The 72,089-nt window shown below is 39.1% G+C and overlaps 1 protein-coding gene across 1 annotated transcript; it reads left to right on the top strand.

The window, feature by feature from the left end:
• The first annotated feature begins 30,686 nt into the window (after nucleotides 1-30,686).
• On the top strand, nucleotides 30,687-50,456 carry LOC140246075 (metabotropic glutamate receptor 3-like). The gene is made up of 4 exons (XM_072325519.1): nucleotides 30,687-32,034; nucleotides 32,462-33,534; nucleotides 49,062-49,235; nucleotides 50,336-50,456. The coding sequence occupies exons 1-4, from the start codon at nucleotides 30,687-30,689 to the stop codon at nucleotides 50,369-50,371; spliced, it is 2,631 nt and encodes an 876-aa protein (XP_072181620.1). The 3' UTR covers nucleotides 50,372-50,456.
• The last annotated feature ends 21,633 nt before the right edge of the window (nucleotides 50,457-72,089 follow it).

Raw genomic sequence — 72,089 nt, 5'->3', positions numbered from 1 at the left:
TATGTTCTTTGGTTTCTGTCAAGATGTTACGCTTCCAAAACGAAATCAATCAATTTTAATCAGTCTCTCAGGGCTCATCTTAGATTACAAAATACAATCCCACTCGTGAATTTTTCATCATAATTTCAGCGATGTATTCAGTGATAATGATTGTCAGGCATGAAATAACAGGTGTATTTTTACATCGACTGCTTGTATCTCATCCTTGACAGACAAGGACTTGTCTCCAGTCTCCGAGGGTCTTCTATAGCGGCGATGTTGGTCGATTTGCTCTAGGACAGTGAGCTCGAGGCTCAACCAAACACGACCGCGTCAATTAGGAGCTGAATTTGTTCTTAAACGATCGTTATAAAATCAAGGGGGCCCCCCATCACTTGCGGTGATTTCAGCGGCATTTGAGTGGAAACCAAAGGATTAACTTAGCGGAACACACTTCCCAATTTTGTGCATTTCGTATCTTTATCCAGAAAAAAAAAATGAAGAAACGCTGCGCCCTGCTAGAACTTGGAGGAACACATCAGCGAATTACAAACAACTGTAGCTATCCATGTATGTATATATATATATATATATATATATATATATATATATATATATATATATATATGTGTGTGTGTGTGTGTGTGTGTGTGTGTGTGTGTGTGTGTGTGTGTGAGTGTGTGAGTGTCTATGGTAAAAAAAAAGGTGATTTAGCAGCACAAGTGAGAATACAGCTGCTTATTTTAGTTTATATTAATTTCATTGTGAACATGAGCCGGACATTGAATAGAATTCAAATAAAGAACATCATAAAACCAAAGAAATTGTGTGTGTGTGTGTGTGTGTGTGTGTGTGTGTGTGTGTGTGCTTAAAACTCTCTAAGTATGAGGAGCTCGGACGTCCTTACTAATCATGATTAGAATACCCAGGCTGTTGTGTAAACCAAATTCCGGTCATTTTTCGCTCCTGAAGTGATTTTTTAATCTTTTATAATACTTTACTGGAAAATCTTGATTGAAGATGACTCGACTAGGAGCGTAAGATTATGTAATATATACGCTCAAAATCGTAACTGAAACGTGTTTCATAGTAACGGTTAGCTGATCATTGCGAGAAATAATCATCATGACTAAGGAAAAAATAAAAACCTTAAGTTACAAGGTGACTTAAGCCCCCCCCCCCCCACCAAAAAAGGAAGAAACAACACACACACACACACACACACACACACTAATGGTAATAATGCATCATATCACGTGTGTTCGCCTAGCCGATGGCACAGTGGAAAACATTGCCAATTTGATGCACCACAAACCTCGATCTTACTTAGATAATCATGAGGAGGCCAACCATTATGCAGGTTGTGAAGTAACCCCGCCTGGCGCACGAGGAAAAAAAATAAGGCAACACGATACACGCCATGTCTTTCAGGAATCCTGTGTCCCCGAGGAAATTAATTTTGCGAGCTTTCCTTCGCAACATTTATCTTGTCTTTCTACGAGCAAGATTGACATTTTATTGGATTCAAACTGCCACGAAATGGCCTCAAGATATAGACAGGCTGATGTCAAAATACTTCTCTCCGGAAAGAAATAGTTGCAAGATATTTTCTTTAATAGTGAGAATCACTTGTGAGTGGCATTTCCCAGGCGTTTTTACTATCATTCTGCATGATCGGAGTCGCCAATGTAGAGAGCAATACGTGCGGACATAAAATAAGAGTGGTCGTTAGATTTTCCTCCCGTCGGCTCATCGAGCGATATTCATCTTCCACTTGAAGCTATTACAATCTTGTTTACTCTCTCTTTAAGGGCATCAACTCCAGAGTTGTGGCCAGAAACAGAATTTCGTGATGATTTTCTTTCCGTCCTACAAAATGAAGGGTAAAAGTCAAGCACTTTATTTTCTTGTTATAGGTTATTTTCTTTGTTTGTAGGTTATGACGTTAAATGCAATATGTATACTTGCGAGATTTTCTTTTCAGTGAAGTGTTTGACAGGTGAATCATTCACAAGTCATTCACATCGCAGACAGAGTAAACAAACCCTTGAGAGATGTAAAGTGGCTCTTTGCGTGCTTCATGAACACTACTTTGTTTAACAATCTCTGAATAACCCTGAATCAGCACTAAAAAAAGAGAGTATGTAAATGTCATAGGACTGTGAGGTTTTCAGTCCAGCATTCATTTACAGTAAATCAAGCCGTTTAGATTGAAAAAAAAAAGGGATATGATGAATGATAGAACACTGCCTGACTGGTGTTTATCAGAGTAGACTATCACCTGCCTTTTTATTACAATTGAAGCAAATTTTAGATATTCACTTGATTCTAGGTGCGCCCTATTTTTACGGCAGCGTAGGTATCAATTACAATTTATTCTCCCCAAGTAAGATGGACACATTTTTTTCTTATTTATCGTGATAACCAAATTGTGCACCTTGCTACAGTGATCCTTCTTTGGATGATATTTTTAGGACGCTTACTTCATAGACGAGAGATATAGTGAACGACTGAAGGGAAAATAGATATAAATCGATCAAATATTCTGGGAGCATCCGTTTCGATGACATCGCTATTGTTAGCAGTCCAACTTCTGAGGGTATATATCAAAACCTCGCATGACAACAAAGCTAGCCTCTCTCTCTCTCTCCTTCTAGCTCAATCTCCCTTTCTTAGGTTGTAAGGGATCGCCTTTCGTACAATCGCTGTGTCGTTGTGTCGGGGATTCGTGCATTGCTACAGGCGAGACACGAACCAGTTATATTCTCTTTTTATACTCCAGGAGAAAAATATAGCGGGTTTTCTCCTATAGAGCCAATTGATACGCGTCAATTAAAAATTATTCTCGCGAGGAACATATCACATCGAAGACGCCGGTTATGGTATTCATGACCACCTGTAAATGTGCAGTTGTGTTCGTGAATCTCTGTGTGTGTGTGTGTGTGTGTGTGCATGTGTTTGCGGGGTACTCCCTTAAGTACCTATTGCTAGTTTGTGTGTTTGTGTGTGTGTGTGTGTGTGTTGTGTGCGTTAGCATGTACTAGATTATGATTGTGGATTTCATGCGCTTCACGCGTTCAGAATACTATGTGTACAATTATGTTACCAAAATGCACGTGTTGTGTTTATGCTGCTTCAAAGAATACAACTGTGTTATTCATGATATTTGGAGTTGTCAGATTCAATGTAATTTGGGATTTTGGCAAGCTATTACGTTTAAAAAATACACACACACAAAAAAAAAATACCCTGTCAGGGAAATTTTGTAAAATGATTGAGTAGAGAGTACGGAATTACTGTTTATATAGAGTCTTTTCAAATAAAAAAATATCCCTGCCTACGATACATTCTATTTCAGCCCCTTAGTAAATATTACTGTGAGTGAGACGAAAATGCTAACTAACTAGATCTCAAACGGCCAGATTAGAGCGAAAAACCACAGAATTACGGTTGAAAGTTTGACAGAAATATTTCTGTGGCTAGAACTATCAGTCTCTCTTCACTGAGGGATTTTCAGCTGTAGCATTTTCCCAACGTTATGAATGTAGTTATAATCAAGTTACTTAAGTCACTTCAAGAGAGTATCAAAGACGCAATGTCTGCAGCTGTAACGTCTTTCGCTTTATAACTTAGGAGTATGTTTGGCCGCCTCCGTTGATATGGAGCAGTCGAAAAAAGCAGGCGCCACTTCAAAAACCCGATCATTGCCTACTTACTGGTGAACACACATCATCGAAATGAGTCTGACTTCTAGATAAATGATAACTCAACAACCTCAACATACTTTCAATCATGCAGTAACTAAATCCTCGGGACACTTGTCTGACTTCCTGAACATTCACAGGAAACCGGTCCGTGATTGTCTCACGAGGATCTTGGCTCTTCCCTTTTTCTTCTTTTTTCCGACGTTGCGAATAATTCATAACTCTTAGCTTGGGGCTCCTCTACTTTGGCGCGTCCTCAAGAGCGCTGAACCTTCGCGTCTTTACAACGTCAGAGCCCTTGTCTGGGAACCATTTCAAGAGCGAGCTTGTGACACAAGGGTCGACCTCCCCTCCCCCCTCCCAGCCTCCTCCCCCACCCTAAACACCCCACTGCTGCTGTCCTTTTGACGTCAAGATTCAGAGATTGAGTTCTATGTCTCTTGTGTGTGCAATAGTGTTTTCTCCCTTACACACACACATTCACACAATCCAACTATCACACTTATCGCCATTCATTGGAGCGTGACAGCTACATTTGCTGCAGTTGGCAGGATACTCCAAGTCTAATTTTGGAGGGTACAAACATCCCCTAGTAAACGCTGTGAAACGATTAGGAGTTAAATTTTGAGTGTATATTTTAAGATCCTGGCAAGCCACAGTATTCTCTGGTGATGCAGTTGGCAACAGCAGAAAAGAACTTGCATGTGTTATGCTGCACAAGCACTTTGAGGGCATAGCCTTGTGACAAACCGTTACATTTATTCTATGTATTGATTTTTTACTTGGCAGCAGGCATGCCTGAGTTCGTTCAGACTTGGAGCTTGAGTTTAAACCTCCGACCTCTGCATCCATTTATTGTTCGACAAGCATTAAATAGTCAACCAGGAGCAAAATGTGATAAGATCTTCGATGATAGTCGACTACTCCTTATTTGCAAGAAACTGACCTTAGAAGGTGTTTATCTGTTTGTGGTTCTTCTTCACAAATCTCTCTTCCAGTTACCCCCCCCCCCCACTGCCCACATTCTCACTTTGCATTTCATTGTCAACATCCATGTCGTCCCACCCGACCCATGTTATTCCGCTATTGACCACCACCTGTTGTCTTGTCTCGTCTTATTCACATTCCATCTCTTCTTCTACGACATTTCTTTTCATCTTCCTGTTACATAACCCTCGCTGAACCGTAGACTACGTTAACCTTGTCCTTGTATGTCCTGCAGTGTAATCAAAATTTGTTGTCACTAGTCAACCCAAATTCAGCAAACGTGGAATGCGTTCCTAATAGGATGACGTTGTCCTTCCCACTGTTCTGGAACTCAAATGACCCAAACAACTGACCAGGGTAAGAGCGGGCAGGTATATTGCCCCACATTCCTGGTGAGAAACGCTCCAATAGACAGATAGTCGATCGCTTCATTTGGGTACTAGGTACGAATGCTCTGACTCTAAACGAGTGCTAAAGAAGGAGTTTAGGGAATTACGTAGGAACTAGGTTCTGGCTCTGATGAGATGCTTTCCACTGGACGTGGTAGTAGGCTACTGGTGGCACTGGGCGTGGGCGCGGTGGTAACAGCTGCGACAGTGTGTGTTGATGCACACACCAATTTGCCCAATAAACGTTGACTGCAGACTCGACTACACATCTTAAAACGGCGAGGTGATCAAACTAATAAAAAAAAAACGCATTAACAAGGACCAGTTTTTGCCACCGATCGGCGAGAGTATAAAGAAAAAAGGTATGCGACAAAAACAAAAAACAAAAACAACTTTGCACTGTTGTGACTGATGTGGGAGATGATCAAGTACCACGACCTGAGCACTTGTGATTCTCCGCATTACAAAATTCGATATTACATCAAATCTAAGGAAATAGAATGACCATATTGTTCAGTCTACTCAGATGACTCCGTATCATCAAATACCTGTTAGTAATTGACTCACAAGTGAAATCAGGGACAGCAGCGTTGTTGATGTATCAAACTATCCAGCGAAGGGGTCGAAAGACAAAAGTGCAGTAATCATACTCCCGCATTCCTGCTGAATTATCAACTTGAAATCAGAACCAAAATCGGGAAACGTGAAGAATTTACAGTGTTCCAAAAACTGTTATTACTTGGGGAGGAACATGTCTAGCATTTCCCTACTTTCAAACCACAATCCGATTCCTTTACAAGTGATGCCTTTATGACGCCACTAGGGAGTTAGATTCTCTTGGTTATCGTTAATCATCAGGTATTGCACTGTAGATATGTTAACAAAAACAAAACAAAACAGAATGCACTACAAATGAGGTTCGACGAATGTGGGGGGAATTAAGGCTTTGATGTCTGAGCGGAATATTCAATCATCTTGGATAATTCTTAATGTCGTGATTACAGCATCTTTACCAATCAGTATTCTATAACAGGTTCAGCAGGGTATTTCTGCTGTTTCCTCAAAAAGTACCCCTTGTAATGCAGCACTTCCAATTTACTCGTTTTCTTGCTGGTGTATTTTGTTCTGGGGGAAGTTGTCGATTAGTATGGACATGCTGTATCCAATCACTGGCGCCCTAACGACATGGAAGCCGCAGGGAACCGTTTCAAACAGACGATGGCTGAAGGACCACGTGACAGCCGCTATCACGACAGTATCTTTATCGAGCGCTTTCGTCTAGAAAAAAAAAAAGACTCGTGTTTGGTCTCATGTCGTGCAAGTCGCATTGCATTGGATCAATACGTACAGTAGTAATTTCGTCGAAAATTGGGACGGTCCATTTATCATCATTCATCATCTATTGCCTATCAATTTGTGAAATGGAGAACATGTCTGCCCACCCATTATCGAGTGCTTGTACAAGTGATTCGATGCGTATTACATCTACAAACAACTGAGCGAGGTAATTGTTTATTCTGAGCGGGACTGTAGGGAGTCTAGTCCCAAGTCACGGCATGCCAGTGGGGCAGACAACCCGCTCCATCTGGGCAGCAGGGACGTGCTGAGTCGACTGACTCATTCAAACAACTCCCTAAGTGCGGATGAAATCCGTGCAGCCATCGCGCTTCTCAGTAAGCATTAATGGGTAATGATGCTTTTTAGTATCATGAAATGAATGCCTACCATTATTCTGGTCTGGTATAATGATCGATTGAAGCAGGGTTTGTTCAGTAAACGAAATCTGATGGAAATATTTGGCCGTTTACGCTGAACAGAACAGTTCCATTACTGTTCCGTTTGATGCGATACTACGAAATGAAATGCGATTGCTTAGCAAGGGTAATTGACAAATAAGTTATACAACAATGATGAGATAAAGCAGCCTTTACTCATTTTTCCCCTCGGCAAACATGCAACGCACACTCACGCAAACATACACACCCACATTATGTACATGTGTGTGTGGGTATGGTCAGAACATGAAGAGTCTGCAGAGTGAATGAAACTCGATGAGAGATTGGAATGCTATCATTCACACAAATTTCGTATCCCATGCAGGGGCGGATCCAAGATTTCCGTAAAGAGGGGGCGCCTTTACAAAATTAAAGGGGGGGGGGGCGCACGCATTTAAACAAAAATAAGGGGGGGGGGTGTGCATCCAGTGCGCTCCTCCCTGGATCCGCCACTGTCATGTTTTCCTCCCCTCTCTTGTATGAGAATCGGGAAGACAAGGAATGACATGTTTAACAGAACATGATTACAGGTAGTACCTGAGCGCATTAAAAAAAAAAAAAAAAAAGGAAGTGTTGTTTGCGGTAGAAGTTTGCGGTATAAACAATGAGAGAAAAATGCATTTAAAAAAAAATACAAATCGACATTTGTCTACTTTAATCAGTGGTGTTTATTTGATCATCATTCAGATCACAAACTTCGTTCATGTCTGCATCGTATGTCACTGAAATAGATGATATTCTTTCTTTTTCTAAAGGTTCTCTAAAGGAATAGAAGAGGTAGAAGGATGATGTAGAAAAAATAGGAGAGGAAAGAGGCTCAGATATTGGATAAAAGCAGCTGACATTGATTTCAGTATTTTAAAGATTCATAGCAGAGAAATGGCAGTGCCCGAAATGGGAATAGGAAACAGATAGACGTACATCCCACAACCACAAGAAAACTTACATTTTTTTTTCTTAGCTTGTTATACAGGATACTATGTAGTCACTACTGTGCGCGTCATGCATGTCCATGATTTGAGGAGATGGTAGTGTTCTACTTTATCTCTCTCTCTATGAATATGAAACTTATTGTACGAAATATATAAACAAAAAGCACACACGCATGATCTCATTAGAGATCAAGGTGGCGGAGTTGATGAGAGTGAAAATAATGGCAAGTATGATAGCATACAGCTTTCGGAGGTTTAGACAGAAAATAATCGTCCACTGTAGCTTCAAATCTAACACTACCTCTTTCTCCCCCCCCCCCCGTCTCTTTGTGCCTGTGTGTGTTTGTCTGTCTCTCTCTAGGCACTCACACACACACACACACACACACATATATATATATATATATATATATATGAGGGTATGTATATTCTACTCATATTATGAGACAGAGAGACAGAGACAAAGAGATGGAAGGGGTGTGCCAGATATTCATGGTTCACATAATCTTAGTTACACAGTCCTTGCATCGAGATAATCTAAGTAGCATAGCAACACAACATGTTTCCGTCACAATAAAACACGTAAGAATGTGGACTGAGATATGTTTTGCATTTACCAGTAATTAAACGTGAAACCTCCTGTGGCGCATCAGTCTGAAAGCGTGAGAGTAGTTTCGGTTTGCACTCCGGCCGGAATGATTGGAAAAATTTCACGTTTTGCACGATCTCTTTTCCTTCACATGTCGAGACATACTGCCATTCCAACTACTTCTCACCTCTCTACCTTTCCTCCACTCTGGAGCTCTCCACTCTCAATCACCTTCTCTCTGTCTGCTACATCTCTTCATTTCTTCCATGCTTCTCCTTCGAGAGCATCTATTCCTATTTGTTTCGTTTCTCTTTCTCTGTTTAATGTTCTCCTCCCCTAATACATTTTGTTCAAACGAATCTCTTCAGTCAGTCACTGACTTTTTTTTCTGTTCCCTCCTTGTTTCCCATTCTCCCTGCTCAATATATTTATTCATGTATTCGCCATTCCCGCCTCTATCTTTAACCCTTCGATATTTTCTTCTCCGCTGCGCTTCCGCTTGAATATCCATCACGTCACGTGATTTTGTTAGCATGATGCTAGAACCGAGCCGCGCTATTCGTTTACCGTGTAGTAAATGCGCGATATCAGGTTACGCCGCTGTAGTTTGCGAGGAATCTAAGACAGAGTCCCACGCCTCTTTCTTTCTTAGCTCTTCCTCGACGGTAGCGAACATAGAGCAAACATAATGGACGAGCCGTGTTTCGGCGGGAAGGCATACCCCTTTTTTGTCGTCATTCATGTTTTATTAAATCGGTGCGCCCTCAAGCTGTTGTGACTGATGTTTGAAACGCCATATTTTGGAAAGAGAACCAAGCTTTCAGCTACAAACGTCTATCCTGGCCATTTCTATGAGAACGACCTTTGATTCACTAAAGTGCAATCACATATCATGCTCAAGTTGACCCGGGCAAGAAGAGTAAAATCAGGCAAACAGAATCGTAGAAGTTTCATCGAGATCCAATCAGATTTAGGAAAATTATGGAATTTAAAGTTTTAAATGTTTTCCTGAAAAGAGTGCTGACAGGAGGAACAACCGCATGCGCAAATTAGAGATAGCGATGATGTCATCACTTCACAAGTTGCCCATTAATTCCATTTAATTCCATTTTATTTCATTTGATTTAATTACATTTCATTTATATCCACTTTAAGTCATCACTGGATTTACATTACATAGACCCTCACTAAATCTACCGTTTTGGGAAAAAGAAAACAACAGCAACAACAACAAAACACATACACACATACACAGCACAGATATCGACGTAGCACTAGAAGTGGTATCTTTTTTCAATAAATGATTTCTGTTTTGCAAAACCATAAGCCTCTTTTCAAGGTTTTCCGGCATTGCCTCTTATGAGTTGGATATGTGATTAACGCCAGTAATACATTTTGGTAAATATGTGAACATTGGTTTGTATTCCACTCCATTATTATTTCATATCTTGCTTTGATGAGGTATCTTTTCGTCTGGTTTCATTTTACCCATTGCAGTCAACTTACTCAATGTGGAGTTGAACTTTGAAATTAGAGTTTCATGATGTTTCTACAAAAAAAAAAATAAAAATCATACGTTTTCAAAGGTTGAAAAAAGGATTTCTATCGTAAGTTGTTTGACAATAAGCACATACTTTTATCAGGGATGTAATGAACACAACTGATTGGCTTTCAGTTTTTACTTTCATTTCCATTTCAGAAGAAATGATGAACTCCAGATTATTGCTTAAAATGCCCTTTTTCCTTAATTTTCATTCCAAAGAAACATAAAAGTGATAGATTAATGCACAAAATAGGCCTATAGGAGACATGTGGACATTAACATAGTCATTATGAACTCTTGTGTCTACTCTACATGTTCTTTTCTAACGATAGCAAGAATACGTTTATAAATATTGTCAACTATTCTTTGGTCATTGACAGTCTAATATTAGCGATGTCTCGTCCGCATGGTAGGTCATCTGACAAAAACTTTAAAGTAAGAGATCCTTGAATCAAGTCTATCCTTGATAAAGTGGTTACCTCAGCATTACACCTTCAAAAGATTGACGACGGGTGAAATGCATTCAGCGGACATCATTTACATTCGCTCTTAAGGCACAGGATTTTATTTTCGGATTGCACGTTGTGAGCGATTTCTCTAGATAGCTCCATTAATTTTCTATGAGGACCGGGCTCTGTTATTTTTAAGTCGAGACAACATGAATGCTCTTGAACCGAGGCTAGCTGAGGCTGAGGGAATTTGGTCTCTTTTAGCTCAAGCAGGCCACGCTGAATAACTAATGGATGCCTAAGAACGAATTCTATTCGCTCTAATCATGGCAATGTGAGAACAAACAAAGGACTCGGGCAATGTGTAGGGACAACATAGAAATCCAAGTTCCAAAGATATCCTTGACGTCTGTGTGCAAATTGCATGAGCGATATGATGACGGAACCGTCTGCTAAATTATCCCCCTAAGCCCTGACGTGGTACATACTAGGTAGATCTCACTGCCCTCTATATATATATATATATATATATATATATATATATATATATATATATATACATGTGTAAAACTTCTTATCAACTGAAGATGTGAACATATCAAATTGCGATGGATAATAATGGTTCCATGACAGTTGCTCGTGCGACAATATTACTCCCATGAAATGATTATCTGCACTCTAAGCAAAACATAAATTCTACCTCAAATCTAATCCTAATTCTAATCCTTAAATCAAACTAAATCTAAAACCCTATCACAACCCTAATTCCCTGGAGAAAATAAGACATTGTCGCAGGAGCATTATGTCATGTCACCTAATAACATACACATATCATATAATTCATGAAGCTGTACTATCCACTGAAGATGTGAAATCATTAAACAATATACAAATTGTGGATCATGGATCATGTGTGTTCACGTTTACACACACACACGCGCGCGCGCACACACACACACACATAATTTGAAGATACATGAAACTTCATATCCACTGAAGATGTGAACACATCACAGCTGCTGTCGGATTCAACCTGGTCTAACTTTAGGGTCTGACATGCTATTGAGGGAGGTTTGCGTTATCAAGAGACTGACAATCCCCCATACCCTCCGGTCAGAACATTGTGTAACAAAAGTCATCATCTCTTATACCAAGTGGGTTTAGTAAAAGCGCTTTGAGAAAGCACGCCTGCACCTCAAGTTTTCCATGATTATTTCCCGTTGTATAAGAAATGACCGGCGGGAGATTCAACATACAATAACCATGGTGTTTTATCCGAAGGATTTGAATTGCATAGAGTAAGGCACTATTACCCTAAGGACTTATACGCTCTAGGGACTTATAAGCTCCTAAAATAGCATGCCAAACTTGTATGGTCCTTCCGGCAAAACTCATCATCTGCTTTATTGTAAGGTTTAGTTCCAACCCCACATATATTCAACTCGAATTTTCCCTGGTAGCCATTATCGCACCGCCTAGGCGAGAGCACGCACAATGCAGTCTTTGTGCCACATACGCGCGATGGGTATTAAACATTTAAATTTTGCTATATCCTGATTCCCTGAATAGCATGTTTTGATCGCTCCTTTTTCAGCATTGCATAGAATAGGAAAAATCATTATGAAGATTGCACTCGTGATATCGTTCCAGCGTTTGATATCATTTAGCGTTTGTTTACATAAAAGTGTTCGCCTATGTAGTGTTTCAGAATCCTCTGCTGTTGAAGATCATAATAAATTCATCCACTATTGCAAGGTTAATCTCTGACGGCTGTTCTTGACTGTCCTATGTACTATATCAAAAATTTTTGACGTCCGTCGGCAACAGAAGTTTTTGTAATACATTGTATGGGCTCACCTGACGTGGAGATAACATACAGATGTCTGTTCCTGTCTCGGTGCCATTTCCATTGCCATAGCAACGGCTCCCTCATGCTGCTTTGCTGCTTCATTGTAGATTGGAATTACAGTCGCTCCTTGTTGAAAATCAGTTCCGTTTTTCTTGTTTCTATGCAGAATGAAGAGTTCGTTCTCTTGGCAACCGTTGACAACTAGGACTCTTTATAATTGTCTTTCAACAACGGAAAGCAGGTAAGTGGCCGCTCTCACTGCATGTTGAATTCAAACTTACAGAAAATAGTAATTTTAATGAGAAAGTTAAATATGTGAACATTCTTTCAATAATAGGAAGGGAAATAACGAAAACAAAAACCAAGCTTGTGTGATGATTGCCAGTTTAAGAAAAAGGATATGGGACAGAGGATGACGGTAAATGCGGAAGAAGGAAACTCCATAATTGCATCTGCTCGATTGTTCTAACAGTGTGATTTTTATTGTTAAAGAAAGTACAAAGTGAAATAGAATCTTGAACACGTGGAGCTGTATGTGGCTCTTTATTTCTCATCACACATTTGCTAGATTCGAGGAATGCGATGGACATGACAAGAGTACGACAAGTAAAGACAGTAAAACACAAATAGTCTTATGGAATAATATCTGTCGTCATTCTGTACAAATTAAGATTACGGTTTTGCATTATCCGATCAAGGAAACTTGATCCGCTTATCCATATTTATTTCATGTTTGATTTTTGTCTCTCTGAAACCGATATAAAGTGAAAATGAAATGCATTGTTTTTTGCATGGTTGCAAAATGCATTATGGGTCACTAATACTGGAGGGGAAACTGTGGGATGAAGACACAAACATGACCACACTAATGGTTGTCCGGTTCTCCCAAATTTCCTTGATGGAACGTCTATCTAACCTGTTTAGAAGAAAAAAAGGTCACTACCACTCACGCCTCAAATCGATTGATGGACGGATTCAGGAGATGGAACGGTGGCGTAATAGGCTGTTTTCCTAATGTATTCAATTGTACAAATGCTTTTTTTCCCCCCTAGAATTGTTCAAGACGTCCATTTCCACTAACCTTTGGTTGTCAGGCCTTACCGGTTTTCAGATGTTTTGAATATATCATACTATTTTGTACATCACCGTTGTATTACAAAATTCCAAACAATAACAAGCTTACCAATTATGGTTACATGTGATAAGAAAATTATGGTAGATCTTGATGTCTAAATAAAATGTTCTCTGATATATTTTCGGAGGAGTCAGAAGCTTTGCATCTAAAATATTTCATGACGTACTGTAAGCATGGTATAAGGACACATTAATTTCTTTGGCTGGCTTGCGGTCAATCCAGGAAGCCATTATACTTCCTCTGCCTGCCATTGATGAGGATTGTCATTGTAAAAATAATGTGTACAAATAGGATTGAATTACATTATTAAGAGTTCGATCGCAAAAACGGCTTAAGTGCCATTTTTAACGTTTTAAAGTAAAACCGTCGTCAGATTGGACAAAATACAACATTTTCAGTGTTACCTAACTTGCTATAAAAACAAGAAACGTTCTTAATGTTATGCTTGAAAATATCCCATAATCTATTCAGATTTTCTGTTTTTAACATCTTTCATCGCAAATATGATATCTCAAATTGACATAAATCAAGTTAACTAGTTTTGCTATCAAACTGTTTGCACATTGCGATCAAATGCTCAATTAATATTCCTTGGTATATATGCGAAGAATCAAATATGAACACCATGATGGATGAAGGAATTAAACGCCATGAAACAAACATACAACAAACTAAAATAGACGTTTTAACACAGTAGGTGACAAAATACAAGAAACAAGGAAAAAACAAGAGCATTATACTTTCACACTATTGTCTAATATGTCTAAAGTTGTTCAAGAGAGGGATCTCTAGCACATAAAAAAAACTGTGAGTATTTACACCTTTAAATTTTGATATATCTCCTTTACTCACATTCTTTGATTTGTTGGCAGTGCCTTACAAATTATGAAACGTCATTTTGCTGTAAATTCACTCGAAGTTATTACAATAATTTAAAAATGTGAATTCACTCGAAGTTATTACAATGATATAAAAATGTTGTCAAAATATATCTATGCATGCAACACTTCCCCTTGAGAACGTGATTTTGACTTTAAAAGTTATTTTATTCACAAGAAGGTTCCCCTTTATCGTTTCCTCCTTAAATATTGATACTGGATAAAATTTTACCACCCAAGGGAAGGCTATTACTTAACATGAAAAAAAAACCAAAATGATAGAATCTTTAGATCCTATACCGATGACAGTTTTCAAAGTTTCCTAAGGACTTCTGCGGTAGTCAAGGTGATAGGAAAATTGATTATGCAAAGGTAGAGGACAGCATCAATCTCCACCAACCCTTTTAGATAGCACATCCATCCTTCACTTAGATTTGTCTGTATTTGATTATTAAATGCAGGTAAATAATTTAGCATCTTGAAGATCACTACAACGTAAAGAGAGTTGCTAGGCACTTGAATTATTAAATGACATGAGATCCATCAATGTGTACTATGACACCATAAAGGTAAGATACTGTTAAAATGAGTAGGTAGCACAAGAATTATTCTTTTCATAAATGCGGCACCATTCCTCACACTTGCATTGCGGACCAAGTTGAAAAAAAAACGGAGAAAAACTTGTGTGAACAGCACGCTCGCCAGCTTGCCATCACAGACGCTGTGCGCATGCGCACCAAACCACCACCGTATGAACAAGCTGCTTCCCGTTGCTCTTTAAAGCGACTTGAGAGCTAGGCGGAGCAAGAGCACACCGTCGACCACCACTCTCGTTAGCTAATAAGCCTCAAAAGCAGCTATAGGGAAGGTTGGATCTCCGTCTCTCCTCTCTCTCCCTCTCATTCCGGGTAATGCGTGTGTTGATAAAGTCCGTTGTTTGACCAGGCTTGTCACACGGGTACCTCCGCCGAGTTCCATCTTGGAGTGGCGCGCCGCGCGCTTCTTTTGTGAGCCTAATGCAATTTTCATCATTATTGTGAGTCTGAATGCCTGCAGTAACGATATAACGTCGTCCTTGAGCGTACATACCTGATCATTTGCAGCGGATTAAAAGAACTCACCCTGGTACTTGATTGAAGGATATAAGCCACGCGAACCTGTAATGGATATTCCTGGTCTTGGTAAGTGTGTTCACATAGAAAAGAAATGTTTCGCATAAAGAAGTAAAAGGACATGTCGCTCTAGAGAAAGTAAAACAATCATCTTAATCCAAAGCGACGTAATATCTTGTAGGTTTTTTTTTCAACATAAGTTTATGGATTATCGGATAGAAAAAACAACTCTTCAAGTCTGAATATCACTTACTTGCAATTGTATACTTTACACTGTCTTGTTCGTTTGGTTTGTTGCTGTTTGTTGGGTCAAATTTATTTTGTTACTTGCCTTCTTTTGTTACTTATCTACTTAAACAGCCGGTACGATTGCTAATAATAGATGCTTGCGTTTGTATGTTCTGCAAACATATTGCATATTGCGAGAAAAGCGACTGGCATTACTCATAAAATGTGGTTTTCAAGGTCTATATGCTTCATTTCATAGCCGTTTCGGCCCTTTAAATATATCTAAATTTAATTGACACTGTCTCCACTCGCATACCCATGGTAACAAAATGAGAGGAAGAGAGAGAAAGAGAGAGAGAGAGAGAGAGAGATCTTGGGTCAAAGGAGGATATAGTCTGATGATAATTTTTCTTACTCCGCGTGATCTCTTTGGAATTGGACTTAAAAATTGGAGTCAAGGCGTTCGTTAATAATGGATACATGCTGTGACGTGAGAATCAAATCAGTGGCTAGCTTGCTGTGGGTAACAGTTCATTAAGCACACTCTAAGGAAATGGAGGAACGGCGAGCTATACACTGCCAGCGACTCGTTCTCTTCCTCCGCCACGGAGAATCCGCAGCTATTCTTTTCCTCGCAGACTACAGCAGCCTGCGTCTGCCGTTCGAATTTGATATTCATCAAAATACCTCTCCCTTGCTCATCTAACAGACAATGAGAGTTTGCCGTCAACAATGGGTCACGTGAAAGATGAGATCCAACGCCTGAATGACATGGCGAAAGGGGTGATTCGATGGAATGGGTCTGCTTTTTCCAACATAAGACCTGTTCTCAAAGCCACCAACATTTTTACCTCCGATAAAGGCCGCCCCTTGACGTATGTTAGCAGTTTCCTTTATGTGCCGTGAGCCATGACGCGTGGCGAGACTTTTTATTTTTGTTCCTTCGTAAAGAATAATTCATACCAATCTGTTGGTTTGAATGGAACTCACAGATGAAGCGATAAATTATCTAGATGTAATTTGCGTTCTGCAATTTAGTTTTTTTTTTTCAGAAACAAAATTTAAGTGAACAAGCGGCACAATATTATACTGATAAAAATCTATCGTGATGCTGCTTGATGAAAGTGTCATTGACTTACCCTTCCCGTTGGACACGATAATCATGAATAACCGAAAACGTGAATTATACATAAGTGTGTAAGATGATACCTTTCCTAGTCCTCACAATGACATTTTGATGATAATGAGGATAAAATCTACTAAAATGAATGTTCTTGGACAAATTTACTTCACTGCGTTTTCAAAGTACATTGATGGCAAACTCCATTGCATGAGCATAATTCTTTAGGTATTAAAAACTACTCGAGGATGATGCGGTATGAGGCTTTAATGGGAATTCCAGAGGGGATGCACATGAGCTTAGAAAACATAGTCGTCTGTTACTGTAGATGTTGTAGTACTGTCTGTGAATGAGGTAATACGGCGTCGTGCAGAGCGACAAGATGAGAGATACCGCGATACGATGGAGATTGATTGCGGAGACACGTGTATGACCTGCAGAGGTTAGGGCACCGGTGGAGGGGGCCTCATGGTCTTGTTTTCGGGCTTTAAAGAACCCTGTGTGAAAGTTTTACAAAAGAGACTTCAATAAAATCTATCGTGTACATGAACAGAGGCACCTAGTACGCAAGCATTAAAAATACAGTCATTATAACATATGTGTAGAGTAGAGTGAATGGCGCTCAATGATACCAGGACTTCAAATAATATCAAAGTATGATGGCAGAAGTTCCAAAAAGACCGGTTACTGATTCCAAAAAAAAAAAAATGGTGATTGTAGGGCGATGATATCAACAAATACATGTAATTTAATTTGATATATATTCGTGGCGGCGACTGACATTACATGAACAGTGTGAAATTTCATAAATCTAAGTCCTATCTAGATAAGGTTTTTATCATTCTGTTGTTTGATTTTACCCTTGTAATGTTCAAGTGTGTACGGAGTGGTGTTAGACCTTAAATTATCACATTTTCTCTGTGTTAGAAACAGCCAAACAAACAGTATATTCCACTCGAATGAAGTTTTCAACATTTTCCAGATGCTAATCAAAACGGTCATGTATATCTCAAAGAAGATTAAAGAATAGCCTTGAATTCACTGCTGTACAATATGTAAATTGCACGAAACGTTTCATGCGTTTCTGATCCCTTTTCCTTAAAAAAGTGAAAAGTTGAAGTTCAAGGAGACACCGCCGGCGTAGTTTTCTGCCGACTTGATTTGAAATGCTGTTATAGCTCGACGACTGTGGAAGAACCGTAAACCAATTGGAAATGGACAGGGTAATCTATGGATAGGAAACTCTATGGTTGACTTAACCGACTCATGAAGTGAGAATTTTCAGCCCTAAATCCATAAACATGATTTTCCGTGAATTCCTCAGGGTCTGTTTCTCGTAGGAAGAGTACGTTGGTTAGTGTAAGACTATTCTTGGCGGCATTTGTATGAGAATAATCTTTCAGCGAAGCATGTGAGATTTTCACCAAGGTAAAAGGGAGGTTTAAAAGGGAACCCAACAGTTCCAAAGCAAGCTTGACGATGATGGGAACCACGATTGCTGGCCAAAACTAAAATCACACTTCATGTCCACTTGTCCTTGACTTGTCAATAGCTCATTTTCACCTACTAGAGGTAGCATCTTGCTCAAATTAACCTGGTGTATCACGGGACTGTGTTAATCCGAGTGATTAATTGCAATATTTCGAATTGCGCTGGATGCTGAACAATGAGATGAAATTTGGACCACGTCATTACTGGCACCGGCATGTGAAAGTGTTGTTTCACAGTAAACAATATCATGCACTGTATTGGACCCATTGTTCTTAATTGATTAAAAATAAAATTTTTACCAAAATGAAAATAATCAGAGTAACAGATGGAGACATTTACATCTTGTTTATTAGGAATAAAACAAATATCAGCTGCTTTAATTGTTGAAAATTATACAGTTTGACACGAATTTTGGTTTGCATTGATGAAGATGTTCCTTTGTAAGAAAAAAATTATGTAAGCCAGAAATCCACCAATTACAATAAAAGAACATTTCCCAATACGTGGTACAAGCTCTGTAATGACCGTTTGCACATAGGCATATCACGGGTAAAGCAAATGCCTTATACATGCTTTATATCGATTGCTTTGTGGCGTAGTTAGGAATTAAGTTTTTCTCTGCACACTTTTCCCGTTTCTACAAGTTTAACCTGTATCTGTTAGGTGCAATTAGAATGGCACGCCTCGACTCTTGGATCGAAACTACGCTTGCAATGGAAATCGGGAAAGGAATTGTTTTGTGAGTTGATTCGGAGTGAATGATTACGAGTTTTTTTTTTTTTTTTTTTTAGTCGCCTTGAGACTGCCACGCCATCATGCAAATTCTGACATTCTAACCATGTCGTCGTATATTAAATTCGTCAGCAGTTGCTGTAAGTGAACTCATTCAGAATGAAACTTCGACATTCTGCTAAAGGCTCCCTACAATGGAAAAGTAAGATAGATAGATAGATAGATAGATAGATAGATAGATAGATAGATAGTTAGTCAGATACTATATACATATTTATATAATAGATAGATAGATAGATAGATAGATAGATAGTCAGATACTATATACATATTTATATAATAAATAAATAGATAGATAGTTAGTCAGATACTATATACATATTTATATAATAAATAGATAGATAGATAGTTAGATAGATATGTAGTTAGATAGATATGTAGATAGATAGATAGATTGATAGATTGATAGATAGAAAAGGAGGGAGAGAGAGGGAGGAAAGGTAGGGAAAGGGGCTTAGTGGGGGGAAGAGAATGGATGCGATTGTAATTTTCAGTAGAGATGAGGTTTCGTGACTCCACATTCCCGGCAATCATGTGCGTTACTGGCTATTAGCGAGGCCAAAAAGTCTCTCACCCTCGCAACCGCCTTTGCGGATGGAATAGCATTTTATCGGCATTAATGCCCGCCACTCCTCACTGTGTACACATTCATGCTTCACGTCAGTTTTCAAAATAAGCAAACATGCGTGATTACACACATCGTATCTCTCAAAGACTGCGTGATTACTCTCAGACCCAGGCATCTTACAGGGAACAGCCTCAAATGATGAATGGGTCTCGCAGTCTAATCGTCAAGGACTACTTATCTTTATCACGTATTATTTTGAACGTTATTGAATGCTTCCTTTCATTCTAAAACTCTTCCTTTATCTTTTTAACTGTACACAAAGCATACATTAGCGTTTAACTACCATTTAGATTGGTGTATTATTCTTAAGAATATATCTGTCTGCAGCTAATGTTTATACCCTCTTTCCTTAGATAGTGAAAGTGAAAAGACTGAAACAGTTCATTGCCATAATATTGCAGTTCGTGAACGGAAATGACTATGAGCAAAGCGAGGGAATATCTTCTTGAGTCATTGCTTGAACGGAACTCTTGACACTGTTTCCGAGTCTTGATGGAAAATCCTCAAGATGCTCACTATTATTTTGAACGCTACCCAGGGAATCAACATTTTAGAAGACGGTGCACATTATGACCACTCTCTCGCAATATATTGATTTATATATTACCTTCTTCATACATTGTATAGTCGCGACCTAACAACAACAACAACGACGACGACGACGACGTCGACGACAACAAAGGCTCTGTCGAGTCCTGTCCGACATAGCATAGTCAATGTATCGATTCAATCTGGAGGCTTGGAAATCATGCATTCACTCAGAATTCTTCAACAGTGATACATTGTGATAATTAGGTATTGTGAAACCGCTGCGGTATAGTGGATAAAACACTGGCCATGTGTCTAGCAGGTCCTGGGGTCGAATCCTATGTGCTGTATCCCCTCTTAACCAAGGTGAAAGAACGCGTACATGGCGTTGCTTGGGTATTGAACTGGCAAGGCATTGTTGGGAAGCAGAGTGCTTACACTGAAGACACTTCCTGGGCAAGTTGGCCAATTCCCGGACAGACCGATATCAATATAACATCATTTCCACATTATTGCTCCGCATCAAAGCCACTCTGGTACTGATGTGATTGAGACTCGGTAAAGTCGGCCATTCATCTTTCGGTTTTTCAACCCATCAAAACGTTCTGCTCAGGGCATAGTGCTGAAATGTAGAGCCGTAATCCGATTTCAGTCGGAAGTCTATATTGAATTCATCATAAATCGCAGACGGGATTTCGGGATTACGAAGGACTTAACCCATATTAAATTTGGAGAGAATGTGGAGGAGATGACTTTATGGAAGCAATCAATTAAGACTCAACTCTATCAACTATCCGATATACTGTCGTTATTTAAGAATTCGTCTGTATAACTAGCTCCAAAACGTTCAAATTCAGGCCTAGTCTAAGAGGTCCGAGTATTCAAAGGGGTAAAGGTCCATGGGTGTCGGGGTCTTGTGCCATGTATTCTGCATTGTCAGTACGAAAGTTTGGGGTTCTAGGCCCGTTATGTCACCTATGTCCTTGACCAAGACATTTCGTCCCAACGTCTCTCTACTAAGGACCATAAATAATGGGTTTTCTTGGCAAGGTTAACGTTATCTGATTTGGATTCAACACTCTGACGACGGGGGTAGTCATATATGTCGTAACGCGGTAAACAGGTGCTTAACTGAGACGACATTATCATATTACGATGTCGTGTGTTATGATGCCATAATCACAACGACGATGACAAGAACGATGATTGGTTCTGCTAATCGGGGGGGGGGGGAGGGAGAGGGATCGAACTCAGACATTACACACCATGCCACACGATGTACTGTGATGTCAAATGCCATCCACAGAGTTTCAAGGTTAGACATAGTAGACTTTTCTGGAGCGTGGGAGTTTGGTTATCATGACTCACGTTAGAACATTAAGAGCATGAGATGTCCGGATAATCTAATCTTTGTAAGATGTGATGGAGTTTGAGCAATGCGACGGATAGCAAACACAGTTAAAGGCTAAATTGGCTTAGTTAACTGGTTGCCGTCGATATTATTCTGATAATTCCCGATTCTCATAAGACGATTACACGGAACATGCTATTCTCATAAGCAGCGGGTACTCGATAGCACGTTACTGTTTTCGGGAGGAAAAAGTCAGATGTAACTAAAAAAAATGTTGATGGCATTTTATAGTAAGAGAAAAAGGTCTGGAAGGGATCTTATCACGTGTGTATGTCGATTGTCTCTAGAGCAAATTGTACGTTTGGAGCGCGGGAGTTCAATTATACCCGGAGAGACACCGATTCTGTAATGTATCCAGGAGTTTCGATCTTAATGCACATATCAAATAGATTCAGGTGAAAGTGAATGGATCATCCACTGATTAGATTAATTGCTGAGTGAAATCAAATGCTCTTCAATGTTTTATTTGCGCACAACTGTATTTTTCAACGTGGCTATTCACATCAGTGTGAAATGGGCTGGGTACGTGACCGGCCGATCTATTATTATTGTTGGTGTGTAATTTATGAGCGAAGTCTTCATCATGGGGTCTCTTTCAGAAGAAAAAAAAAAGAATAACATCAGGGCATGCTTTATTATCTTTACGACCCGGGCAGTTCGTCATGAGCTACCCACGCGACCTGTTTTTCAATCCATTTTTGATACCCAGTAAATCTTTTTCACATTTCGACGTCGGTAACTTGAGAATTAGCCCAGATAAATTACATCGTATGTTCATGATGTGACTTGGAAATTCCCACATTATCTTGCATGGAATCGTTTAGTGTCTATGTGCGCGTCAACGTCAAAATCAAGCTCCGAGTAGAGTTCAAAATTGATTAAGGAAAGCGGGAGGGGAGATGAAAAGGAAAGAGCACAGATGATTATTAACAATGATTGCAAAATTCTGCCGTTCGATTGTTAACTTGCACTGAAAGGTTTGATTCCATATCACCAATTCTCCGTTCTTCACATTGACTGCCAGTTAAAAGAAGGACAACGTTATGATTCTGTTATTAGTACATCATTCAGTTAACTCTCTTTCCTCCGCATACCTGCGTGACTCTATTCCAAAATACAACCCGACACGAAGTCTACGTTCATCATCAGATGCATAGTTACTCCAAACATCCAGAATAAAACATGGATGGGGGAATCGCGTGCTTTCTCCGTTATGGGACCAAAACTGTGGAATCAATTACCTTTTCAGTCCGGCCAATTATCATCTACAGGAACATTCAAATCCAAACTGAAAACACATCTGTTCCTTTCACATTGATGATTACATTACTTACTGCAATCCGTAATATTCAGAAAATATCGTATTCCTTATCTGGAATGTGTTTGCTTGTTGTTTGCATTTTCTTCCTTGTTGCCACATTTGTACAAACACACACACACACACATACACACACACACACACACACACACACATATATATATATATATATATATATATATATATATATATATCTTTCCTTCTTTAAAATGCTATGAGCACCGAACACCTCGAAAAGTGGACCTGTGTGCTATACAAATAGCCACTATTATCACCAGTAACAAAGCAGTACGATAAGAGAAAGGAGTTTCTGAAAGCATGGCTATGTTCAGGTCGCGTCAACCACGTTTCACCAGAGTGTTCGGGTGTACTATCATTTCAAATACGAGATACGAGCTTCAGTGGCTATTATACATTTCGTTACATAACATTTTTACTATCTGGCAGGCAAAAATACCCACATAATACACCAACAGGCACGGCGCAGTATAGGAACACAGTCCGATGAAAAATGGTCTTTCTTTATACACCCACATAATACGCCTCATGGGCTAATTTAGCCGGTGACCGACATGATGTACCCTTTTTCAAGTTAAAGTCCTGTTTTTGCAAGATTCTATATGATATGTATCAGTACGCTTTTACTTCTCATCCCTTTTGTGAAGTTAATTGTGAAGCTTAACACTACCTAGACATCCAAGCAGACGGCAAAATACTCAAGTGCAGGAGATGCCTGGATTGCGCATTACATAGTCTCGGGCCTATCAATAATCAACGCACCTCAAAATAGCACGTGAGCCATTGCAAGACGTATAGAAATTGGCCATCAGTGAGAGTGCCATGTGGTCGCCAACAGAAAATTGAATTTCAAACCGAGGCTTACGACATTTATGCGTAGGCGTGCATTTTCAATATTCGATCGTTAATAAAACTTCAACAATATGCCACCAACACCACCAACTAACCCCCCCCCAAAAAAAAGTATATATATAATTATATTCTATCTGTAGATAGTAGTAGTATACATAAAGAAAGAAAAGAGGACGTACTCTTGGCTGATTGGTGAATAAAATCCCCCAAATTATCGACACAGAGAACGCCCCTCGCAAAAAAAAAAAAGAGAAATCTCGAAGCAGGTAATGGCTCACAAAGTTAGAGAAAATAGTGACTTTTTCTTGAAGCAGTGGGCCTTGAGAAACGCGTAACTATTAAAGTCTTGGAGGAGAGACATGAGGAAGAGGGAGAAAGAGTCTCTGATATTTACAGGAGATTGACAGACAAGGATTATCTTTTTTAAAAGTGCGTATTTTAGTATAATATATACGGGGATTTTTTTTTTTTTTTAGAGAGAGAGAGAGTTCTGAATACCATTACTGTCACGCTAAAGGGGTGGTGCAGTATTGGTTGAGGTGAGGATTCAGCTTTTAAATTTTTGTAAGATACTTAGAAACTACTCTATGTAATGTTAAAGAGCAAACAATTCAAACAGGAATTGAAAACTAAGTTGATGAAAATTGCGTTTGAAATGGCTGAGATACCAAAAGCAAAGTAAAGCAAAGCGATCCTAATAAAAGGTGGGTCCCAACTTTTATTAGCATCGCATCTCTAAGCCATTTCAAAACCAATTTTCATGAAATAAACTTTGAATTCCTCTATATAGAATTATATGTCTTTCATATTTCATAAAAGATTTCTCACTGTGTCCAAAAAATCATCTTCAAAACACGTCGGAAACCTGAAGCACCATCTCAACCGAAACTATATCATTCCTTTAAGGTCATTTTCTTACTTCTTCATTCTCATCAGTGTTATACCCCTTTTCTTTCATCTGCTCTTGTTCCGCTCACAGGAAGTTTACTTATTCCCTTGCATGGAGAGTATATTCGTTTCCGATGCCATTTACTTTTAAAGGGAGCAGATAGGTTACCGATTGTGGTGGTAGAGTTATCTAAACAAGTTAAGGGACTTCATGACATTGTAAACCACATCGATCCCACCATTCATCGGGCATGACTCTTCCGGAGAGCTGCAAACAATATCCCATGATCAGGTAATCATTATGATAGGTCCAAGACCGAGAGTAACAGTTGCTCCCTTTGCAAGGAAATGTCCCTGACCATTTTTGTTTTAATATTCATAGTAAAAGGCCCTGATACTGACTATGGGTTTAGAATCAAATCATGCTATGCCACCATTAGAACGTGTGAAGCTAGTCGCAGTCCGGTCTAACGGATGCACCTGTTTGATCCACTCCCTTCTCTGGCATTAGTTACGACCACCCTACCGTACTCTGAGCGATGTATTGCTTCCTCTTTCTTGAATCGTTGCAAGAGCTGGACACCGGGAAAGTAAGGTGGTCTTACACCTCCCATTACCAAAAGCTCAAAATTTGGGTGGCCAAGGAAACACACAGCTTGCCAGAGACAGAGATGTGAAGAGAATGACGTTTTATATCTTGTTATAATGCAAAGTATGATGTAGAGTCAAACTTGGACACTAGACTGTCAAGTAATGAGAAACACCAAATTAGATGACTTGAGAAATATAACAGTCGCATTCCGTTCGTGATGTCTCATAATAGCTGACACACTGATGTACAGCTTGATACCCAATGCGTAAAACGCGGCTCACTTTTAGATGCCACTAGCTACCATCATAAGTGTGCAATTTTATAAGTGTGGTACGGATCCGTCAGTGTTAAGATCAGCAACCAACAACAGAATGGCATCTCATTATCATAGGGGAGATGATGAAGTACATCTAGAAATCTAGGTAGGTCCAACCATTCGGTGCAGATTTTCGGTTTGCGTGCTAAACCGTGTACCAAGTATTTGATGATACTGACAATGAATAGCTGTACCTAAAGGCAATTCAGTCGATTACGGAAATTTCGAGGAGAGTTCGAACTACGTGTGATGGCGGGTATTAAACTCTCTTGAAAATCAAGTCGAATTTCCATCGTATACGTTATCCGTGAAATCCTCGCTGTAATGCTTGTCAACCTGCCGAAAGCAGAAAGAGGCGGGGCGATGAAATCACTGAAGTACAATTAATAACAAATAAGCATCAAGTCTAATCTAGATATCATCTTCAATTAGTCGCTTGACGTCATATGATGGATGTCGCGGAAATGTGCGAACTCTCCCGCAGCGTAACGAAACTGAGTTGCGGGGAACCCGACGGCAGAGCCTCATCTTGCATGGTTAGTGATGTGACGTGCGCGGGACTAAGGGCGTCGTAGATGATCAGGCTTGATCTTAACCCTTTCGCTTTGCCGCGAATGCATTTAACAGATTTGTGGCTGGTCTTCGCATAGGGCCTGGAGAAATCATAAAGATTGAAATGATGTTGGTAGACTCGTTGGTGGACTCCGCCTCCAAGTTCACTATCATATTTATTCTTCATCACACCCGGCCGGGGCAAACCGGCCGCGTTGAAGAATCATGTTTACCATTCTTAGCGTATCAGCGGCTTTCCTCTATCCCAGTGAAGATTTGATTGTCCAAAGGGAATGCAGAACTCTTCAAATCTTTCAGCTTTTCCTGATCCCCCCCCCCCCAAGGCATAAGTATAAGCCATTAAAAAATGCATACACACAGGGTAATATTACATTCGAGCGTACTGGTCAGGACACGTTACCTATATAGAGAAATATAGGTTTTGCTGAAAATATACAATAATTCATAAACCGATTATCAATCGTAGTTGATGGAGATATTCATGCTGGATGTCATTATAGCTGCTAATAATATAAGTTCCAACAGCAGAGACAAAACAATGAGAAGTATCAAGGTATAATAATCACTGCACTCAGCCGATAATCCGTCTAGATAGAGATCTTTTCTAAAGTTCTTCACGTGGCTTTCTTTAACCTCTCTCACCTCTTTCTTCCTCCTCCCTCTCTCTCTCTCTCTCTTTAGCTCTCTTTCTCTCTATGTCTCATTCTCTCTTCGTTTTAACCCTCATCATTTTTGACATCAGCGTCAAATGGTGGCCGACAAAAACAGGCTCCATTAGTGGAGTTAAGCCGGGTACATACAATAACTAAAAAATGGGTTAATGCTTTTTACGCATCAAGTCTTCAGAATAATGTCAATAGCATACACACCATGGGAGGGGATCGGCGAAAGAACCGCTGTATATCAGATTTGATGCCCTTGCGTTATTTCAAGCAGTTCACAATAGTGGTTTAAGATTCTTTACCTCCTGTTGAAAAAATCACATTCAGGCGCCTGGCATATACGACAAGAAAAGTTAATCTTCATCTTCAGCGTAATAATCACTGAGTGACGTCATTGCGAATTAATGTTGGTCTGCTAATACGGTTCACGCCCTGTGTATATCATTAAGGACAGTAATCTGAGCAAGAAGATGCTCTGTATTTCTCGAATAATGAATCACCACAAAAAAGTAATAATCTGCTATGAGTAAACTCCATTCGTCAAGTTTTTGTTAAACTTCGTTCAAAGCTGGCCATTATTAATGGAAGAGTGTAGAATGTGGAAACATCATCTCATCTTACATATAAAACAATGTTTTAATATCCTTTAATTTCATGTAAGCATAGAATCTGAAATGGCAATGATTCCTAATGTTATTTCGATTGACAGATTAAAAAAAGAACCATTTTTATTATGAAGAGACAGTGTACAATTTCAAGCATATTTACCATATATTATTATATACTGCCTTTGAGAAAGCACTGTCTAGATCGAGGTAATATTTTCGGACAAATGCAATGTCGCCAGCGATGTTTCGATTTGGAAACATCATCTCATCTTAGGTATAAAACAATGTTTTAATGTCCTTTAATTTTATGTAAGCATTAATCTGAAATGACAATAATTCTTAATGTTATTTTGATTGGCAGATAATAAACCGGTTTTATTATGGAGAGATAGTGTACAATTTGAAGCATATTAACCATATGTACTGCCTTTGAGAAAGCACTGTCTAGATCGAGGTCATATGTTCGGACAAATGCAATGTCGGCAGCGATGTTTCGATATGGAAACATCATCTCATCTTAGGTATAAAACAATGTTTTAATGTCCTTTAATTTTATGTAAGCATAGAATCTGAAATGGCAATAATTCTTAATTTTATTTTGATTGACAGATAATAAACCGTTTTTATTATGGAGAGATAGTGTACAATTTTAAGCATATTAACCATATTATGTACTGCCTTTGAGAAAGCACTGTCTAGATCGAGGTCATATGTTCGGACAAATGCAATGTCGCGAGCGATGTTTCGATATGGAAACATCATCTCATCTTAGGTATAAAACAATGTTTTTATATCCTTTAATTTTATGTAAGCATAGAATCTGAAATGGCAATAATTCTTAATGTTATTTTGATTGACAGATAATAAACCGTTGTTATTATGGAGAGATAGTGTACAATTTCAAGCACATTAACCATATTATATACTGCCTTTGAGAAAGCACTGTCTAGATCGAGGTCATATTTTCGGACAAATACATTATCGCCAGCGATGTTTGGATTGATTATAATAATATATAATTATGAACAGAAATTTCTACAATTTGTTGAAAGATTTTTTCATACACACGATGTACTATCATTGCATCTTCCACTGCAGGTACAAACGGCAGAACGCGTGTTATACTGAGAAGGGTTCACGAGAGTGCGTGTTTTTGTGTGTTATCAGGTTCCAAGCTCGTGCTAGGTCTCTCCAATAATTGCGTTTAATTGCAATATCTAATAACATTATGAAACGACTTTTTACTCATTCCCCACAAGAAATTGGATACTGATATCTGAGCAAGTTTTGCACGCTGAAAACAACCTGGGGACCATAGGGAAGTGAATGCTTGCTTCACTGAGAAAAAAAAAAAACCAACAACAAATGGACCGTGAGGGTATCATCCCTATACCCCATACCTGCCAACATGAGATCAAAAGAACGTAATGCATATTGTCTGACAAGACGTAGCCGTTTAAAGGGATTGATGAAGCTGTTTCATAATTCCGTCGAACAACCCTTGCTCTTTTCCTTTTGATAGTGTAGAAGGAAGTTCAAGAAACAAGACGACATAAATGTCTTATATCATAACGTTGTCGCAAATACGCATGGGGCTACCCAGTCACTAAAACGCTGACACACGCACAGAGTACAATGTACATTTAGGTACATACACACAGAAAGACACAACCACTAACGCACACACCCACACACACACACACACACACACACACACACACACACAAAAGAAAATGGAAAGAGTAGGGATACGTTGCTAGAGAAGAAGGAAGATATCCAACATTCTTTGCGCACAGTCAAAGGGAGAAAATGGTACCTGAAGCAAAATACTCCCTTTCCCTTTAATGTTCGTACGGTATTATCATGGAGACTGGTGCATTATTCAAGGTGAAGATGAGTAATAAGATTACAGTTTTACTACCTACCCGCGCCCTCTACACACACCCCTCACACACACACGCTCATCTCGAGTTTCTGCAGCGTCATTCTACTCGCGTGACATAATCAATAATTAAGTTCCTATAAAATATCGCCATATGAACGGCCGACCAAGGAAACAAAATTTTTCAGTGTATAAAAATCGTGCATGAGTGATAAAAGTTGCCGGTTTAAAGGGAGATGAAGTTATTAGTGATTATTTGTTGTTGTAGCTTGAACGACCTTTCTTCTTTTTTTTTCCTTCTCTTCAGAATACCCATTCTCCAAAGCTTATTTCCACTCTAAGCCTTCTTCTCTATGTCTAGTTATTGAGAGGAAGATTCGCTGCGATATAGGTCAATTTAGTGAAAAGCAAACTAGAAAGATAACGGCGCAGTCATAAATAGCCCACTATATATGTCCCACTTGACCTGAGTTTATGAATAGGAAATAGGCAGTGTCGGGTAATAATCATAGCAGAACCCCTTGGGAAGAGGGATGGTGGATCTAGTGAAGCTTCCTTCGGTTTATTAGACCATGATACCATCGGTATATGTTATCAAGGTTGTTATTGCTATCAATCAAATTTGGGGGTTAAGCCTTGACAAATGCCAATCAAGAGAATTTGTCGACGAAACAAAAATTCCGAATTTAATTGACATAAAAATTTCGAATTTAATTGACATTCCTTCCCAGAAGGAACGGGAACAGTGTAAAAACGACAGAAATTATGTCAGGTGTGCAATACTCTGTAATTATGTGATTTTCGAGTCTCGTCCTATCTCTCATACATCGTGAGAATGCACAATGATATCTTTTTTTCAATTACTATAGGAAATATAAGTGTCATTGGAAATGTCCCCTCGGATCGTTACATTCCATCAAATTCAGCCGTACCAACAATCCAAGAGTTGGCTTTAGTTGATTAGGAGTCTAGTATAGGTAACAGATGTTTCCCTTCCAAATGACTCACCTTGTTCAAGCAGACAGCTGTTCGTTTCACTCTCACAAGCCATTAATTGGCATTCTTAGATAATGAATAGCTAGAAAAGACTAATACCTTCTGTTTGTATCTATTCAAGCAGATGCTGAGACACTTACAACTTGTTATCTATCATATCACATCCTAACTCGTTTTGTTGACAATGACATTCAAAACTGCTCTAGAATTGTTGGACACATTGTCATAAAGTCATTTTTTCTATATCTCTATCTTTCCCGTTCAGGATGACTCCAAGGGCAGGAAGTATCCGTTTTGCGAGCGTTCTCCGTTACCTTGGAAACTACTGAATAGACATAACTTCACAAGTGCGATTGCCAAAGATTTCAGCAACTCAAATGTTTGCACGGGAACAAAACATCGCCACGCTATCTCATTGCGGATATTTTCTTCTTTGGCGTGGCTGCACTTTTTGGAGGGAAAATGGGGATACCGACCGTACCAGCAATCCTGATGTTGTTATGTCTTCTGTATGTGGCAGCTATGGTGCGGCTGGGTGGCGGGGTTGCCTCGACTACCACGGCGGAGATACCCGGAGACATTGTAATTGGTGGGCTGTTTCCGATTCATGAAAAAGGCTCACCGCACGTCGGGTCGACACCTGACGAACGATGTGGTCTTATTAACGAAGATAGGGGCATCCAGCGAGTGGAAGCCATGCTCTTTGCCATTGATAAGGTCAATAATGATTCTTCGCTTCTGCCAGGGATCCAGCTCGGTGCGAGTGTCAGGGACACGTGTTCAGTGGATACCTTCGCCCTGGAGCAATCTCTTGAATTTGTCAGGAGTTCTCTGACGACGTCATCTAGACAAAACTGCTTCAACCAGAGCGCGAGCGCGAAATCGAAGCCCTCTCAGAGCGTGGTCGGGGTCGTAGGTGGCTCCTACTCTACCGTATCTATGCAGGTGTCTAATTTGCTGCGTTTGTTTGAAATCCCGCAGATAAGTTATGCTTCAACCAGCGCAAGATTGTCAGACAAATCTCGCTTTGAGTTCTTTGCGAGGACAGTCCCGCCCGATACACTCCAAGCCAAAGCAATTGCTGATATTCTATCGCTGTTCAATTGGACGTATGTGTCGACTGTTTCATCAGAGGGAGAATACGGGGAGTCGGGAATGGACCAATTCGAAAAAGAACGTGTCATGCGAAATATCTGCATAGCCGCTTCTGAGAAGATCCCTTATTCCTCCGATGCGACCACATACGATCACATCATTAAGAACCTTCGTCGGAAGAAGGCAGCTCGGGTTGTTGTTCTGTTTACGCGAGATGTGGATGCCCGTGACTTGTTGGAAGCAGCGCATCGTGCCAACGCCACCGAAAAGTTCGTCTGGATTGCCAGTGATGGATGGGGAGTCCAGGCCATGCCTGTCAATGGACGTGAAGCTGTCGCGGAGGGCGCTATAACTATTGAACTTCAGACAAAACAAGTGAAAGAATTCGATGAATATTTCTTAAGACTTAATCCTTTGACATACAAACGAAATCCTTGGTTCAAGAAGTTTTGGGAACAGAAATTCAACTGTATGGTGGATCTTAGGACTAACAGAAATCATTCAAAGGTCTGTTCCGGACGAAGTCTCAACGAAAAGAACCATCACCAAGAGAAAAAGACTCAGTTTGTAGTAGATGCTGTGTTCGCAATGGCGCATGCTTTGCAATCTATGCATGAAGACCTTTGCCCTGGAACAGAAAAGCTCTGCGATGAAATGACCCCAGTTGATGGCGTAAGCCTCTTTAAAAACTACATATTGAATACATCGTTTGTCGGTGAGTACACGCAGAACTTCACATGCAAAATGATTGATAACCTCACCCTTGATTATTAATGAATGGTAGCATTACGCATTAGAGCTTGTCTTTGAAGATATTTCGTCATAAAGGTTGACATGAATCGTTATTCACTGGAAATAACACATCAAGTTTTTTCTCCTTAATCATGCAAAATGTAAGGGAAAAGAGGGGGGGGGGTGTCCATTTCTAAATACAGATCATGTTATCTGCGCAGAAGACTAGTTCAGATGCAAGATTTGCACTTATGACACTGCTAACAGTACATACAGTTCAAGTATAACGGTAGCGGTAAGATAGAATTCAACTTACTTCCCTGGGTGCTTTCTATCATTATTTTTGCATGTCATCAAAAGTGTTGAAATGAGGAATCATAATAGTTCGAATCATATGTCCTTGTTCTCAGATCTTGCAGACACAGAAGTAAGATTTGACGCGCAGGGTGACGGACCTGGACGTTATGACGTCATGAACTTTCGACCAATCGAGGGTACCGACAAGTACCACTACGTCCGGGTGGGAGAATGGGCCCAAACCCTCTCAATGGATCCTTCCGTCGTTCATTTCCACCCTGGACTGGATAGCTACAGTCCCCACGGTGCTCCCTACTCCCAATGCAGCCTCCCCTGTGGACCAGGTGAGATGAAACTCCTTCAGGACGACCAGATCTGTTGCTGGGTGTGCATCAGGTGCAAACCTCGTGAGTACCTGGAAAACGAGTACAACTGTCAACCTTGCGATGTAGGTTACTGGCCCACAGCCGACCTCACCGGATGCTACAAGCTAAAAGAGGAACACATGGAATGGGTGTCTGTCCACAGTTTCGTCCCAATGATTCTTTCTTTACTGGGAATTGTAGCCACCTGTGGAGTTATCGTGATATTCTTCCAATATAGCGACACGCCGCTCGTGAAGGCCTCTAGTCGCGAGCTAAGCTTTCTCCTTCTTGGAGGAATCCTAATGTGCTACTCCATGACCTTCCCACTAGTGGCCAAGCCGTCAGTCATTGTGTGCTCCATCCAGAGACTTGGTCTGGGATTATCTTTCTGCATATGCTATGCGGCCATGCTGACAAAGACCAGTCGGATTGCGCGCATATTCGACAGTGCGTCGCGGTCCGCAAAGCGGCCTAAGTACATCAGCCCCTGCTCCCAACTCGTGATATGTCTGGGTTTAATCAGCATACAGATCTTCGGGGAACTTGTGTGGTTGGCCGTGGATCCACCGCGAAAAGTTGTGAGATTCTCAGAAAACAAGTCGGAAGCGATTCTGAAGTGTGAAATCACGGAGATCAGCCTTGTCTTGTCACTTGTGTACGACATGTTTCTTATAGCAATGTGTACGGTATACGCATTTAAGACCCGGAAGATACCTGAAAATTTCAACGAAGCCAAATTCATTAGTTTTACCATGTACACAACATGTATTGTGTGGTTTGCCTTTGTTCCAGTCTACTTCGTCACCAAGGATGATTTTAGAGTAAGTATCAACAGACTCTTTCTCTTCTTGGTAGTATTGTTTTCTTGAATTCTTGTCATATTTCACTAGTATTGAGTCTCTCATCGTGGAGTGTACCATCTCCTACTCTCCTTAACACTGTTGATGTACTGAACAACACATCGATTTGTTTTTACGTGTCACTGTACAATGTATACTACATGATATCTTTGAAAGAGTTTTCCCTTTCCTATTTTATGTCATCAATCAAAGCACACTCCCTTTAGGTGTCAAGTACAAACTATGGTTGTTTTATGTAGGTAATGATATTAAATAAACCTAATGAATGCATCACTGTTTACATAATGCTAAACGAAATATCAATTCACGCTTACTTAAGAAATGTTCTACTGCGTTAATCCAGGCTGAATCATCAAGAAAGATGACTTAGATGAGGTTGTTCTTTGTTTTGTTTTTTGTTTTTGTTTTTGTTTTGTTTGTTTGTTTGTTTGTTTGTTTGTTTTTTTTTTTGGGGGGGGGGGCATTAAAAGATGCCGAGAAAGACGTCTTTCGATCTGGTCAATTTTTCATAGAGTTTTCCAGGACAGTCAAGTACTGACAGACCCTTAAACAAATGATCGTACTTCTAAGAAAAGGTCAATTGTATTGCACTTTCTCAAGATAAACAGCCACAGAGGCATAGCATGCGAGTTTGTTCTTAAGTGGCAGTCCGTATTTGTGTCGTCTGTCAATATCAATTCTTTATATCCTGTCAAAGTGTCACGTGATATAGCAATACTGTCTATCTTGATCAAGACCAAAATGAAATGAAAGTCATCCTGTCAGTCATAACACAGACAAACTCTAGATTTCATGTAGACGTATATTATACAGTTTACTCTCAGATATTTTAGTATTAATCAAGAGATGGTACAAATGTTGGGTGTTTACCTCGAATGCTATAATTCAATATGCAGCAAGACAATTTTGCTCAGGAACTCTGAAAAAGATCCATGCGATGGACGTGCATATTAGATCTTTCCGTCATCCTGGGTAGATTTATCATGACGGTTGGCTTGGAGTAATGTAATCACGAACCTACAATGTGCAGTGGCCTTTATAGGTCTGCCATTGCTTTATCATGACATTTTTGATCGATTTGTTTTATATTTTGCTTTTTTATCGTTTTCATTTGTTTTTGTGGTGAAATGTCCACATTCTCCGAAGATGATTCTCCTTGTTTCAGACTCATGCCCCAAATCTCCCAGCGAGATCGCAAAGAGGATACGTCCAATGCGATTTCAGGTAACCCGAGCAAGGGCCCTGTATATCAGCCGGTGGGAGAGATCTTCCATGACGTTCTCGTCCATTTTGTTTTCGTCTTCGTGCAATGAATCAAACTTCTGAGATTCTCCATCCCCTGAGGCACGAATCTCGTCTCTTTGAGAAGACAATCTCATGTAGCCTTTGAATCGAATGAAAACAAACCGATCCCATTTCGCACGCACGATAAATTTCCTTGCCGATATGCGATAGAATTCGATTTGAAACTCGGCTGAGAGAGCGCCTTCCTCCGTGCTTGTTACGTCAGTATTTCGTGTAACGTCCCGGATTGGACCAATCCCGTGAGACTGATAATCGCCGCACAATCAGTGACGTCCACGCGCCTAGATCGTCTCTTGTCACAGATTGCTAAATTGACGTCTATATGTGTCCCCATACTGATATGGCTTTCCATATCGTTTGGCAAAATTTGGGAAAAACATAATCACACGACTGGGTCTTCACGTAATGAGTGGGGCAGAAAGAGGCTGTAGAGGGGGACAAACTGATTGAAAATCGGAGCGATTCAGTTACCAAGACGGATTTAGGTGGAAGCAAGACAGTGTCTTTGAGAGTCAGGGGCAGGGGTAATAATCATTTAGAGTGTAACGAGGCATGTTACAGCGAAGGAAGAGCTAGTCGCTCTCCTCCGACTCCCGCTGAAAACAACTCAGAGTCTTGTTATTCTTTGAGCGACTAATTTTGATGGCATCTTTCCTTGGTTACAAGCTTGATAGGGACAAACATGAACGCTTCGACTCATTTCCGACTCGGAATGGGCGAACGTGATCATAGCACGCCGTCTTGCTTTCTGCGGTAGATGTAGCCTTATTGTTGAAAGGCACCGCCAGGGGTCCGGGGCATATTATAGTCCAAGTGTCGCTGCAAACGCCCTAAAGACACGCCGCGAAAGACGACACCGTTCAAAGCAACCCACAAAGTCCTAGCGTTATCAAGTTACCACTTTACAATTGTCTGGTGATCATATATATATCTCCCCTGCTCGCCTTTTTCTCTTTCTAGAGGTATCAGGTGGTACCCGTAGTCGGGAGAAAGCAAGGTAGGTTGATAGGCTACCTGTTTTATCTTAGAATCCTACAGTGCGCAGGCCAAAAGAAAGGATAAAATGATAGCTACACCCAATGACGTGCATGTGTTCATTCATTTCATCATACTTATTTCGCGGGGGTTATCACAATACATGTAATTTTCGTAGACTGAGAAAATGTGTTAAAAGTTAAAAAGAAGAAAGAAAAAGGTTTGATAGTATCATGTATCTTATTTGCCTCCATGTAGAATTTGTGGCGAATTTGTGCTTCAATGACGTTTACCCACAGGCATCAAAGCAATACCTCTGTAAATGTCAGCTTTTCACAACATTTAACTTTTTTTTTTCTAAAGAAGCTATACCGTGACCTTTCAGGGTCTGACGGCGAGATAAAACTGATAATGATAATGATATCGGTGTCGAAACGAAAAGCAAAAATGTTAAGACTATTTCGTGCTCTGTTGAATAGCAAAGCGGTGAATTCTGAATAAATGACCCGAGATACACGAAAAATGGTGTTTAAAGTACGTGTTTGATTTTTGCTCCAGGAAAAAAAAAATTATTGAATTCTATTGAAAATAATCATGAAACATGCCAGTGGTTGTCGGTAAGGGTATTTGCTTCGTATCATGGCCCGATGAGTGACCGGTATATCTAATCAGCTCTAGATTATTTGTTTACCTGTTTTACTTAATACCCGGAGCCGAGTTTCTTCTCCCCAATGACGGGTGAGCGACAGACAAAGATAGTTCTTGGCTGGAAATAAAATTAAAAAAAAAAGATCGCTGTCGAGAGTTCGTCGAAGCAAAATTGCTTTGGCTCAAATCTGAGGAAGCAGAATTCAATTCAGAAATTCGGAATTTCACGATCTAGTTGAGGTGCATCTCACCACACGCTTGGTTTGGCTGATCGAGTTGTATCTGTATGGAGTGTGTGTCGGTTCCGTGTCTCTAGAGAGAGCCTTTAGCGGCCAAGCACCCCCAGGATGATGATTGCTGAAAATTAAAACTCTACCGGTTAAGTGTCACCTATACGGAAATCACATTTCCTGAAATCACATGAGAATTCTGCGGGATCGAATTCTTGCCAGTCTATAATTGCTTTATTTCACGCCAAACAAGTTCAGTCTTGGGATTTAAACTGCTACGATAAATGATTAACTCATAATATGGGAGCTTAGCATGCATCAGTGTTTTTCCTTTCCATGTGGTGAATAAATTGAAGAAGCCTTGCATCGAATGCATTGAACATAAATGATAGTCAAATGTGATAACTAATCTATTTCATTTTGATTTGTGTGGCTCTTTCCGAGCAGAGTAAACTTAATGCTTATTCATGTAGGAAATGGTGAACCACGACAACTTTTTGTACAACTTTAATTTTATTTTGTCCTCAGTTTTCTAGTCCAGAAGTTTCTTCCAAGACCGATTTTTTTTTTCTCAGTAGAAATTATTGCCATTAAAACTTGAACTAAGAGCGTGCACAGGTATAAACATAGCGTCGGGAATCTTTACCAACATATTATTTGGTATTGTTTGGAAATCAATTTATGAAAAAAGATCTTCAAATCCTTGAAAAGGTGAGTGTCTTCATTAACTGCAGTGTAAGGTAGTTATTTGAATGGTTTAACAACATCGAGTCGACATTTTGTTCATGGACAAATAGTTAAGCTCACATTGACAGCATCGTTATTTTTAAAACTTGCCTATGTGCTTGTGTGTGCTTTTATTCTTTGAGTGAGTATAAAACGGCTCAGTCAACACTGTTCCACAACGATCTTTTGAATTAGATCCTATAAGCTCCAACAAAATTAAACAGTGTCCTCAAGATTCCTTTGACTCTGTGGTGGCTACCGGTTACTTTCTGTGCGTACCGCAATGACTGTAGTTAAGAATTAAACGAACACGGCTTATTAACATAGCACGTCACAAACGTTCGTGCCATCTCCTGGGTTATTGATACAGGAGATGCGTCTCCTACCGACCTTAAAAAAGTACGCTTTCGAAAGCTCGCATTTTTAGAACAGCATTTTGTACTGCGCCAGCAGACGTATGCTGCGCGGGAAGTGTTCGATTTATGACACCGGCAAAGTGTCGGTGCAGCTCAAGCGGCCGAGTGCTTCTCGCAAGCATGGTGTCGGGAGATTCTAAGCGGCAAAGCGATGAATTGGCGGGTTGCTTTTCATTTGCTCGGACGGTGTTCTTTTGACATTCCGTGTCATATTCGTCACCTCAGTGAAATCGATCCTGAAAAACGACCCGAAATGGTTGTCAAAGAGAAGGCAGGACGAGCCATGCCTCACCAGACTTTTTGAGGGTACGGAGTGGACAAGCCAACGTTTCGTCATGTAAGGGTCGGTAGGCAAATATGAAAAGTAAAGCTAAGCTACGTGACGGCGATGCATAAAGATGGTTGTAAGATGCGACCCAAGACACAATACCCAAGAAATGAAGGCCTCCGCAGTCTGTTGTCGTTGCAAACTGACGTCAATTCATAAATGTATTGATCGCATTCCATGAACATTAGTGAATACCATCACAATATATTGTATTACTGCTACACTTGAGATTTTCCCAATTCTTTCGTGGCGTACAATGTTGAAAACAGCCACCAAATATGATAACCCACCTTGCAAACTGTACATGATACCAACTACATGAACTTGAGCTATGGTTCTATGAACTATATACGGAAAAACACTAGAGGCGGAGTGTTAAGTCTAATGAAATTTCCTTTTATTAAAATGTCACAGAAACTTTATAAATAATGATATAAAAGTAATGGATTCTTCAGTAACTATAAGGTCGCCCCTTCTCGGGGCTATATATATACTCTGACTATTTTCTGAACATGGGAGAATTAAAAGAAAAGAAAAGATAATGCTTTTAGTCAATTTCGTGCAAAAAGAAGTAGATATCTCTTTCGAGCATTGCTATGAAATAAAGGTGATTATTGCACAACTGATAATGATTAAGCTATTGGATTATCCTTTTCATGAGAACATATTTACGGGATTACGATGAATAAGTCATTTAGTTAAGCAATGCAGTAAGTGATTAAATGCATGAAAATCTTATGAAGTATGTACTATACTCCTTGTGTACTGGCCTGCATCGTCTAGACTCTAGACTATCAGATACGACAGGAGTCTCGAGTTGTTTTCTTGCATGAGCAAATTGCCAGACCTCTCGAGTTTACTTTATGGAAAATGAAATCAAGATTGAATCGGGAGCTTTATTTCACCGGTGCTCAAACCCACAGGGGGCGTGCTATCATGGGGTCAGCAGACTTTCTGTGGAGGTATTTCCACCCTTAGATAAAATGAAGAAATTAACACAAGTTCCTGCCGATCGTCCGTATTTACATTCCTGATGTTTGACTGCCACGTCAAATCAACAACGAGCATTTTAGTGACGTCATCAATGGGAGATAGACATAACCAAGCCTGCCTGTGGTTTACTTAGTTTACGAATTAGTACAAGTCCTGTGAAAACAAGCATTAGGCTCAGGCGCTCAGGTCGAACGTATTGAGTTACAGGGACCATCTTTTGATGATTGTTGATTGACTTTTCCTAGAAGACACCATGAAGTAGAGTTTGAAAAATTTCCCCTTCCAACTTCTGTTTGTCGGAGTCACTGTAAAGAAAAAAAAAATGCTCCTGTCTCTGGGAGTAAAATAAATAGATCAGCAAAAGCAACAGTCTGAAAGCCGAAAACGCACGATGTATTTCAATTTCTGAGAAGAAAAACGGTATTGTTATCTGAACAACATTTGTTTTCAGATATTTAATCGCACAATGATGTTTTGAACGAAATCATGCGATCAAAACATAATAATTATCACGTCCCATTTTTTTTCTTTACATGAATGTATTATGCTACGGACATTCTCCGACGTCAATATTGCATGCAGCCTCTCCCGTTTCAACGGGCATTGTAAGCATCGGGATGGAAAATGAGGTTAAAGGTCATCTGAAATGGGGTATGGAGATGTCGAACTCGACAGGTACTGTCATGGATGTCCCCCTCCCCTCCCCCCCCCCCACTCCCTTCTCCCGACTCCCTCCAGAGGCCGAGAATTGATATATACGATTTTTTTCCCCCAGCTCATCTCGAGAGGTGGTGCGAGCGGGCGAGTTATTCCGTGAAGAGTCCGAGCTGTCAGTATGATGTGCAGGGGGCGAAATGCGATGCCCGCAGATTTTTTTTTTCTTTCTTTCATTTTTTCCTCCTAAGTTTTAATTTAATCGGTCGCAGGTGCAAATGGCTCCGAATCGAAAGAGCCAAAATTATCCCCTCTACGGGCTGCTGCTCAAGACAGTCGAGACGAGTACATGAACCCCAGGGAAGTTTTCAGGGGAGGCCCACACAACCCATCGAAACACCCACGGATGTTAACTTTGACGTGTCAATCATATGCCCACTGCTTAATGACGTCAAAAGAGGAGCAAAGTGCTAAACAGCATAAATACTATAAATACTATATTACATTAATTATAGCGTGCTCTCTCTCTCTCTCTATCACACACACACACACACACACGCATACACTTTAATGCATTCTCTCCCTCGCAATAAAAACCTGATAAAATGTTCAAAAACAAGAATTATGAATTAAGGATCAATTTCATTCCCTGACGTCAATCCTTCAAGTATTTTATGCTCTAGAATCCTCTGAATGCCACAGTGGTAATTAAAGTTGTTCAACGTGATGATCAGGATTCAAACTTCATGCCTCGCAAACTTGCCAGCACACCGACCTTTGCTAATTTTAGGCACTACCAGAGGAGCTATTTCCATCACACACCCTCTCGCCTTTTTGCACTTTGTGATAGCCGGTTAATTACATTATTTTTGTGCTTATTCCATTTACGTAAGCCATGCATCCATGCATGAGCTCTTAAGAAATCGTAACAATAAAAGCTTCAATAAGAAAACTGACTCTTCTAGGTTTGGAACGACAGAGGAATATTGTGAAATGAGGCAGTGTGAAATGGTGTTAAAATTGTTCTGACGATAATGATTATGGTCGTTGCTCATTCCTTCAGCTCTGACAAACATCTGATGATATTTGGTAACTGCTCTGACGTTTACATACTATTTATACTTATGGGCAATGTCTCCTTATTGTGCCTTGTTCGGTTGTACAGTGCGTATCAAAAAAAAAAAAAGAAGAAGAATATATTCCAACATTAGAGGGTTACTATTCCATAATTGTCAATTATAGAGAGCCCAATGATTGTCATGGGGATAGGAGATGCATAACATTTGTTAACACAATTAGATACCAATGGAAAGAATGAGAGTCCCCCTTACCTCACAACCGTCATTGGAAGCTCTTTTGTTGACAACTATATGGAAAAGTAGCCCTCTGAAGTTGGATTACTTTTTTTTTTTATACGCACTGTAAATCGTTGGAGTTTCCACACTTTCATTCTAGGAGCGTTTGCGGTGAATAGCGGTTTTGTTTTGAAAAGTGTGGATTTTCCTGTAGGGCATATCATATTTTTCTGTTTGTTGTTTGTTTGTTGTTGTTGTTGTTGTTTTTTTTTTTTTTTTTGGGGGGGGGGTGGTATTTCTTGAAGCAATTTGAGACCGTGATAAGTTGAACAGGTGTCAATGACGTTTCTCCTCGTTGTATCGAGAGTTTTAGTACAGAGGATATATCCTTAAGAAAGTTGCGGGTAGTTGCATGCTTACACCATGAACAGTTCACCATTAAGGAGCAAAAACAAAAACGTGGTCACGATGTATTTGCTTTATGAGCTAACTGATATTCAGTTCAGGGCCAAGGAATGCCTAGTCCAGGTTAATGGTTATTTTGTCTATAAGTTACTTTTCCAGCCCTGTGTATTCCACAGTGCCTCTGAATTGCTCACTAAATGAATGGCCGAATATTGTTCCACTAATTTGACGTCAACACTTCTGCCAAGCAATTTAAGTGAAAAATGCTTGGTGCTAAAACTTTTATTATCCTGTCCTGTCTTACAAATAGTACCAGATATCTATACAGTACAAGTCTAGAAATGATGGTGAAAACAGCCTCGAAAGCGATGCCACTTTTAAAGAAAAAAAAAAAGAAAAAAAGAAAAGTGGCAATATGAAAAGACTTACATGACTTATGTGATTACTAAGAAGAAAACGACACTGTTCTTAACAGGACTATTTTAGGACGAAACCAAATCGTCGGATCTGTTACTAGTATTTTCAACAGCATAGGTTCGTGCTTTCCGTCTGTAAGCATTGGTAAGGGAACAAGGTATAGATTAAGTAAACATTATTTAAGAGTGCTATAAATATGGTTGGTTTTTGTTTTTTAGACAAATTAGTACTTTCCGGTTTTCAATCATCTCCTTAAAGGTAGGGAATCCCATTTGCTTGCCTTGAATGAAGAGTTGTATAAATACAGACAGTGGTATGTTGAAGAGAGTATCATTTAAGAAACTCCCATAAGTATTGAAAGTGGAAGGTAACATTTAGTACATTTTTATTGACCGTTAGATTTTGAATTGAATATTTTTCGGGGCTCACCGTAAATTCCAGTACATTACTAGGCTACCTTTGCAGACCCATGCATTGCATGTGTGTCCATCATGTATATTTTGTGAAGAGAGTTCATCAAAACTTACAAACATTTCTATATACATTCTTGCCACACACTGTATATGTTATTACATCAGCTCTTATACTTTTAGATTTGTGTTTATAGATAAAAAAAATACAGAAGACTGCAACAAAAAGGCTTAAGTGTGGCTGACACACAGAACTACTGAGTAGTTGAGTTTTGTGCATTATTCAAATTGTAGATAACTGTTGACTTCCAAATTTCTCAGCAGTGGCCTAAACAAGTCCCCTGAGGTTCATATTTAATGTTTTGCTGCATTTTGGGAGGTCTGTAAAAGGTATCCCCTACCTTTAAAAAACAAAAACAACCAAGAACGTAATACTACGACGCACAAACCGTCGGAAGAGTTAAGCAATAACTTTGTTGTAATAGAAACACACACACACACACACACACACACACACACACACACACACACACAGTTTCTTTGGACAGCTTGAATGAAACCAAAGCTTTCTACCCCTTTGGTTATGATAATATATCGATCGATCACACACGTAGAATATTCCTATCTCTAGATATGATCTGGACCAATATCTTTTCTTCTTACAGTTAAACACAACAGCAAAATTATTCAGAGGATGGACAACAGTGATCAATGATTATTGTATATTCGAAGCTGAGCCGTATCCGTCCGCGTTGACGAATCGTTTTCACACATATGCCTGTGGTCATTTTCCTTGTTTTTTTAATATATATATATATAATCATTCGACATGATATAACCAATATATCTTCCATCCTTACGAACTAGTGGTGCTAGCCTACTTTAGATGTGAGTTCAAATCATTCGATTCTCTAACTGATCATCTCTGCCTCCAACACCCTGTTTATGTCGATTCTCTTTTTCTACTTCATAAGCGTTGGAAACATAAATGTGCATAAATTCATTTTAGAGGTGTTTTCTCTCTATTACACTGATAAGTTTAGTATGTTGGGCATTCACATCACTGGAGTAAAATAATATATTTGATAATCAACAATGTGTGAGTTGAAAAGCAAATGCTCACTATTGCTTCAAATCATTTTTTTTTTCTGAAAAGACTACATTATATTTATGTTGAAATGAAAGAGGCTGTAGATTGTGTGTGTGTCATGGGGTCATACGTATGATTTACTGCTACTTTAGGGGTATGGAGGAGAATCCAGAAATCTAGAATCTCTCTTGGTATGTCAGAAGAAAGACAAAAATCAACATGAAAAATTTGATATATTAATGTACTAATGGAAGTCTTGAAATTCGTCAGAGACATTGTTCCAGTCCGTGGTGCTGCAAGCGGTGTGATTACCCCACGATAATATTGGATGATGATGCTTCAAAACTAGGAGCAGTTCCCTTATGTTTGCTGCTACCTTGACTGTCCATCACATAATGTCTCTCCGTCAATCAAATAGAAATTGTTTTATTAGTTTCTTCTGCGTCAAGAAGTAAAAAAGCATACAGTCTTCGGGGGAAAAAATGACATTGCTAAATTACCGACGCTGCTCCAAAATGTTGGACTGAAATAATATGATAAAATGAACGACGAATAGAATTACAATATTGCCATGTTTCAGAGGAACACAACGTTGAGTACACAATCAGTAATGTGCAATGTGACATATCACGTTTCGCTCTTATTCTTATAATTTTCTTGATTAATCTTATTCAAATAGCCTTCTGGCAATGTAACAACTCAGGTGTGATATTACTTTCCTGTATTATTTCTTAAGCAAGTGTAGCGGACAAACCCGTCGAAATCAAACAAATATCACTTCGGCAATGGCAAGAAAGGAGAAGTATTCTTTTGATTTCTCTCCTTTTGATTTAGAATTAGACTGTACACATTATTCACTTCAAATATAACGGTGGAATCGCAGTCACAAAAAAGTCGTTACCAGTATTTTTTCGCATCATTTTCTCTGTCGTTTCCATTTATCTTCAATCACCATACGTGTTTGCAATCGCGTGACGTAGATTGGTTTGAGCCAATCAGCGACGAATAGTTTTCTCCGGACAATTATGACGTCACTACTTTGCAACATTCAATTCAGATTGCCTTTTACATCTATGGCTGCTTTAGGTAATTATTCTTCTCGATCATTGTTTATAAACCGGGGAGTCAGAAATATCTTTTCGGATTTCCGACAGACTTTCGAGGAGCTCGACCAAATAGTTCAGTCGATTGCTGCTTTATTTCAAGCAAGGACTGTCACTGGTATTTAGAAAGCGTACCACAGACTTGCCACACATAGCAACCACTCGTACTTCCGGATAGATTTTGGATACTGAATGGTATGTCAAATTAATAGGATAACTTGTTTGCTACGGATTTCATGAATGCGCACCATGACAGCTTTATGCCAAGGCCAAGTTACGTTTGCAATCAAATGTGAAAATCCAATGTAACTGGCAATTTAACCACTCACACTAACGCTTTCATGATTGCAAATTTCTTTTCATATTTTCAGATTGAATTATTCATGCAGCATCAGTGCTTTAGGCAGTGTAATTGGGCACATCTAAAAAAACTGTATACTGGAATTCTTACTTCAGAAATATTTTGTTGACATAGCCTTTCAGAATAAACTCTTTGTCATCTCTATGCCATATTTCTGCGCGTTGTTTTTTTTTTGTCACAATACAAAATGAAGCACTCAATGGCGCCAACAGAATACACGTGGGTATGCATCATTTGTGTAATACATCAATACATCGGAGCTTTGGGAAGTGTTTACAGGTGGCACATCTTCATACAAATCTAACTGAGTTATGGCAAAATCACACTAGAGACATATTTATAGACGCTTGCGGGATATTGAGTGATTTTTCTCCCCAATGAGATAAATGGAATGGTGCTGAAAGCTGGGTATCGATCTGCATTCAGGCTATCTGCCAAGTTTCCTATGGTTGGGATGAAGTCTTCCTTGGTGTAATTCGGAAGTGTGAAGACAGGTTGATTTCAACCAGGAGTGTGGTGGGAAGATTCATAGTGCAAGTATATACAATATTCAATGCGAATTTAGTGAATAGAGTAAAATCAGATGTACAGAATGATGTTATGACAGTAGTAAAGCTACGGAATCTTAAAAGCTGACATGATTTCACGAAAAAAGTAGCATTAGCCTCAAATCATAAATGCGGCTGATATATAACAAAGTTGATGAAGTCAAGGCCTCAATTGTAACGAAATTTCCCATGTGGACATGAAACCCATCAAAAAAAAATGTAATCCCTCCATTTCATGTAATTTCTTAGTTGTTTTTTTTTTTTGCAATTACTTAGCAATGATGACTTTAAGCTGGTGAAAGGTTGTTGTTTAAAAAAAACAAGACATGAGTTTTGTATCATTTTGTACGAAAACGTAATCTCAACTACATTTGGGCGGTGTCCGATATCAGTTTCGGTGAAAATATGGAAATCTTCAACATTTCGTAACCGCTGCTTTTGTTTTGTGTTCGAACCTGATGTAACCTCTTAGATCTTCTGACTTCACTTAACTTGAACAGTATGGTGCAGAGTTGTAACTTGACTTGTCGAAGATGCTACAGAACTCATTTTTCATTGACTCTTTTGTCGCTTGATAAATCATCACATTGGTGACTATACAAATACCAGGAACTTCAAGAGCAATCTACCGTTTCTTGTTTATAGTCCCCCAGAGTTTACCCAATCTAATCGTGAATGCTAACTTCTCCAAACTTAGAACGAAACGGAACCCCATATCTCAGCATAATGATTGGAAATTTATGACGACGAGAAAGACCAAATGAAATCTTTGAAAGATACAGGCAAAATAGCAGCGCGATTTTTTTTTTTCATACTCATATTCAACTTGATGATTACTTGTGAATTCATTGCTTTTTGAATCCCCTAAAAAAGATTCATTTTGTTTGTTTGTATAACTATTATTAAGATTTTTAAGATTTATTAAACTCTATCGATCCCCCGATCGGGAGTATGAGAGTCTCAACAAAAACATTATTTACAATAGTGAATAAGTGTATAAGAGTTAACATATTTACAATAATGAATATGTGTATGAAAATGAACATATTTACAATAATGAATACATTCATAAAAAAACAACAACTATAAACTAGTAAATTTTCGGTTTAACGAAATTACATTATAAAACCCACTGGTTGTTTAACCACCCTGCCTCTTCTAGTAGTTACATTCACTCTGGTAACTGTATTATCATCAAGAAACCTTTCATTAATGATGATTTAGAGAAATACAACATTACTATATGATGAGGTACAAAAGTCCTTTTCTGATATTCTTGATATTCACTTTGATATTCCTACATCAGCCTGTGAAAATCAAAAGATAAGACATGTTTCTTGTTGCAGTTACAGTATGATACCCACAATTACGAATAAGAATACCAACGACAAAAGATGAAAAGATATTATGACAACCTTCTTTCGGAAGGCTACCCATGTTAATAACGAAAAACGGTCCTGATAAGCAATAAGTGCGCATTCATGTCTCCAATAGAGAAAGAACGTCAGGAACAAATGAACGTAAAACTGGAAGCCTGGGACAATGCTTTCCGAAGAATTTGCAGTAATGAAGTATGCAGCTTTGGTTGATAAAGCCTCAGTGCTGTGTAAACAGACCCGTGAGTGATTCCTTCTAGTGATTCATCTTCATATATCTCAAGTGCACACGCGTGACTATGTTGCCGAATGATAGCATGCATCAGCAACCTAATCAAAATGTCCCAGTGTGTCGGGACAAGCTGGCATATGCTCTTTTCCCAGCCACGCTCATTCATCCGACCCGGGAGACGACGGCCTTTCTTGCCTTCCCCGGCCAGGTTGAGGGCTTGACGTTTGCCGAGAGAGAATTGTGTATTCGAGGCCAGGAAATATATCGATCGGTGACTCAAATATATGAGCCCTCTTGACTCGAAGCAGAAAAAGAGCAATTGCATACTCCGGGACCATATATCTCGGCATTCTTTCATTACTAAATAAATCAGTTCTTTTAGAAGCAGCTGCGGACGAATGACACGCAGGCAGAGATGTAAGATGCTCTTTGCAAATACCAAGAAAATCCCCGCTCCATTATTTCACACAAAGGTAGGAAAGAGCTGTAAGCGACTTTGACGAGATGAGTGGAGCTAGTAGGCAAGACAGCCACTTTCTCTGGCATCAACCTGTGATCTCTAACGCGGTAGTAGCCCAATTTGTTGTCAATCCCTCAACGAACCGCTGTGGAACAAATCAATTCAAGCTAAACTACTCTTCAAATACGACAGTCTTAAATCACATAACGGGTAGTCTTGGCATAGGTACGTTGATATCACTCTTGTGCTTATCCTCAGATCCTCTGTTTCTTTCAAAAGAAAGACATATCTTACATGTCAGGCTGATAGAAATGCGAGGAATGGTATGATTTTTGATGCAATTTGTTTTATTCCTCCATTTGTACTAATGAAATCACTGTGAATCACGTTCTAATCAAAATATAGATATAGTACTTAAAAGCATAAATACGTATAATTCAGTGTATACAAAAACATAAGATACCATATCGCATCTGATGGTCCAGGTGGAGGAGATCGTCCTCAATAAGCAGCTTTAATACTTGACTGGCATAACGGCCTCACGCAGGAGTAAAAGCAATTAAAGTCGTTGTCGTTTGGTTGACAAACGTGATCATGGGCACAAAACAGGCTTGCCCGTGTGAGCAGTGGGTAAAGAGGTCGGGGGAAGAGAGAAAAGGTGATTATCAGACGATAATATCAGCCTAAGATATCTGTCAGCTTTTGATCTGGAGGACGAACATTTCTGTTTCGACCATGAGACGAAGCTAGTCCGATATTTATCAACCACTTGAGACTGATGTAGCGATACAAGCAGTCCATGAAACTCCATCTTCATTTGGTGCAACATGGAGTATCTGGGGGCATGTAGTGCATTACGGGGGGGGGGGGGAAGGGCAATAGAAATCACGGGAATGGAAGAAATCAGAGGGAAAAAAAGAAAAAGAGAAGGTAGAATAACAAATAGGAGGAACAAGCAACTATTCTTGCTATTTTAGGCCATTTAATTATCAGTCTTCAGCTGCTGTTCTGTTTATTGTCGTTTCTCCTTTTGAAAGACATGAATGCGTTTGATCAGAGACATCAATTTGGATTAATGGTACAGTGTTTCTATTTCTTGCCACCTTTAATATCATTGCACAATTGCAAAATGGAATATAAGAATGTGGAGTGTGTCTTCATTTTCACATTGCGGTACCAGACTCATGAATAATTGTTTAACCTGATTGTTAAATGAACACCTTTTCAACTACCTTGCCAAGAAGTCGAAATCCTTACCATAACGAGCTAGCATTTTCAGCGGAAACACACTTGTCAGAACCAACTGTATACTCTCAAGTTTCATTCCGCAATCGGAACTTTACCCTATATTCTTTGTAACTAAAGCCCCTGAGTGTGGACACAACGACAAAGAGACTGACATTTCAACCCATGTTTGTTCCCCTCAAGACGTATAGATTTCGTTTTGCTGTTCGCCTTAAAAACAATTCGTTCATTACCACATGCCTTTCTCTCTTCGCCAATGTTTGTTTTTCAGTTGCAGACGACCACCTTGTGCGTGTCCGTCAGCCTGTGTGCGTCCGTTGCGCTCGCCTGTCTTTTCGCGCCCAAAGTTTACATCATCGTCTTCCAGCCGCACAAGAACGTTCGACGACTCAGCTCGCACTCGTCGCGGCGCTCGCAGTACGACGGAGCACGGTTTCGCGACGAGGTGAACAATCACAGTCTATACCACAGTGGTTAGTCCGGCATGGAAATGCCGATGCCTGCTGCATGCATTGTGAGCATGTATCATCATGTATCATGCCTTGGAATGATTTTTAGTACGACCGTATTATTCCCCTTACCCATCCTCGTCCCAGTGCAATCCTTTCAACCTCGTAGAAAGCCAGTAATTTTGATTCTCAGCTACAATGCTGACACTGGTGCAGAAATGTGGTAGTTTTGTTTATTTCTAATTTTACGTGTTGATTTATAAAATGAATGTTCGTACTTTCTTACTTCATTGTTTCTTTTTGAACAAACATCATGATTAAGTCGTTGCCAAAGTGAACACTCTAAACAAGACAAAAGCATGTTGTGCAAAATAATGCCTTGAAAGTGAATCTGTGAAATTCGTCCTTATACTTTGGAGATTTTAATGTTCTCTGTGTATTTGTCAGGGTGTATATGTATTTTGTCGTTGTCGAATGGCGTTGAAGGAATCGGTTCTTAACTTTGTCATTAAATTAAAAACTTTAACTCTCATAATTATGTTGCAAATTTTAGATATATGCAATTCCTGTATGGGTTGATTTCGTGGACACGGCGGAAGGGGGGGGGGGGTGCCGTGAATATATTAATGTGATGCATAATAATGGCGGTCGAAATATCCCTACTGCAGAGTAAAGTAATGATCTGCTCTTGAATTATGCATTTCATGATCCGACAACACATGATGATACACCAATGGCCCTCTTTAGTTGAAAATAATCAAACGTTACTCTCTGTTTCCCTTAATCCTGGAATGTGCTCATACCTGATGACGAATGTATCGATTCGTGATTACACCCAGAATGAATATTGATAAAGGTAACCGAAAATCCAAATTGCAGGTTCCTTGACTCAAACACATCATGACACTTTTCTGTCATTCATACTTTGGTAATTTTGGCGCTAAGACGTGATAATCAGAACTCTAACTTGACATTTACCAGGGTACTTACAACAGCTTCTTTTCGGCTATGATTGTTATTATAGGTAATGGACCGGCCTCAGTTTAAGGCAAGCTCTAAGGAGGATTTGGACTTTGCTTGTTTTTCACCTATACAGTTTCAGTCCAAAGACCCCGCCCTAGAGTCAAACTGATGGCTCATTCGACACACGATAGTCAGGACACAGACGGGGAAACCAGCCAGACTTTTCTCTGACACTGTCACGTGACTGCCAGCACCCAATCAAACGAAGATCTCAACGGCCGAGATGAACTTCGCGTCAAGATGACGTCATGGACGGTCTGGTGGCTGTGACGGTTGCTAGGCACGGCATCAAACCAGCCTCGCGGTACAATCTTCATCAGCTTTCCGAGAAGCACTGGGGATGGTTGGTGACGAGAACCCTGGGGCGGTCTCGATGGATGAATATGTCACGGAATAATGACAGGTCCGCGATTCTTGGGATTTAAAGAATTGAGTCGCTTTCGCTGCCACCCTAGCGGTGACGAGGTGTTTCAAAGTAATTTCGGAGAACTGATTCCATGATACCCACATCAGGACATCATAAGGGTGATGAGTGATTTACTAAACGCATGGAAAAGGAAATACGAAATATCTTGCAGAGACATGACATCAGGTGTTGAACTGGAACGCAACTGACTGTGTTAACGCCATTGCTTTGGAAATGATAAAGTGCCCGTCCGGGGGTGCACGTATACGTCCTACGCTAGCTGGCGTTAATCCATTCTGTACCACTGAGTCAAATGTGCACAGATTTCACACAGAAACCAATGGACCGATAAGCAATATGGCTCACAAAGGGTTAACAGACTTCTTTTAAAGTTTGACTTTCCGGGAAATGAACAAGAGAGGGCGTTATTCCTATAGTGTACACCGAGCAGCAACAGCTCTGCACAGCTCCGAATGTGCATCAATGAGCAGTAATGTTGAGATACAACACTTGGTTTGGCGTATGTCTCAATAAACATCCATTAAAGAACCAGGTTATGCATGTCATGAGAAATAGAAATTCAAGACCGTTCTTTTTTTTTTTTTGAATTCACAGCGAGATTTACATCAGGTTGTGATACAAATGTAAAAAGGAAGAATATAGATATGCTGTGCATGGAGAAAGACAGCAAAAATTGGTAGCCATCCTGTCCAGATGGGGCGTTTGTTCGTTCCTTGACGACCAACAGGAATGTGTGATGTGGAGTAATATTACGATGACACACGAGGATATTTGTGGTGTAATGCAGCTGCATGGAGGCTCGTTATAATATCTGTTCTTGAGAGGTAAACGGATGTAGACGAGTGATATATGTATGTATGTGTGTCTGGGTTCGCTTACTAGTGAGTTCTTTAGCTACATTCAGCTGCACACAAGTGCAATGCTTACTGCATGTGTATAGGGAAGCGCGCCAGCTTTCGGTGAGACACAACATAGTACAATTGCCTTGCCGTCGCACGGCCCTCGGTGAAATAATACTGAATGCGTCTATATCTAATCGGATACTGAGACTATACAACACATGGTGGAAACTCTTCTTGTACACTGGCATTTTGCAACATTATCTATTTTTATAATCGTCCCATATAAGAACCTGATACACATTGACATTGCCTTGCACAACGAACCTGCTGGCTCTTTAATATCATTATCATTAATTTGATCATTCTGTCTCGCCCAATCATTTTCATTTCATGTAATTCGAGGGACAAATACTCTGAATCCTTTACATACACTACAAAACGCGCAGCCCCACACAATAGGATAGAAACTGTTTGGTGCTCATTATTGCACACCTATGCCGTTTCTCAACATTGTACATTGTTTTAAGATAACGTTATCAATGATCATGCCCTATTGCATTATGTATGTTGTACATTGTCAGCTATTGTTGAATTAAGACAGTGCAAGTGCTGAATCCATTTTTAATTTCGACTTTTCAGGAAGTGTTTATAGAAGGATAGAAGACTCCATTATGGCGAGTCAGAGTGGATTTGTAAATCGTTTAATTCATGTAAGACGATTATTTCAAACGATTAGATCAATGATTGAGATTTTACATCTCTGTGACTGGTGCATCCCAATAGATGTGCAAAAATGTATGTATTAAATTGTTTATTTAATTTGATTAACAATATGAATAATTTATTTAATATAACTCTCAGATTACACCAATCCAAGCGCATTTTGGCTTCTTGGAACTATCCTAAAATCGAACACTTTGATTATAAATTCAGAAAATTCAGAAAATTCAGAAAGTCAGAAAAGCATCTCCAGGTCAAATTGCTGAAATTCTTGTGTCGAGTTTTGTTTTGTTGTTTGTTTGTCTGATTGCAATTGCCGTACATCGACATAACTAAGCATCAATTATTCTGTGATATTAGTAGAACCCATGACAGAAAAAAAAATCTGGGCTTCATCCTTCCGAGAGACTGTTGGTTCAAGTCCAATAAAGATATTATGTCTGTGGATTGTTTTTTTTTTTATCATGGCTACCACTGAAAACACTGAATAATCCGTGCTTATTTACGTTGATGAAGGGTATTTCGTCCGTTAGTTGCAGGTATCTTCCTGTGTTGCTCGAAATGAAGAAATGTTCATACCGACCATATTAACCCGTAGAACCCTGGATCGAGCGTTCCATGAAATAGCCCTGTGAGCTGTATAGTATCATAGAAGGCTTCGGGTTAAGTATCGTATACGCTAACCACACTGGTTTTGTTGCGAATTGAATTTAGTATGTACACTTCTTTACTACTGTATGTTTATGGATTTGAAAACCGACCAATACCTCATGTGAATATTTATTTTATTCAAAATCACAATTGTTTTTTTTAACTTTGAAAAATACAATCACACTGTTTACAATTTAATCGCATTTTTAAATACATACAATCAATTAAAAAAAATGTGAGACAACTACTTTGCGTTACCTGGCAATCAAACATTTGAAGAGTTTAGATGCAAATATATATATATATATATATATATATATATATATATATATAAAAACATGTTGAGAATTCACGTATTGGCTAGAATACAACGAAGAATCAAGAAATAAACTTGTAATGCCTTTTTTTTTTGCCAATAAAGAGTGAGTTTCTTTGACTCGAATTTTCGATGGCCTACACCTTCTTCAATTCGAAAAAAAAATGCATTTCCAGTTTATTTCTTGATTCTTCGTTATATATATATATACATGATTTTATATATATATCCATTTCTATCAATTTGAGACATTTGAGATTAAAGCTGTTGAAAAACAAATGTAACGATTAAAGTAAGTGTGATAATTCTGATGATATCTTCAAAAACTGTTTTCTTGTTATGTAACGAGTGTAGTATCATTGAAAAAATATTTTTCCTATTAATTTTGATGATGACCTCATTTAAACATTGTGAAAATGGCGTTTTTATTTTTGCATTCAAACTCATCATTTGTTTTTAATCACTCTTGCCGTTATTTGGACATTTCATTATTTCTAAATCCATCCCGATTTACTCAAAATTTCTCCCAAAAATTGTGTTCGATGTATTTTGTGCCGCATGCAGCTCATTAACTATTTGTTGCCAAATTTATAACAATGTGAAAACCAGAAATTAAAAAGACAACAACAACTGAACATCAAATATCATCTAAGGCTGAATTGATGAAGCGAGAAATGATGTCTGTTAAGATGGATATTTTATGTTTATTTACATTCATGTATGTGAGATATTTATTCTGTTGTTAAATGATAACTGAAGTTGTTTCCTAAGCTTGTGGAATCTGAATTCATTAAAATAGCAATGACAAAGGAAATAAACTTCTTTCAAAGTTTTCGAAGTTCTGTGAGTGTACTGAGGTTGCAGGCACAATTCGAAGTCACTAATCGTTGCTCAACAATTTTCTGTGTAATTATTAGTATACAGGCTTCCAGGTTTTCGATTGTCTAACTGATTTGTTCTTTCCCTTGTTTTTCTTGTGTGTGTGTGTTTTTTTTTTCTTTTTTTTTTTGCTGTAAAAATGAAAAACATGTCAAAGAGGGTTGCTAGGCAACGATAGAATGCAATACTCGATACGGCAAACAGGGACCTAACATGTTTATTTATAGTAAATGAACAAAATATAGATCTTGTGTAGGAGTTAGATTCTCAATGTTTAAAGAATGTTACTCACATCTGTTGATAATACTAATCAAAATATGTGTAAATAATGGATTGTAGAAATCGGTGCGTGGCGTAGTACCGATGATGAAGAGAATGCATGATCTGTTTGATTTTCACGTAGCTGTTACTTTTAAGGATGATTTTTTTTTTTCTGAGTGATTTTCACCTTTGTATATTTTGTCAATCTTGTCAATGATTAATAAATAAACACTTACTTGAAAAGTTTGACGGCTCTTACCATTTCTTGTGTTGTAAAATGCATGTTGTTTAATGTTATTTTATCCTCCTTGCTCTTGTTTTTATTTTTGTGGCTGGAAAGGAAAGAATGTGTACATTTCCATCTATATTATCACATGCAAGGACATCATTTATACCGGTATAAGCGGAAAAACCTCATATACAGTGAAAAATAAAAAGGAAAATCATTAATGACAAATTGTTCATAATATGAAACCTTAGTATACAACAATGTCCATAGATACAGTTAGATCGCCTGTCGAAAGCATGTTTGCATACATGATCAAAGATCATAAGGATCTTTGATAATCACTCGTGTCTTTTTGACACATACATATATATATTATATATATATATATATATATATATATATATATATATATATATGTGTGTGTGTGTATACATATATACATACATATTATATATATATATATATATATATATATATGTGTGTGTGTGTGTGTGTGTGTGTGTGTGTGTGTGTGTGTGTGTGTGTATACAGGGCTCGACACTAACGGTTGCCCAGTGGCCCGGGGCCACCAAAAACGCACGTCGGGCCACCAAAATTTCAGAAATGAAGATTTTGGTGGCCCCATCGGGCCACCAAAAAAAGTTGGATGTTTGCCTTTACTTTTGGAAATGAACAGCGGTAACAATCGGCTCCGTAAGATGCTAAAATAAATGTCAAATGTTTGCTTTTAAGTTTGGAAATGAATAACGGTAATATTTGACTCCGTATGATACTAAAATAAATGTCGGATGTTTGCTTATACATTTTGGAAATGAATAACGGTAAGATTCAGCTCTGTACGGTGCTAAAATTAATGTCAGATATTTGATTTTGCGTTCGGAAATGAATAAGGATAACATTCGGCTCCGGAAGATGCTGGAATAAATGTCGAATGTTTGCTTCGACATTCGGAAATAAGAAATGAATAACGGTAACTTTCGGCTAATGCTAAAACAAATGTCGGATGTTTACAAATGTCTGCAATATATGCTCACACTTTCTCATTTCAAACGTAAGTTTTGACCACCTAAATAGGCATCAACTTTTATGATAATCTATAAGCCTATTTGCAAAATCTTAGAACTCAGAATAACGGTATATGATGATGGAATTTTCTGTTCATTTATTTTAGACATGGGTACCTGTATCACTTCAGTAATACTTAATATTTATTTTTCTATGTTCAGTAGGACCAATTTAGTTTTTCTTATACATGTATGTTTTTCTTGATTTTACTTTCGGGCCACCAAAAATAAAAGTTAGTGTGGAGCCCTGAATATATATATATATATATATATATATATATATATATATATATATATATATAGGCGATATATAGGCGTACCTGTGTTTTGGTGCCTTGTCTGCTACCGGCGGTTTCACGCTGTCGCGTCTGCCTGAAGATCGCGACAGCGTGAAACCGCCGGTAACAGACAAGGCACCAAAACACAGGTACGCCTAGTATGCTCTGCTTTACAGCATTGAGCACTTTTCAATCCTCAACAAACTATATATTCCCGACGTATATATACCCAACGGATGGATATAATATATATATATATATATATATATATATATATATATATATATATATATATATATATATATACATATATATATATATATATATATATATATATATATATATTGCGTGTGTGTGTGTGTATGTGTGTGTACGCCCAGTCCATTCGCTTAGCTTTATACACGTACTTACCAACTGGTATGATAATATATGTACATTGCATATACCTTTTCATGTCGAGACACGTCTTATTAACTTTGCAGCTCTATAAAGTTTGACAAATATTCACACATTTATTTTATTCAATCTTCAAATTTGCTGCGTGGAGTCACAGTGAAAATACAAAGGAGCAGTCGCAGCCTTACTATATCCGGAAAGCTAACCGGTATTTATAGGGTAATGTGAAAAAAAAACAAGATAAAAAGGCGTAATGACACAGCCGACATTGCTAATTGATTATTCATGACCATCATTGACACTGAACAAAATGTCAGACTTAATGTAAAAAAAAAGTCTAGATAATGTCTTTTGTTCTGTAGCATTCTTTGTAGTTCTTGTTCAATAGAGCCAAAATCAGATAAAAAAGCTGATAAATTTGTTCATAGGAGCGCAGGCAAAATGCACTTTGATATTATGGTAACTGTATTTAATGGATACAGTGATATCCAGTGATATCAATAATCAAGCACAATTAAGGAAAAGGCGATTTGATAGTTATTACCATTGAGGAGTTCGGGAAAATGGCAAATAAATCCTCTTTATTGGGTTTACAATAAATCATCTTTATGTAGTGTATAGTTCACTCAAAAATAGAAATGTATTGACTGGTGAAAAATGACCCCACAACTAAACGAACAAACGGTACAGCGGAAACGACTATCGGATGAATGGTACAGCTGCTTTGATTGCTGTCTGTTTAAAGGAGAGAAAAACTAGACCATCGTAGACCTCCTGGGTGAATTACCCACGATCACTAGGCACAAGATTTGCTTTTGCGTTTGGTGCTGTGTCACATTCACCAGGCGTGCGTGTATTGCGTCACCATCCGTGAAATGTCACGTGACTGGTTTTTATATCGCGCCATGCTGTTTACACCTGTCTGCGAACTTGACCCCCCCCCCAAAAAAAAAAGAAACGAAAAAAGGATAGGCCTTGATACATAAAACAAACAACAATAACTGACATGTAAATATATTTTCCTGTTTGTGACTACACGTATTTGATTTGGAATATTCACAAAGACAATTATGGAGACAGTCGGACGTTGAGTACGAACTCTGGATTTCGACAGTACATTGAAATGGAAAAGAGAAAGGATCTTGAGGTACATAAGGGGGTACCATCCACCCCTCCGAGATGGCGGAAGAGATCTGTCGGTCGATATTATACCGCATTGGGGTTACCGATGTCTAAAGCGTGGTCGGATGTTGGTCTCAAGACAGCGACGATGCCATACAGTGCTCTTCAAACTAAAACCGTTAAAATCAGATAAACCTCACGTAGGGTAATACCAAAGTGCGACATGCTAGTGAAAATGAGTTCCCACGTATATTTCTTTTTTTTTTTTTAAATCTTGTGCCTCTGTCATACTTTCGGAAGTGCCATAGGCCGTTATGAGAGAGAGAGAGAGAGAGAGGAAAAAAAAACAAGTAAAATACTACAACAAAACATACGGTGTTTAGAAGATTCTCCTAGAAGAACTTTTAGTGTACATTCAACATTGTATTGCTCTTTATCTTTAGTTTAAACGTTTTCTGACATTATTATGTATTACATAATACTGTATGTTAATTTTCCACATAACTACGCCTACACTTTGTTAGATCTTACATCACTGAATTGACAATGGATGCCGAAGTAAAACTGAACTGAACTGAAATTAACTCCTTTTTTTTTTTCTTACATCACTGCGGTTATCAGCTGTGCCATCGGATGTCTGGCAAAATGACATAAAATGTGATGTGAAGATGAAATAAACTTTTTGTCTGAAATGGTCTTCGCATACATGGCATAGTGGATACTGAGTTGGATTGACACTCACACAGTTGTGAAAAAACAAGGAGTTACCTAAGAGCAAAAGCATGCCAAAAACAAAACAAAACAACAACAACAACAACAACAAACACACAGACAAACGAACAAAAACAGAAACGCCAGCTGGGAACTTCTTTGATTGTATAGATATTACAGCAAATCATAATAACATATCAGCAAGGAATTGCATTATGAGGTTTTCGTGGTGAAATTTCAACAATTGAGTCGTCGAGAAGGGAGAAGGTTTAGACAATAATTTATGACAAACAGAGTGGATAAAGCACATATAGGTTGCGTTAAATGAGAGTGAAAACATAGATGAAGGCTATGATTAGAATGATGATGTTGTTTCATAGTATCATGGTATCATTTGAAGTAGTATAGTAGAAGCAGGAGAAGAATGATATGAATAGATGAAGGCAGGAGATGCTGATGAGTGGTTGTCATGGAGATAAGCAAGAATGATAAGAACTCAGGTCGGTGATTTTGTTGACGGTGATAAAACACACATTCACACACACAGACACATACACACGCACACACGCATACAAATAAGCAAACAAACAAAATCCCTTGTCCTTTCTTCCTTCTGGCTGTGGCCAAAGTGCACCTCACCACAGCTCACGGAAGAGTTGTTAGCAGCACAGACCGATGATCAGGAACACCGCAAGCCAGGCCGACCATGGGAATCGTTCCCTCAACTGACGCCTTTTTGAAACCCCCTGCTGAATTCAAGTCATCGAATCAAGCCTGATTTTTTAAACACGCTAGAGGGCGTTCTATTTTCCTCTTCTCTTTTTTTTTTTTTGTTCTTCTCTCTTCAGCCACCTTTCCATAAAATGCATCTTGCTGTATTCATAGCACCAACAAATCGTTTAGTCTATTTCACAGCATTAAAAACGCAGTAGTATACATGTCTCATTCTCATCAGAGGACAGGCCATAATGCCACCCTACACTTTCTCAAATATTGAAATCATAATCATATCAAACCTGGTGTAAAGGTCGTTTGATCAAACGCCTGGTTGTAATTCACAAGTTTATTAAAAAGAATTAAGTGTCTTCTTAGACTAATATCAAAATCACTAATATTCAGACATTTATATTCGCGTACTATTCATTGCACTTTACCATCGATACGGGGGAATTACTATAGCCATATTAAACCTTCATACAGGTTTATCTGTTCTTTAGTTGGGGATATCCATAATCCATCTTATGTATTATTATTTGTATGTATTATTCTTCTCCATAATCCAATGAATAGTCAAACTGATGCTGGAATGAATGGTCACGCAACATTTGGGAATGCAATCAGACATGATGCTCTTTCGTGGTATCTTATCATCAAGCTGACAGTATTTTCTTTTTCGTTACTCTTTGGCACTATTATGTTAATTTGTCTATGCTTTCATGGGACACCACGTGCGAGCTCAAATGCTTATACTATAGTCAGGTCGCTTAGTGAAATTACCGTTACACGGCGGATAAAAGCACCAAATTTGGAGAGATGACCCCTCAGGACCTACTCATTGATATTTGAGTAGGAGCCCTCTGCAAAATTTTTATTTTCATGGTATAAATGCTGAATTTCATTTTGCAGAAAATTTCGCGGGAATGAAACTTTCGTAAATTTCGAGAGGAGCTAATATCGCAAAATCAAAATCAAATCAAAAATTTGAAACATGGAGGTTGGTGAATTAATTACCGATTTATGAAGAGAAAATGCTGTTGAGTTGTCACATTGTGGTGTAGGTCCCTATTCCCAGTTTAGTTACTTTATCAAAGGGGCTTAGAACGTTTTCTAATGGTAAGGGGAGGGGGAGATTACTGACCCTTGAACACTCCCGTCAACGGTCCGCAGCCCCCTCCTTCCCTCCCCCCCCCCCCCCAAAAAAAAAAAAAGAAAAGAAAAAAAAACATTAGAAAACGATCTGCAGCCCCTTTAATATCGGGTCTATGCTTTATGTACATAACTCTGAACTGGCAAATGTACATTACACTGTGACACCTCGACAGCATTATTCTCTTCATAAATCGGTAATTAATTCAACCACCTCTATGTTTCAAATGCTTTGTTGATCATGGAATTCAAGATTGGGTTCATGTTTTCCAGCTCCATGAAAAATGAAAAAAGTACCACAAATGTGAACCTCGTTTTCGTTACTTTACTCTCTCAGATACATAAATACGGTGTTATTTTCCCGACATTAAATGTTCGTGACTTGGAGCCGACGGCCTTTTTCGCAGCATGAAACTTCCGCAAATTGCCACTGGCATCAAATGCATTGTTTAGAATCGCGCGCATTTTGATTTTGCGATATCAGCTCCTCGCGAAATTTGCGAAAGTTTCATTTCCGCGAAATTTTCTGCAAAATGAAATTCAGCATTTATACCATGAAAATAAAAATTTTGCAGAGGGCTCCTACTCAAATGTCAATGAGTAGGTCCTGAGGAGTCATCTCTCCAAATTTGGTGCTTTTATCCGCCGTGTAACGGTAATCTCAAAATTTGACGTTAAGCGACCTGACTACTAGGGGTAAAGTAACAGTAAAGTGAAGTGACAGTAAAGCACATTACTTTTGTGATCCTTGACCTACTTATTGCCCCTTTCCGCTTAATTTTTACGTGGATAATTTTTCCATTGTTAGGAGTCTCTGTCATCGTGGTCACTATTCTTTAATCTATTTGTCATTTTCTGTGGTCAAATAAGTAATGATAACACATTACAGTAATGATAATTATAATTATAAACCTTCAAACAACATATAACAATGGTGTTGATAATAAGAGCAATGAAGATAATGATAACAATGACAATGACGAAATGACTGTAGCTATTATTACTCATCATTATGTGAGACGCTGTTTAAGGGAAAACATTACATTGTCAATAGTTTGTCACTGACGTGTGCACAAAGCGTATCTACAATATAGAATAAATGATTCCAGATATTGCGCTATGCGAAAAAACAATACTCAAATGATTCAGTAAGTGTCATTGAGATGGTTTTTTTTGTTCATTCCGCTCCTTAAGCCTCTTATTACCATTGATAATCTCTTTTCATAATCATGTCTTTTACGTCAATTACGTTTTGTGTTAATGGGTTCAAGAGGGTCACTGGAAAAAAAAAAGGTAAATACAACATACTCTATCCTTACTAGTTTTTTTCGTTCATTCCGCTCCTTAAGCCTCTCGTTACCATTGATAATCTCTTTTCAAAATTATGTCATTTGCGTCAATTACGTTTTGTGTTAATGGGTTCGAGAGGGTCAATGGAAAAAAAGGTAAATACAACATACACTATCCTTACTAGGCTGTGTATATTCCATTTAGGTGTGTGTGTATGTGTGTGTGTGTGTGGGCGTGTGTGTGTGTGTGTGTGTGTGCGTGTGTGTGTGTGTGTGTGTGTGTGTGTGTGTGTGGTTACAGGCGTGTGGATGAATACATTTTGTTTTCTTGTTGAGGTATAGCCAAAAGGTGTTGGGGAAAGTGCTGAAGGTATATCTTTGACTTCTTGTCGTCACATCTTGAGCCACAAGCCACCCACCCACCGATTCATCAAGTATTCGATACTCCAAACCGCATGATGATAAAACCTTTAAGGCGACTCAACTTGATTAAATTTCCCTTTTTTATCGTAGATAGATTAGATAAAAATGCGCTAGGTGTGATGGGAATAAGACAGAGGGTATTGAAAACTAAGTTCGTTCTACACGTAAATTATCGATTTTTCCCCCCAAAGGAATCCCCTCCCCACTTTGCGGTCATCTCATTTTCCCCATGAAACGCAGAATACAAAATGAGAAATTCATCATATTTTGTGTAAGACAAGGGAATGTTATTTACATAATTGTACAGGCTGGTATTGACATTCGAAAAGAGACCGTTTCGTTCAAATATATTCCTTGACCGGCGGTCTCGTTTCGCCTCGGGTTTGAGAGTCGCTTCTTCATGATCGATATCAGGCGATGGCGGGAAAATTCACGTCAGAAAGGCACATTCTCGACGGTCGTCTGCCAGGAGAAGGAAGGCAATGATGCTAGTAACAAGTATTTGGGTGGTTTTATGGAAAGCCTTTTTTTTCCTTGCTGTTGTCGTTGTTAGTCTGAAAGGAGGTCGCTGGCTATTTTTTTCCCTTTTCTCTTTTCCTTTCAAGTTCAAACGACTAGCGAGAATCGAGTATTTGCTGTTGATGACGCTTGACCGAGGCACGCTGGACATGGCGACATTTATCGAGATATTTGGCGGGAAGCGTGCCACCCTTGAAATATATCAAGGACGACTGGCGGCGCTTTTTACACCTTCCACTAAACATTGATGGTCGGCTGAGGCGAATGATATTGATCTCGTGTTGTTGCAAGACTTATAAGGGTAAGTCCAATATCTGATCGTGGATATTCTCGCAGAGAAACTTATCCGGTTACACATTACCGGGGTTTCCTGTGTTGAAAAAGTAATTTCGTCAGGGTTTCACCAAGCTAAACATTGGCTGTAAGGCGATTGTTCTTGTTCTTCAATACATGAACGAATTCACGGACAAAACCTACCTGCTTTTTTTTTCTTGGTAGGAATGTATTGCCTGTAGCTGACTGAAAGATCAATGATTGGATTTTTTTTTTTTTATAGTGGCGCGAAAATGTTACAACAGAAACCTAAGTTATGGGTATGTAAAATGCGATGACTAATACAGTTCTATACTTTTGAATTTTGAATTAAGCTTGTGATTAAGATCATTCATTCTCCCTCAAGAAGCACAAATGATGAAAATGTCGCTGTTCAAGACATTAAGCAATATATATATATATATATATATATATATATATGTTTATATTGTGACCAGTGGGATGTGAGGATATAGTGATTTCAATCATAACTCTGTCATTATAAAGAAGTACTGTATGCTATATCTCCGTAATGGCTACCTTATCATTATGTGCATGGTTTTGGGTTAGCGTGAATAAAAATATGCATCACAATGAAATATTCAGATATTGTGTCTGAAACATAAACCCTATGTTTTCCTTTCATTCATTCATTCATTCATTCATTCATTCATTCATTCATTTTTTTTTTCCATTTCCAACAGAAACCCTTTTTTTTTTACAGAAACGAATGCATGAATTAACATTGATGTCCAATAATGTTAATATGTAAGTTTGAAAAACATCTTGACACACAAATGAATGGAATACAATTAGATCTGTATTCTGTGAAATAAACCAGCTATGATGACGAAATCGTGTTTTGGTAATGGTGGAATGCTATGCATGTCTTCGTTATCAGTCCTTAGCCTTATGAACGTCACACATCCCCCGCATGGCTTTTACGCCTTTTCTGTACTGATGAAACGAAAAAAAAAAATCACTCACATTCACATGTTCAAACCGAATGCGCCCTTGACATCTCACCCCAATATTGTGCAAGATACTCCATGACAATGAAAGCTGTGTGAATCTTCAATGCGGTTTGACAAAACAATACGATGTCTATGCCCTTACAAGAACACTGTAAATGTTTACATCACAGCAATAGCACCTCCTGCTAGATACTAAATGTACTTCACATCTTCATCGTATTACTGTTCAGGGTCTTCAGGCATCACAATAGTTATGGCTGTTCCTGTTTCACCACACGTGGCAAGCATAAGACACTCTTACAGTGCCCCATTTTAAAATGAACACGATAATTATGCGGAATATATTGTTTCATCTGTTGCTCTTGTGAGAATAAAAAGACACCATCAGCAAGGGCAACCTGGCACTCGCTTGGCAGGAAATACTATACAGTTCTCATAATATGACCGTCGGCGGCGCTCATACAAGAGACCTACCCGCGGGAAAGGTTAGTGGCGTACAAGTGTGCACCTGCGTCTCACTATAACGTGCGGATACGCTATGTATGTGGGCCATGGTTAGTCGAACCTCCGTTACCGTCATTTCATATACCTTCACAAATCGCTGCCTTGTGACTTGATATAATATGTTGAATACACTGGGGGAGGGGGCAATGTTCAGTTAAGGAGATTAGCCTATACATTCAGTCCCCAACCCCTGAGTAGTGTCTCTGGCGAGGAATATTAGTGATGATCTGGCATATAAAAAAAAAAAATGTTCTCGAAAACCAAACGGAAACCATCTATCTAGCCATTCACCTCCAATGATTTAACCATTCCATGAAATATCATAACGGGTTTCAGTTAGGCGTTCGACACATTGAGGCAATAATCTTCGAATGTCGATAAAATTCAATTTACGATCCGACACTCACGTGTTTTAGAATATCTGTCGTACAAATTCTGGTTGTTTGAACTTCAAAATTCCACTAACGTCATTGACAAAAAGATACCAAGCCCACTGTTTTTAATCGCACTGACAAATGTGGAATGATGTGGAAAATAGAGCCGAAGTAGTCGAGCTATATGCATGTCAGAGAGATGCATTACTAGTACGTCTTTGCCTGTCAGGGTTCTAATCTTTTACCACTGATACACATACGCGATTTATAAAGCAAAAACAAAAACAAAAACAAAAGAGAGAAAGAAAAGAATAGAGCTCAAAATTATCCGTATCGGTGTAGGAGAAAGCTCCAAATATCTTTCAAATCAAAACGTGTGCCGCAGTATCAAAGTAGGGGGCAAAATGTGAAGATGTATAACGATGATGATAACAACGGTTTAATGAATGATAATAATGATGATGATAATGATAGTAGTAATCAGGATCTACTCAAGACCCAGCTGTTGAGAATGAGAAAGGCGTTAATTTGCTTCGAACACTATGAGTTTAGTGACAACTTAACGCCCTTATCATTCTCACCCGACGTCAAAAGATAATATCAATAATAACGATGTAACAATAATGGTAACCTTTATCATAATGTATGTACGCTTGTGTGAGTGAGTGTGTGAGTGAGTGTGTGTGTGAGTGTGTGTGTGTGTGTGTGTGTGTGTGTGTGTGTGTGTGTGTGTGTGAGAATGTGTATGTGCGTAGTGATGTTTGCTAGGCTTGCTAGGTTTGGTAGAACGATGAGAATCGGGTTAAGAAGAGCAGGTCCTGCTGTGATTTATACCCAAGTCGATATAATTATCTGATGTGGTAACGATTTCGTGTCATTCCATCGCGCCATCTTCCGACCTCCCCGCGCAGTGACGATGTATTCGTAGGGCTAAAAAACGGGCACCGGATCAATAGCCGGCGTCAAATTAAAATGCCTGTTGAGCTGCGAATCCCTTTCCCGACTAAAGACACTAATAAAATGAAATTGATCGCCCTCTCCCGGTGGCTTTTAACGTATTTTTGATTAACGTGGCGAAGATGATCCCAGTAACGCTCAAATCTGCTCAAAAGGAGGATTGGGCGACCCAGTCGGGGATGGGAGGGAGCTTGGAGTCTACGCTGGGTGATTTCCACAGGCGATTCCTTATATATTGGCTGATCGGCAGAACGAAAATAATCCTGAGTAATGTCGAACCTAATTAAATTTGACGGGGCTTGCCCGGGGAAGGAAGGCGAGTACATATCAATTGAGCTGCTCTCTGTACCAAATATTTCTGGATGTTGAGGTCCTCTTTCCGGCCACTGCTCCCCTTCATGTACACATTGGCAAACTTAGAGGCCAATAAACTGCCCCTATTACACACCTCACTGCATCCTGGCCCCTGTGAATTTGCAGATTTCCACCATGCACCACCGGAAAGATGGATAGCAACAAGGAACCGTTTTATTGTCTGTCGTCACGTCAACACACATGTCATACGGCGACCTTTCTTAGGACAGGTTCAAGTGAAAAGTGATGAGAAAGTGTCAAAATATCAAAGAGTACACGTGACATTTCCATAGCAAGTTGAGAATGTTCTTGTTTTTCAGAGGACCCTATTTAGCTACTAGAATATCTCTCGTATCATTCACATTGTTGTGACCTATTTACAGTATATAGATGTTTATATCATCGGTCATATCCTAAATATGGCGCTTTTCTAACATACATACACACACACACACACATATATATATATATATCACCTTATATATACATAACCTAAACAACTTTAAAAAGTGTATCAGTAACATTATCGGCACGGATCAGTTTTTGAAAGATAGATAAGGAAGACTTTTTTCCCGCAATTTGAGTAATTCCTCACTCACACCGCTCACACAAACACATACACAAATATATTTAACATTTAACATTAACACATGCATATCCACAATCATGTAATACATACTCACATCCATAAAATTTGTCTTAATTGACTTATAATAATAATAATAAAAGCACATTTCACTGAACTTAATGCACTTTATTCACTACTCTGCACATGTTGCTTTTTCTTTTTCTGTTTTTCTTTATCCCACTGACGTCCCCTTGTGGACGCCACAAAATTAGCACATTGGAACAATTATCCCCCAGCATTCACACTGATTCCCAATGATCAGTTACTAGCCATCCCTTTAAATGGGAAATTGCCCATTTTGTATATATATATTTGTATGTTTCTAATTTCCTTTTTGGGGGATTCTTAGGCTGCCATCACTACCAAGCATGTGCTTAAAGACGGCAGGCTCCTGCATGTTTTTTTTTCTTACTCTTTATTCTGAAACAAATTTATCCTCCATTCCTTTGATCTCATTGTTATGTTTATACCTTAGATATTGTGATTATGACACTATGAATGTGATATTTTTTCCTATTCTGTTGTCAGATACACGTGTTGTCATTTTTTTCAATATTTGATTTCCTTGAAAAAAAATTGCAGAAATAAAATCGAACTGAACTGAACTGAACTGTAGCATATAGGAGTGTTGACAAGTCTCGTTGATCGAGAAATAGTCAACAGACCTTAAATATTCGTCAGCTCCTCGTGCAAGTGGGCTGGCTGGCTGACTGATCTCCTATCTGGATGGATATTATACCACCGGCAGTAGTCTGAGGTAACATTAAAACAATGCACTCTGCTCGGATTCACTTTATTTGGAACAATACCTCGACGTTCGACAACGGGCAGCACCGAACTATTATCCTAGTCTCTACTTCAAGACATTCCTATTGTGGGTCGCATGGAAGAATCGCAGTTCTCATCATCGATGTAACCAATAGTAAGAATAGTAGTAGTAGCAACGGATTATGTTCGTATTTCAGAAGGTTTGTTATTCCAAAACCCACAAATTCGTTATGACGAAAGCATGAAGGAGTGAACAGCGAGGATGATAAGGTATATTACACAAAGAGACAAAACTAACAAGTGTTATCAAAAAAAAAATTCTCTTAATGACATCAGAATTGGTTCTAAATGAAGGGAATATTCGTTACATTTATTTAACATGGAGGAAATGAGCAACATTGCTTGATTCTCAACAGACATGCACTACAAATAAGTAATATTTACATGAATATAATACTTATTCACATATTCATTTGGCAGGTTGCAATAAGAACCACAGTGGTAACCTGACGTCACAATTGACATTATACATTATCAAATCGTTACACTTGTCTGCACGTCGGTATACATTATTAGGATCATAGCCTAGTGTGTCTAGAGATAGAAATACAATGTTCTCTGTGGTACCACGAATTCAGTTCATGAACAGACAAACGGTTGTACTATTACGATATATCCCATTCATCACTCCATTGCCCCGCACTATTTATGACTACTTAAAGCATCAGTCTTGCTTGTTTAGTCTGAAATGACGTAGGTCTGAACCATTCAAACGGGGGGCTAGAGGTGATCACATGCAATCAAATCGTGGGTAATCTTCTCAATCAGACAAATAAACGGAGGGTGCAGACCTACATTACGCCTCCTCATTTACTTCGGGTCAGCGTACCCGAAACCTCCCTCCGCATATGAGCTGAGGCTGAGTAACTTCTTAATATGGCCATTTTGGAAGAATCATTTCTGACGATGTCCACGAACATTATAGGTGCCTTCAAGAGCTGAGTTGTAGACACGAACCCGTCCTTTGCGAAGCTCTACCTAGTCTGGCTTCCAGACACTATGTTCATGCTATTTCGTTATTCAGGACATTGACGCCCTCAACGTCGAAAACTGGTATAGTTTAAGGTGGTTTTGTCCTACCAGTTGGCAAAAGGGTCTGGAAACCAGACTAAGCTCTACCCTGAAAGTTACACTTCCCACAACTCATTTCGAAATAGAATCACGACTGATGGAAAACTAGTTTTCGATAATCCATCGATATGACATATTTTGATGAATTGTGAGTTATCCTGTTTGATTCCAGTGTGCCGATTCGGATTTTTTGATTTCCCGCAATAGCTCTCAAAGGGCTTGTTATTTAGAAGCATTCGCCGATACCGAAATGTCTTGTTAACAATCACAGTGCATACTCTGGTCTGATCGTTATTTCTTACTCGTGCACCGAATATGTACAACCACGATTGTTCTCGCATCGTTCTCATATTTTGTCTTGTTTTCTATTCCATTTAGACAAGGTCAAACTATTCAGTGTGAAATGCATACACCTAAATTCAGGTGTGTATTTTCACCTTGCCCTATATCCTACTCAGGCCAGCACTCTGTAAAATTCAATTACAAAGCATGCTGTCATGCTCAAAAGCGCGCGGGTGTGCAACCGTGTGAACGAGCCAGTTGTGAATTTTAAGTTGTGAATTTCAGCGAACGAGGCTAAAGAGGGTAATGAAAGGAACGGAGGAAGGAAGGACTCAGTAATTTCTCCCTACTCCCCCCCCCCCCCCCCTGTCTCTCTTTCTTATTGGGCCCAGTAGATGTGAGGCCAATACAGCAGGCTGTGGTACACGTAGTCATCCTACCTTTTGCCAATGCCTGGATCAATAATATGCCATTGAAATGCCTTGTACTGAGAATACCAACTACACAGAAAGGTGCTGTATCATAAGCTAGCCACCGAACAATTAATTCGTCTTTCTCTTCTTACTGGCTGTCACTAGGGTGATGTCTTTTTATCAGTCTTGATATCAATTTCTGTGGAAGCGCTGTGGTATGTTTGGTTAATCATGCAACATGGTTGTCGCATGACTTCGTTTATGACGAGCTACGCATCACTGAACGTGAGTCAGTATTATACGATGTGAGCGCTCGAAAGGTTGGCAACTTATAATATCGGATGATGCAACGGTAAACTAACACACACACACACACACACACACACACACACACACACACACACACACACACACACTTTCGAGCCTCAAAATACTTGGCGTCATCAGTTAAATGCGAAAGAAAACTCTTTAAATCTGAAGCTAGTGCTCCAGAGAGCCGTATTCCTGTTTTGCTTTTGTTCCTCCAAATGACAATAGAACACCATGCGATAAAAGTGAATCCGCCCTTCTAAGTTTACATCAGCAAAGTTCAACCAGCAGCTAAAGCACCTTTCAGCAGCTCTGAGGCAAAGACTTTGATTTCACACTCAAAGGTTTATGTAATGGTCCTAATTCAGTTATTAAATGCTGTTATTTTCAACTATACTAGTTGTTGAAAGTGCTAGAGTGGCATCTCTTTCTGTGATTTAACCATGTCTGTGCCAGGGACTTAGGACAGTGTATGCAATGGTGTGAGGTTTTCTGTGCCAATCGGTACTCAAAGGGTTACGAACCACCACAACCAGACTCTCTAAAGCGTGAAGACGACAGCATGTTGTCCCAAAAGAAAACACTGCATGTTAAGGGAAGAGGGAATGACGAGTAAGTCACGGCTCTTGAGATATACAAGACATGAAGGGTGTAAACACTTAACGTAAGTGGTCTCAGCGGAAGAGTGGATACGGTGTAGCATTCGCACCCTTCTAATCGTGTTCGTGGGCTCTCTGTTGAACACTGCATAATGCTGTGCTGGCTTGATTTCTACCCGAGTCTTTGAATGGTCTGCTTGGTGCTTGGTATATACGCTTTTCATGGTTTTCAACCCATGGTAGAGAATGAAGATCAGAATAGAAGACAAATTAATCTTTAACTCGAAAAATGAATGGAAAGAAATAGAGTAAACCGAATTTAAGCAACCCTGTCAACCTCACACGGACTAACATAAATCAATCAATCAATCAATCAATCAATCAATCAATCAATCAATCAATCAATCAATCAATCAATCAATCAACCTATCTATCAATAAATAGATCAATCGATCGATCGATCAATCAATCAATCAATCTTGTTTTCCACTCATGGGCTGGAAAAATATCATTAGCCAACGACTGGTGTTCAGAGGGGTCCACAGATTTAAAGGAAAAAAAATACAAACATCACAGTCACAATGTGCACATGACCATAAAAAAGGACTGGAGGAACATCAGTAAGTATAACATTATGCTCAGTCAATATTTTGAGTCAGTTTCATAAGCTGGTTTAACGATTTGATTACCCTGAATGATGAGCATCGCATAGATTTTTTTTTTCTCGTCATCACATGAAAGTCTCTGCCTTGATAGACGTCGTATCAAGGGTCAACCTTAGTTCTTGCCGATGATAATCATGTCCTTCGACAGCATCAAAACATGCGCCCACTCCGTCGTTTCCATGGAGACCAAGTTTTACACCTTGCACGCATCTTTTTGGCCTGGTGGCTTTCCACTTATTGTAGCATGGACTAATGTGGCGCTTCTGTGCAGTCACGTGCATGTGAAGGGCAACGTGCGCATATCGCTCGCTTCCCACCCCCCCCCCCCCCGAAGGGAGATCAACGGAGCACTCTGGAGAAGAAGTCATTTATACCCCTCGACTGTTGGGTGCTCAAATTGATTCAGCCATTTTCAAGGATGATGGATACGAGTCTTTGAACTCTTCGCAGAGCCGACCACGGTTCACCTGTCCTGCGTAAATACAATGCTGCAATTGCCTTTCACTGGAGAATTCTCCCGACCACTTGCGCGCTCTTTAACGACGTCTCTGCAGCACAAGTGGGCGATTATAAGGCAAAACTTTCTATCACACAAACTCCTGTCTGATCATAGATACAAAAGTCTGCTGCTGACTATTAGGAAGTATATAAGGGCTCATACAAGCAGGACTACCCGTAAGCGAGGCATGTTCTAAACGCGCATGCAATGTTTACGTTTCGCAATTAAAGGTCCAGTTTACCTTTGGGAGCAGTGATTTCAAAAATGTTCAAGATATCACATTTGATGCATATGTGTAGGTCTGTTGTATCATAAAACATCCTACCATATAAAATATTTGCAATAAAACCTAAAATATAAGGAGATATCAGGGTTTTTCTCAATAAACCGTAACTGTATACGGTTTATTCTGGAAACATTTTTATTATAACTATTGTTCACATTTTGTGTATTTAACAACATTTAACATCGATTATACGGATTCAAATTTTGACAGTGGTTGTTTCTATCCTTAACTCACATTTTAGAATTATTTTATAGCACTAATGCTTTCATCTGCAAATGGTAAATTATGCCTTTAAAGACAAAAATAACAGCACCTGTTTAATCGTCTAATAATTTATGGAAGTGTCATAGCTTGGCTGCTTGGCAGTGTTGAAATTCCCCAAGCAAAGGTTTTGCTTATTATAAGATTTACATTATTCTCTTGACTTGTTCCCGGCAACATCCTTTCTGACCTATTAACTTAGCTGGACCTGCTTTAAAAGAGTGACCCGCATCAAAAGAGAGCATGCCAAACACAATTCCAAGTCAAACTCCTGTATCGAAAAAAAAAAAACAACACAACAAACCTACATTGTCAAAATGCGGAATGTACAATATGAAGCGCGAATTACAAAGTTTCATTATAGACACCAGAATCAAAAGAAAACTGAGTAAACAAATCGAAACATAACGGGTAATATCTATTGAGAAACGTAAATGAGATTGTTCGTGATTATAATGAATGTATTTGTAAGTAATGCTGCGAAACAATGCACAGTAGAACGCTTTATCGTTGAGAAA

The sequence above is a fragment of the Diadema setosum genome, chromosome 2 (assembly GCF_964275005.1).
Source record: "Diadema setosum chromosome 2, eeDiaSeto1, whole genome shotgun sequence".
NCBI classification, from domain to species: domain Eukaryota; kingdom Metazoa; phylum Echinodermata; class Echinoidea; order Diadematoida; family Diadematidae; genus Diadema; species Diadema setosum.
Note: the sequence above shows the minus strand (reverse complement) of the source record. Positions and strands in the feature narration are given on the sequence as shown.

Bases quoted from the DNA above. Each gene is read 5' to 3' on its own strand.
- LOC140246075 (XM_072325519.1), top strand. From the start codon at position 30,687: ATGGGGATACCGACCGTACCAGCAATCCTGATGTTGTTATGTCTTCTG. The intron at 32,035-32,461 runs GTGAGTACACGC...CCTTGTTCTCAG, and splicing joins ATTGAATACATCGTTTGTCG to ATCTTGCAGACACAGAAGTA. The intron at 49,236-50,335 runs GTGAACAATCAC...TCACCTATACAG, and splicing joins GAGCACGGTTTCGCGACGAG to TTTCAGTCCAAAGACCCCGC.